The sequence below is a fragment of the Camelus ferus genome, chromosome 19, assembly GCF_009834535.1.
Source record: "Camelus ferus isolate YT-003-E chromosome 19, BCGSAC_Cfer_1.0, whole genome shotgun sequence".
NCBI lineage: Eukaryota > Metazoa > Chordata > Mammalia > Artiodactyla > Camelidae > Camelus > Camelus ferus.
Window position 1 is genome coordinate 35,307,228 of NC_045714.1, and position 52,963 is coordinate 35,360,190.

Genomic DNA, 52,963 nt, shown 5'->3' on the forward strand with positions numbered 1-52,963 from the left:
CACCACAACCATCTGCTTAATAGGTACCATTTAGCAGATAACAGATGAGCACATTGAGGCTAAGAGAACCCCAGAAATTTGTCCAAGGCCACACAGCAAGAAAGGGGAGTCAGTAGTCACACTCAGATCAGCTGTCAAGAGGCAGGTAGGAACTGTCATCTTCATCTCACAGTTGGGGAAACTGAGGCCCAGAAAAAAGAGATGAATCAGCCAAGGTTATGTAATCATAACAGCAAGCAGTTCCATCACTCTTACCATGTATCAGGTGCTGTGCTAAGTGCTTTTCATATCTTAAATCCTCAAAACCGGTCACCGGTCATATTATCACTATGCCAGTTTTCAGATGGAGAAACTATAGCACAGAGAGGTTCAATACCCTGCCAAGTTTGCACAGATAGCAAGTAGCAGCACCAAGATTTAAACCAAGGTAATCTAGGCCCATGGTGTGAAGGGCTCATCTATATCACACTGTCCACCGGTTCAGCAAGTCCAGCACAGGGTGGTGTCGGCCCAGTCCCCTACTGCCTGGGCTGGGGACAGGGCAGAGAACAAAAGCACATTGAGAGTATCCTCAGCCGCCAGATGGGTCTTTCCACCTTGAAGGGAAACTGTTATGGAAAAAGTGATAAAGCTCTGGAAAGATGAATGTCTCCCCAAGGGCCTCAAGTCTCCTTGGAGTCCCCGCCCCTGCCCTTTCGCTATGGGGGAGAGCCACAAACTGTGCCGGCCTAATCCGGATGAGATGAAGGCCACCTGGCTCCCAATACACCCCAGCCTGGTTGCTCAAATACTGAGGATCACTGGCCTTGATGGAAAGTTCCAGTTTCTCAGCCAGGGGCATGAAGCTTCCACTCCGGGACCCTCAAGGAATCAGGTTCAGGCTAGAAGTCCCTTGTCCTTGGATGGTGGGAAATTGACATCTCACAGGCACAGCTCAACCATTCAGCAAACTTTGACAAGGGTGTGTGCTCTGAAGGAAGGTAAGGAGGGTAGAGAGGGTCACAGCTGGCTGCTTTATTTAAAAAAAAAAAAAAAGGATTAAGAATCTCTTAGCTCTGCCATGACGGAGTGAACTTAGGCAAATCAAAATATACAGAGTGAAGGGGTTAATGTGGAATTCTTTATGCGACTGTCTCAAGAATATTTGAATATTCTAATTCAACAGCCTGAAGAAATCTGCAAGTTCAGTTTCAATTTCAGAAGTGTTTTCTTCTGTTCAGTTCAGGGCTTAGTTAAAAATAATACTAATGGTGGGATAGGAGCTCTGAGTTCAGCAGGGTGTGCCATTTTCCCCAGTTCCATCTGGTTCAAGTTCAAGGCTAAGATAGATCACTATTCCAGTTACTATGCTGCATCGCAAAACACCCCAAAGCTTAGTGGCATAAAAACAATCATTTTATTATACTCAGAGATTTTGTGAGTCAGGAACTTGGGCTGGGCAAAGTGGGCACAGCTCTTCTCTGGGACCTCAGCTTGGAAACGCACAAAGACTGGAGTGACTGGAATCACCTCACATGGCTGGAGTTGGAATCATTCACAGGTCTGGAGGTGGATACTGGCAGTAAAGTGGAGTCTCAGCTACTTCTCCAGGTGGCCTGTTGCTTCTGTTTCCTTTTGTTGCTGTAACAAATTACCACAAACTTTAATGGCTTAAAACAGTGCAAATGTCTTAGCTTACAGTTCTGCTGAATAGAAGTCCAACTTGCATCTCACTAGACTAAAACCAAGGTGTCAGCAGGGCTGCATTCCTTTCTGGAGGATCTAGAGAAGATCAGTTCCTTGCCTTTCTCAGCTGCTAGAGGCCAATCACTCTTCTTGGCTCGCAACCCCTTCTTCCATCTTCAAAGCCAACAACATCGGGCCAAGTCCAGCTCACGCTTTCATCTCTTTGATTCTCTCTCTTCTGCCTCCCTCTTCCACCTTTGTGATTACATTGAGCCCACCCAGACAATCCAGAATACCCTTCCTGTTTTAAAGTCAGCAGGTTAGCAACCTTAAATTCCATCTGCAACCTGAATTCCCCTTTGCCACATAACATAACATATTCACAGGTTCCAGAGACTAGGACATGGACATTTTGGGGGGCTATTAGTCTGCCTACTATCGCAGGATAAAGTAGAGGCTGTAGGAAGGCCGTGGCTGGGTCTCCACTCTCCTCCAACACACAAACTCAGTCTTATTGTAATGAATATATAGAGAAGACCCTAAAGTCAAAAGAGTTCCTTCCCAGTGGGATGCTGGGGGCACTGGAACACTGTCCCCAGAGTGTGACCTTTCCTGTCTCCCCCTAGCCCATGCTGGAGCACTTCTTCAAACCTAACACTGGGCAAATCTCCACCCACCTTTCAGAAAACCCTACTCCTTACTGACAGAGGTAGGTCTTGCCTCAGAATTATCCCTCACCCCCAACAGTAATCTTCAGAAACCTGAGTTACTGGGGCTGGATGAAGACTCCAGGCAAGGGTGTTCTTAGCTCTTCTAGTCTTACAGAATGGTCCAGAGTAAGTGTGACCACTCCAAACTCAGTCCTCTTTTAAGGTCTGCCCACCCATGTGAATGAGTCTCAATGGTTTTTCACAGGGCGAGTTGTCTAGGAAACCATTGTTGAAGCTTACAGACACACACACACACATGCACACGTTAATTCTAAAACCTAAACTGGGGACCACTAACTCAAATGCTCACAGAATCAGACAGGTGACATAAGTCAGTGAAGTAGCCAGGGCAATGGACATTAGGGAGCGTCAAGGTCTGTGGCAAACCGGAAGTCCTGCCCTGCCTAAAGGGATGACAGAACTAGGCTTCCTGTTACTCCCGTTAGGATACGAACCCAGTGCTGCTAGATATTTCCACTTTTCTAAGGAAACCAGCAAGCCAGATATTTATGTGAAGTATCCCAATTCTTCAATAATTATTGCTAACCCCAATTTTTTTAACCCCTGGATGGGAGAATCAAAACATGTCCCCCAGCCAAATTCTGACCAGAGGCCGACGGTCTGTAACCTCTGATCTAAACCCAAATAGTGATAGAGAAATGTATTCTCAGCCATCCCCCGTCTACAAGGTCATCCCTCATACCATGAAGTTAATACTTAATTACGAAGAACGGCTTGTTCCCTTTGTTCAGCTCCTCCCTAACCCCTTTCCAAAAGTGCCTCCTCAGGCCTATTGAGATACCCAAGGTACCCGATGCCAAGTGGTACATTTTTAAAACTGAACTTTGAATTACAGAAAGAATACATTTTAATTGCAAGAATAAATCAGAAGAGAAAATATACAGTAAAAGCAAAAATTTATTTATGTGGTAAGCTGCCTTTAGCTACTCATGATAGAAATCCTTATAAGGATATTTTCTAGCAAGATGTCCCAAAGTAGGCAATTCTAAGGTTGATTCATCAGCCTTAAAAGATCAGGGCCCTGTGTCTGCATCTCCATAATTCTCTAGGCATTTCCTTCCCGGTTGCAACATGTTTGCAACAGCTCCAAGCATCGTATCCCCACACCAGTATCCCAAGCAAGAATGGAAGAGGAATGGTTAGAAAGAGATTTTCTTCTTATCAAGGAGTAAATTAGATTCCTAGCAGTTTCCTTTCATATCTCATTGGCCAGACTGAGTCTTATGACCCCCTTCTAGCTGCAGGGGAGGCTGAGAAAGCAACTATCTGTCAAAGAGGAATGAGATCGCCACACCTGGCTCGGTTATAAAAATTCATCCCTTTGCTGCCCTTTTGTGAGCAGGAGAGATGAGTAAGTGTTGTTGGATAGCAGTTTTAGTATTTGCCACAGAACTCCTTTCATCCTCTCCCCAGGGGTGCCCACCATTAGCAGTTTGGGGTGTACTCCTCCTGATTTTTCAGCCTATTTACATACACACTGCAGCAGACATTTGGCTATCTTTCTTTTCTTCCACACTGTCACAGCCACAATTTTGCTCTTTTTCATGGGATCAAGAATAAACCCTGATTGCTTTAAGCAAAAGTTTAGTTTAAAGATGGACCTACAACACAGCTGTAACCAATGAGCTATGAAGGAAGGTTGGCTTGCTGGCTGGTTCTAGAAAAAGTTTCTTTGCTTTTAAAAAAGAGCTGAAAAACAAGCAAACAAGCCAAAAAATAAAAATAAAAGAGCTGTAGCAGAAAGGGACAGTCCCTTTTTCCTGATCATTGAAGTGTATGGATGTGTCACCTGGAATTATAGCCACCATCTTGCAATGATGACAGGATCTAGTCAGGAGGAGGCAAAGCCAAAAATGGGGAGTCCCTGGGTCCTGGATGATGAAGTCATGCCAACCCAGAATGTGCCCAACCTCCAGAATGACTGTTATGTAAGACAGAATGTCTTCAATGTTGAAGCAAATTATCTTGGGGATTTATGTACCAAAGTCAAAATCACCCATCTGGTGTACACACAAGATTTGCTTGCCTTCTTCCACATAAATGGGGTCATAGTTATTTGTGTTCCATTGCATGGGAATGAAAGTTACAAGGGACTGAAAAGTTGCAAGGGATGAAGTCCCATATAGCAATGATGGAAACAAGAGAGAGGTATTTGTCCCCCTCATGTAAAAGAAGCCCAGAAGCAGGCAGTCCAAGGCTGGCATGGCATCCCACAGTGCAGGGACCTGGCTCCTTCTATCTTCTGGTTCCACCATCTTTAATCCATTATGCTGCTCAAGCTGCAGTGGTCACAGTCACATTTCAGCCAGCAGGAAGTGTAGGGCCCTCCAAAAAATCACAGCCTCTCAGAAGATGCATTTATCACCTCTGTTTACATCTCATTGACTGGAACTTAGTCACATCACCACACTTCATTGCAAAGGAGTCCAGAATATTTTATTCTGAATAGCCATGTGCCAACTCAAAATCAGGGATTCTATGTTTTAAGGAAAGGTAGAAGGGGCAGTAAGGGACAGCAAGCAATCACTGCCATGATACTGTACGTATTAGGTATAATTTGCACTTTTCACTTAATTTCTCCTGGCTTCCTATCCATGCCAGTAAATATAAATTTATCTTGTTATTTTAAGATTTATTTTGTTCTTCTTTTTCTAGCTTCTTAATATAGAAACTTAGATTATTTATTTGAGATCTTTCTTCTTTTATAAGGTAAGCATGTAAATCTACATTAGAAAAAAAGCTATGTCATTTATATAAAACTATAAATTTTCCTCTAAGCACTGCTCTAGCTGCATTCCACAAATTTTGGTATGTTATATTTTTATTATCATTCAGTTTAAAATAGTTTCCAATGTCCCTTGACTCTTTTCTTCCCATAGGTTATTCAGAAATATATTGTCTAATTTCCAAATATTTGAGGGGTTTCTACATGTCTTTTCATTGTTGATTTCTAAGTTAATTCAATTGCAAAGATTTGTTATATGGTTCAACATAGGGTCTATCATGATCCATGTTCCACGTGCTCTTGAAAATAATCTAAGTTCTGCCATTGTTGAGTGTACTCTTCTGAAAATGTCAATTAGGTCAAGTTGATTGAAAATGCTGTTCAGTTCTTCCATATACTTAGTGATATTATGCCTACTTGTTTTATCAATTTGTGAGAAGGGAGTGTTGAAATCTCCAATCATAATTGTGACATGTCCATTTCTCCTTTCGATCTGTCCATTTTTCCTTTAACCTGTTCTTTTTTATTGCTGCAAAATATTCCACAGTATGGATGTACATATTTCACCACTGAAAGTGAGTGAATTTAGGTCATTGTAACTGTTTTGCCCTTACAGTATGGCAGTGAATATCCTTGCACATGGAAGAGAGATTATCAAATTCACATTTACTAGGTCAAAGGGCATGTACATTTTACATTTGACAAACTGTCAACTTGCCTCTAAAAGGGCTCTTTTTGTTTATATTCATATCAACAGTGCCCAATTCCCCACATCGTGACCCACATTAGATGGTACCAGTTGCAATGTCATTTATAAGAAGTATATATTTTGTCGTTCAGACAATCAGGGTGTATTCCTCACATATGTTTTGTGTGTCCACAGGTCCTGCCTCACAGCTCCCAAAACCCTTGGTATACCCTGAGTGATAAGAGATAATGGGAGTATCTTTTGTTATAATATTTGCTCTCTTGTCCTCATTTCCTGAAAACTAGCTGCAGAGCCATGAAGGTGGAATAGATGTCTTGTTATTCGTAACAAGCCCCTTTCCACCACATCTGGGTTTATGTTAATGAAGGTGACTTTTGGAAAGTACTTAAGGATGGGGGCTGGTTGCCAAGGGGACCAACCCTGAAAAGAGGAGTGGAACTTTCAGTCCCACCCTCTGATTTCCCAGGAGGTGAGAGGTATGGAGGTTGAATCAATCACCAATGGCCAATGAGTCAATAGGTCATGCCTAGCTAAAAACCCACAACAAGGGTGTTCAGAGAGCTTCCAGGCTGGGGAAACAGACTGCCTCCACGTGTCCTGGTGCTGAGCTCCAAGCTCCACCAGGACAGAGGGTCCTTTGTTCAGGACTTCACCATATGCATCTCTTCATCTGGCTGTTGATTTGTATGCTTTTCATATCCCTGGTAATAATTTGGTAATTTAGTGAGTGAAAGAATTTCCTGAGTTCTGTGGGCCATTCTTCCAAATTAATCAAACCCAAGGAGGGGGTCGTGGGAACCTCTGATGTATTGTCAGCCAGCCAGAAGTACAGGTAACGACCCAGAAGTCGAGGGCCGTCCTGTGGGACTGAGCGCTTTATCTGTGGAATCTGATGCTATCTCAAGGTAGATAGCAGGGTGGCCGAGAATTGCTTGCTGGTGTGGGGAGGCCTCTACACACACACACACTCACACACACACACACACACAGTGGAATTTTGGGTCTAGGAACCCAAAAGACCAGTCTTTTCTCATTAACTATTCTCTCAGGGACAGGATGAGGGAAAAAGGTGTCTCATGGTTTACTGTTTACATGGTTTATTTCTCTGATTATACCAAAGTTGAGCAATATTCCTCTCAATGAATATGCCAGTCACTGCCCAAAACCCTGGTGAAGCCTTTGAAACTACAGCTTCCAAGGGCTGGATTCGGTTCTTAGCCTAGGCTACTCCACTCTGGAGCTGAGAGGTACTTTTCTTTCCAGTTACCAGGGCTATTTCATTAATCTTCACAACAGTGAGAGACACCATCTCACAGACGAGGAAAACTGAGGCTCCAAGAGGCAAATTATCTTGTCCAAGTCACACAGTTAGTAACCTGCAGAGCTAAGGATTAAATCAGGAATGTCTAACTCACAAGTCTGCTTCCCAGGGTAGCTCATTCATCTCACACGTTAGGAAACTGAGGCCCAGGCAGATAAAATGGCATATACAATTAAGTGGTGAATGAGCAGCAACCAGTTGACCAAATACTTCCCCTCCTTCTGGGTCTGGGTGACCAGCTGCAGAAGAGACAAGACAGTACAGGCAGGGACAGCCACCCAGCAGAGGAGTCAAGAGCATGGAAAATGTCTCTTTCAGCCAATTTTCCCGAGGAACCCTGGCTGAGGCTCAGGGCTGGGAATGGAAAGTGTGCAGGGAGGAGGCGGCAGCCGTGTCCATCCTCATCCGGAGAGGCTGTTTGCAAAGTCCTGCTGGGAGAGGCAAGGAGGGGGAGCAGATCCGGGAGGCCAAGGGTCTGGCATCTGCCCAGAACTTGGTCTCCTGGGAGAGGCGGAGCGGGCGTCCCCCGAGCTCCCTGCCTCCTCCTTAGGCTCCCCAACCCTGCCAGCTCCTGCTGTGCCCGGCCGGCTTGTCTGGGCATCCGCCATCCTGGAATCGAGGCACTGGCAAATCCAGCTCTCTGGGGACTGTGCACAGCTGATTCAGGGAGGCGCGGTGGCCAGGAAGAGGGATTGATCTGACTCTCGGAGATCTTGACCAGGCTGAGCTTGAAAGCCATTGGCTTCATCAGTGGTCTGATCTCTGTGATGTTAGTGCGGCCCCTCTGCCTGGAAAATCTCTCTTTGCTTCTCATGAAGTGTGTGATCCCACCATTATAGAGACGCCCAAGTCTGGTATTCAGCCAGGGGGCAAAGTAGAGCCTTACCAGTTGTCAAAATATTTAGATACATTCCTCCTAGTTATTAAGAACCCCTGTCCCGAATGCTGTTACCCTCCAAGTAACGCCAGTCCAGACCGTCCCCTGGGACCACACAGACCTCCCCATTTACATCCACTGAAGGGGTAATACCTGCTGTAGCAGAGCCGTCCCCCACATGGACACGTTAGTGAGTGACAGCCATAAAAGTTAACACTTTTCATATCATCCTTGGAAACGACCTTTGGCTTACAGCTTTGTCTCTTGTTTAAGGTGAATTGATAGAAATTTAGAGGTAAAAGCGACTTGGGCAAACTCTTCTTTTTCCAGATGAGGAAGTTAAGGCCCAGAGAGAAGCAGAGACTTGCGCAAGATCACACGGCCTGTTAGCATAAGCAAGAGCCCTAGAACACCGGTCCCTGACTCCTGACAGCATCCTTGGGTGGCAACTTGTCCGGTTGCCACCCAAGGATGCTGAACCTGAACGTTAGCAGGTGATGTAAAGGGGTGGACAGGGAAGAACCTGGCTCAAGGCAGAACTGAGAGGCAATCATGTGGCTCTTGTACCTGGTAATTATCATCTTGGCAACAGTCTCCTTGGTCACTATCACCACTGAGATAGTTGCTATGGCAACCACCATCCGGGGCCCCAACTTCCTGACACCAAGAGAATTCAGATAAACCCAGAAGCAAGTTTGTTCCATAGCACTGACCCAGATCAGAGCTCTGAGTAGGAAAGAGACTTGCTCAACATCACACGGCAAGTTGGTGATGAAACCAAGTTCCCCGAGGCCCCGCGTTTTCCATGGCTAACACTCCCACCCCTGCCCCCGTTTTTCTGCCTGCCTCACTCGGTGCTTCCTACATTCCTCTCACCGTCAGTCAGGCTCTCCTTCCCACGGCATCTCACCCTTGGCTGCCTGTCAGCCAACTCATCCTCCTGGGAACAGGCTGACATAAGCTTAGTGTAGGACTCATCACAGAGGTTTTCATCATTAGCTGGGGCTCCCTGAAGACTGAAGAGCCTTTAACACCATATGCCCCCGTCAAAGGAAATGATCTCTAATGGTGGAATTTCAGGCACTATTAGTTTAGAACTGAGGAGTTCTTTGGGGGCAGACAGGCCCCGTGTGATGCCAAACAGAGCTGCCTCATTGTGGAAAGAGCTCTGGGATGGGAGGCCAGCGGCCTGGGTTTCTAGCCCTGCTCTGAGTCTCATCCCCTGTTTTGCTTTTATCAAATCCCTTCTCTTCTCTGGGACTCGGGGTCCCCACCAAAGAGATGGGGATGTGCTTACTGTTCTATAATTGCTTCCTTCACCCTTCAGAAGGCTGCTGGGGACCGGATGCAATCTGGAGTTTTAGTATTACCAGACATGGGATGGTGTGGTTTAAAGAACTGGCCATGGTGAGGAATATGAGACTATCTTGAGGGCAGTGGGGACCCATTGAAGGGTTTCAAACAAAGAGATAAGATGCTGAGGTATCTTCAGGAGATGAATTAAGAAGCTGTTGAAATAGTCTGGGAGACATGATGTGGCCTGGATTGGCCAAAAGTCTCGGACATGGACAGCCTCAGATTTCTGTGTCTGGATCAACCTCAAAGGCTGAGTTTAAGCTTCAGAGTAGGCTTGCTCTTTTTACATCAGCCAGGCAGTGGCCTTCCCAGAGCCAGTGCCCACCAGACAGGTCTTGGGTTCCCCATTTCACCTGGGCTGAGTCTGATAACTGGCCTAGACTGCCCTCTGCTGGCAGACGAGGGCACTAGGGCAAGGGGAGCCGCTGTCTCCCAAAGAAACACAATTCTCAATTGAACAAGAGAGAATAACTCGCCCCCAGAAATCTTCCCCATCTCTGTTAATAGAATCTCCGTCATCCCGTAGCTCAATTCAGAAACCCAGGACTCGGTTCCTCCTCTTCCCTCACACCCCATCAGGGAGTCCTGCTGATTCTATTTTCTAAATAAAATCCTAAATCAGAAATTCTCTAACTGTATCTAATCACGTCCACTTCTCTCCATCTCCACCAGCCACAGCCTAGCCAAAGCCACCACCATCTCCTCTGTGGTCTGTTTACCCAGCAGGAAGAGTGCTCGTGGTATACTCTGTCTCCCAAATCCTTTCTCCCCAGTGGAGAGCTCCTCGTACCACTCAGAGTTGAACCAAATAGGGAAATCCCTGATATACACACAGCCTCGCCCCGCCAGGGCACTCTGTGGGTGTGGAAAACTATATGAAGATTCGGGAGAACAGAGATGCTCACGCCAGAGCCACATAAACGCACTTGCCCGCCCACCAGTGGGAATCTTCCCCTCTCTCCACATAGTGTCCCAGCTTCACCATCTCCCTGGCTCCTCTGCTTCCTCCATCCTCCCCTTCATTTCTGTCTCATTCTCCCCCTCCCACAAATTCCCCATTAATTCTAATGCCAAGGAAATTTGCCATCTCTGCTTTTGGGCACCTGCCAGCCCGGGCTCTTAGGATGTCACATTCCCCTTAAGCAGATTGTCAAGGTTGTCTTCCCATACTATACCGATGTGCAGTTCCCATCCCCGCAAAAATACCAATGCCGAGGCAGTAAGATTTTCACCTGAGTACCTTGCAGTGCTCACATTCTGGAACTAAGATTCCATCATTCCAACATCCTATGGCCTGGCCCAAGATTACAGGAATCCTCCCTGACCCTAGACTCAGACCATGGGATGGAAGCCTCACTCCCTGCCCCCAGATGACTTGTGACAGTAGAGCTGGACACCCTGACCACGCAGAGCCAAGGAGGCACATGAACCTGGGGGCCTCTGGGTCCCTGAGGCCAATCATAGAGTGTTAACTCAGCTCATGGTGCTGCTGTTGTAGCCCTCAGCCTGACTGTGAAAGAGAATAAAGACACGCCAGAGAAAAGCAGAGAAAGATCCTGACGGTGGAGACACCCTGGTTTTGCAGGGTAACTGATGCCCAGCTCTGTCCCTGCCTCTGCTGTCTAGGAGTTGGTTATTAACCTCTTCCCTGTAGTTCAAGAGCCTGAACATTTCCACCTTTGCCTAAAGTTGTCCAGCTGGGCTTCTAGCCCTCGCAAACCACAGCACTGACCGTCAGAGCAGCATTTGCCTTTCCCTTGGCAAACCCAGGCTTCGTCCCCAACCCAACAAAGAAGAAAGGGAACTTTAAATGACAGCTTTTTCTTAAAGTCTTCGAAGATCTTGTATTTCCTTTTTGAATGTCAGGAGCAGAGGAATGAGTTCATCACACTTGTTCCTTCACGGTAGACTAACATCACCCCTGTCTTGCTTTACTTATGTACATATTTTTTTGTTTGTTTTAATTACCAGTTCCCACTCTCATTCCAACCCTCCTATAGGCAACCATTCTAATGGACTCCATTTGTATCCTTTCATATGTAAACATCTCTGTTATATTTGCAGTGTTGTTACGTGATAGGTACTTTCATTTTCTATAAATCATATCATGTGTGTTATTAATGCTCAGTTCAACATTTTAAAGATCTGTAGGTGTTGATGAGGGCAGGGGGATGATAAGGGATGCACTTGGGATCCCACCCAGATCCCCTTTACCAGACATAGTGGCCAGACCCCCAGCTGTTGTGAGTATTGGCTAAAAAATGCTCACAGCTGCCACCTTCTCTGGAGAATTGCTCCTGGTCAAACAGAAGCCAACTAGCCTGACCCCTAGACTGTGGCCAGTGACTGACAGATACAGGGGCACAAGAGGCCACAAGTCTCAGTCTGTGCCCCAGAGGTCCCCTTGGGGTTGTGCTGGAGCGAGTCTCTGGCTGAGACCCCATCCTCACTGGCCTTCTATCTCCTGCCTTCCCTCTATCTCTTCTTCCTAAGGACACTTCCCACCAAATAAGAATACTTATCTCAGGCTCTGCTAGAACCTGACCTATGATAGTGACCACACAATATCTTCCAAACTGGTCCACTATTTTTATAATTGAATTATAGTCCGTGTACAATGTTGTGTTAATTTCTGGTGTGCAGCATGGTGATTCAGTTATATATTCCTTTAAATACTATTTTTCATTATAGATTATTACAAGGTATTGAATATAGTTCCCTGTGCTATCCAGTAGGACCCTGCTGTTTATCTATTTTATATATCCTAGTTAGAGTATCTGCAAATCACGATCTCCCAATTTTTCCCTCCACCCCACCTTCCCTGCCTGGTAACCGTAAGTTTGTTTTCTATGTCTATGTGTCTGTTTCTGATTTGTAAGTAAGTTTATTTGTGTCAGTTTTTTTTTAGATTCCACACATGAGCAATATTATGTGGTATTTTTCTTTCTCTTTCTGGCTTACTTCACCTAATATGATCATCTCTAGGTCCATCCATGTTGCTGCAAATGGCATTATTTCATTCTTTCTTATGGCTGAGTAGTATTCCACTGTATAACTTCTTTATCCAGTCATCTGTTGACGTACATTTAGATTGCTCCCATATGTTGGCTGGTAAATAGCGCTGGTATGAACATTGGGGTGCATGTATCTTTTTGAATTAGAGCTTCCTCCGGATCTATGCCTACACGTAGGATTGCTGGATCATAAGGTAAGTCTATTTTTAGTTTTTTAAGGTATCTCCAGACTGTTTTCCATAACAGCTGCACCAAACTACAACCACACCAACAGTGTAGGAGGGTTCCCTTTTCTCCACATCCTCTCCAGCATTTATCGCAAACTGGTACAGTCTTGAGACAGTACGGGGTTCTGTTAATAATCAGGCTGGGGCAAAGGGCAGAAACCATGACTGTCCTGCCCAAACCAGGATGTGCACTAGCGAAGGAGGCACTCGGCTCGCTGCTTCTTGTAGCTGCCTGCTATCCTCTGGTACACACCCAGCACGTTTTGTCCATTTGTTCCCCAGGGACACACACTTCCTGCTATGGCCAGGGGAAAAAAAAAAAGGTATTGAGGAAAATCTTTGGACATATTCCCCAGTAGGCTTATGTGGGCATTCCTCTCTGACTGTAGAACTGAAAACACAAGCCACGTGAGCCGTTGTGGCCTCCAAGAAGATCTTCCTGAGTGAGGATTCTGGCCTGAATGTAAGGAGGGATAGAAGCAGAGAATGTTCCTCCTTGTTTCTTTTATCTTAGTGAAACCTTGTGGCATTGACTGCTGGCTACTAGAAACACTAGGAGTGCCCTGAGGTTCCCAGAGGACATAACACTTGACTTGAGCTTTGAGGGACGAGTAGGGGTTAACCAAGGTTGTGGAGTAAGATAAAGAAGGTTAGATGGAAGGAACAATATATTCATTCATTCCTATACAAATATTTATTGAGTGTGAGTACTTAAAGGCCCAACAGTCTCAGCAGCTAGTACAAACAGTGAATATTTACCCAGAGTTTTCCTGCTTTCCTGTGCATCTCTCACAACGATCAAGAACACCAGGTCTCCTGGGCTTCTGATGGGGGGACTATACCTCCTGCAAAGAAGGAGGGTCTCCTACACCAGCATTTCTCAGGCTAAAGGTGCATGTGGATCACCTGGCGATCCACTGGGTCTGGGTGGAGCCTGAGATTTTGCATTTCTTACAGGCTCCCAGCTGATCCTGCTAGTCTGGGGAATCACACGTTGGTCAGCAAGGTCCTGCAGAACCACAATTCCATTATCACACCCCAGCGATCCATATTTACATTTCCTCTGCTCGTCTGAAAATTTTCTTTGTAGCCTTTTGTCAAATGGTGTGATTCAGGAACCAATCAAGGATGATACATTATATTGCTTTTCTCTTCATTCTCCTTTCATCTACAGCATAGATTTTTCTTTTCTCTTTCATGGCATCGACACTTTTGAAGAGTTCAGGCTAGTTGTCCTGTAGAATACGCCACAGTCTGAATTCTGCTGATGTTTCCTCATGAGTAGATGCAAGTTAAACATGTTTGGCAAGAAAGCTACACGGATAATGTGCCCCTCTTCTTGCATCACATCTAGTCATTTTGTCCCATCCCATTTGGTGATGCTAAGTTTGGTGGCTTGGTTCAGGGAGTGTCCACCAGATCACTCCATTATAAAGGGAAGTTTTTCCTTTTACAATTAACAAGTAATCTGTGGGGCAAATTGTGTGAATATCCTGTTCCTCAAAATCCTTTTTCCCCATACGTAGTTTTAGCATCCACTGATGAGCCTCGCTTTATTATTTTTGGAATTATTTAAGCATGTAATAGTGTATGCAAGTGTGTGTAAATGTATGCAAATATATGAGAAAAAAATGGAAAATCTGAAATTCATTCACAGTGACTGAATAGATGAAAAGGAATGGGGGGTAGGGCTGCATTTTTCTTTAGAACAAGTATTTGGTAATTCAACTACCCCAGGGTCTAAACAGGCTCCATTCTTGACCTCAGCTCAGATCTCCTATGAGAAAGTAACACCATACAGGAGGATTCAGCAGATAAAGCCTTGGGGCACCCCCCCCCCCTCAGACTATCTTATCCCTGTCTCCGGAGAATATCAAGACAGGTTGGCTCCAAGCCAGAAATCCAATCCTCCAGAAGCCTTGACAGGAGCTTTCTGAACTTGAGTCGACCCCTCAGTTCCCTGGGTCATATTCAGTCTCCCATGAGTGTAAAGGGAGATAGCCAGATCTGCCCCAGGGCCAAACTAAATCAAGTGCTCAGCCTAGCACGAAGCAGAAGTGTCTCTGATTTCCAATTGTATGCTCTCAGATGAGGAGGCTCAGAGCCATGAGGCCCAGCTGCTGGGCAAATCCTGTAGCCTGAATTATTGATGGATGAATTCATCAGGCACACTGCCTTCACCCATCCACTCAGGTCATGTCCAGCTTGCTGAAAAACAGAGCCTTAAACTGTACACCATCTGCCCAGAACTACATTACTCTGGTCCAAACTCCTTAGCCTTCTGTATAGCTGGAATATTAGAAAGGGCAGAGACTTTGGAGTCCTACAGCCCTGAATTCAAGTCTCTCCTCTTCCTCTGCTGACTGTGTGACCTGGTTGGGTAGTTTACCACTGTGAGGCTCAGTTTCCTCATCTGCAAAATGGGACTAATCCAATCTTACCAGAGTTATTGAGATCAAAGAAAACACCCATAAAGTTATTAGCAGTGCCCGACATGAACTAGGCAAACAAGTTTACTAACCAAGCTTTTATAGTCTGACTCCTCACCTTTGTCTTTTCTCACAGTGAATTTTATACTCCAACCCCACCTCACCACCTGTCCAGCTTGGACCAGGCTATGTGGTTTTATATTATTTGTGTCACTTATCAACTTATTGCCTCTCTGTTCTAAATCCATCATTTTTGCCAGCTCTGTGATAATGGAGCTGGACTTTGTAAATATTTCTCCTTTGACAGCTGGTATATGTTAAGCCTTTTCAGTAGAGAGCACTGGAGGGACACTGGAGGAGAATGGATCTTCCCTTCTTGGTTCCAGGTTGGCTCACTTCCTGGGTTCCTGGAGAGCATGTTTTTTTCCCACTGCTTGGCCCCAAGTTTCTCCAGTGCTAGGTGCCGGCAGAGTGCAGCTTTCTCCAGTTTGTCTGTCACATACTTTCTCCAGCTCTTATCTAGGGCATTAGTAGCATAGCCAGGAGCCCCAGACAACTCAGGCCTGCACCCAAGTCCAAATCACTCCTACCCACACCCTCACCTCACTCCTGGACACACTTACACATGGAGCACCACAGAGCTGGCCATCTACAGAGCCAGCCACCTAATCTTTGTCCTCTGGAACTGGCTGCAACCACCCTGGACTGAGCCATATACAGAAGTGAACTGGGTTCCTAGAGAGGGAGGTCTCTCTAAGTTTTTTATCTCTATTAACATGCTATGCATATATAACCACACATTAACATCCTATAAACTCTTATTTATTTTATTCATTTTATTTATTGCCCTCTTAACACCTCCCCAATCACACTAAAAAACGCAAATTTAATGAGGATAGGGATGAACTTTTAACTATATTGTTCCCTTCTGCGTTCCTAGAGCCTAGGACAGTGCCTGGCATATAATGGGCTACTCAAATATTTAAGGAGTACGGGAACGGTTAAATATTTGGTGAATGTATGCATGAGTAAACAAATTCTTAGGATCTGTGGGGGTGAGGGAGCCTGGGATTAAGGGGGTTGACTGAGACTGGGGAATGGGATCCTCAGGATGGATGTCCACTGCCGTGGTCCAGCGTTTCTTTCTCTAACAAGTTGCTTAGCAACCGGCCGTCCTGCCCTCTGCCATCACTAGAGGGCGCGCGGGCGGGGAGACGTGAACGCGCACGCGTGCGCGGCGGGCCGGCGAGGAAAGCACGTCACTTCCTGTTTCTTTAGGGGAACGTGGCTTTCCCCACAGCGCCTGTCTTCCCTTCTGCGTCTCTGCTGCAGCGGCCGGAACAGGAGTCGGACCCCGAGCGCGGCCTCGCCATGGACTCGGCCCTCACTGACCCGCATAATGGCAGCGCCGAGGGAGCCGGCCCAACCAACGGCACGACGCGGCCGCCTTCCACGCCCGAGGGCATTGCGCTGGCCTACGGCAGCCTCCTGCTCATGGCGCTGCTGCCCATCTTCTTTGGCGCCCTGCGCTCGGTGCGCTGCGCCCGCGGCAAGGTAGGGTCAGCGGCAAAACCCGGCGCTGTCCACCTCCCACCCGGGACATGGCTGACACGGACCCTCCCCCCACCCGCCCTAGACAGGACAGACACCTCCTCTCCCCGGATACTGCCCTTTCCCAGTATTGCTTATCACCGCTTCCCCACCCCGGGCCCCCATCCCGGAGCTGGCCTTAGGTGCTCAGGGTCTGGGCAGCGATTCGCGAACCAAGTACTGACACCTTCCTCAAACAGTGGTTTATACCCTGCATTGGGACCTTGACACATCCTTCCCTTTGTGCACCGCACTGGAAGCACTGTCGGCCGACCCTCACACTGTGATTCTGACACTGTTCTGAGCCCGCTGGACCCAGCCAGACCAGCCGCATCCTCTGCCCTGGCTGCTCATCCCATCTGAAACAATCACTCCATCTGGCTTTGGGTCAGCCCCCATCTGTACCTGATGGGGCACTGGGCCTGACACCTCCTGAATGGTACAGATGGTACAGTCTCCTGTCATTCCTCACCCTATCCCAGGGCAAATTCTCACATCCAGGCGCATCCCTAGATTCTGACACCAGTCCAGCTGGAATCTGTGACCCATAGTGTGCTGTCCTTGAACCCCCAGATCAGCCCCTTGCCCCACCTCAAAAAAACTAATACAAGAATATAGCCCCCAGCTCAGGCCCCAGTTTTTTGCATCACTTTCTGGGATAATTTCTAGTCAGCCAGCCCCTCAGAACCTGGCACCTTGGTTCCTTTCTTTTTACCCAGGCATAGACCTCTTAGTTTGCTGGTTTCCTCTCTCTGACCACCACCCAGCCTCAGACCTGTCCTAACCTGAGCCCAGATCTTAATTCTGAATCCCTATCCCTGTCCCCACCCCAGACCCTGAGTCTTTCCCAAAGTAGCTCTTCTCCCTGTGCCCCTTCACACAGTCTCTCCACCAAATGAAGCTTACCTGCTGAGTAGCTAAGCTGCTGTTGGCCTCTCTTGTGAGACTGGGTGAGACCCCATCCCTGGCCTCCAACATCTGTCCCACTGAATACCTAAGAGAACCCCAGGCCTTCCACTTCCTGACTTCCTCTCTCCCACCCTTCTTCCATATATTAAGCCCTCTCTAGCCCATTGCACCAGTGGCTTCTCACTTCCTGACAGCCTCTCCCATCGTCCTCCACCACCTCCCTATCTGCAGTTCCCTGCTGCTCTTCCCCCACCCAAACCTGAAGTTGAACCTTAGCGGAAGCTGTCTTCCCCAAAGAGTACCCACAAAGCATCTGCTGCTTTTGAAACTGCTCAAGCCCACGTTCTCGAAACATTACCCAACTTGAGCAGTGGCGGAGGCCAGCCACCTTCTTTTCCCAGGATCAGAGAACTTGCTGCTGGTTCCTTCTATGGTCAGATGCAGAGGGGAGTGGTCAGGCAGGACTTAGGTGGCCCCGCTTGCCTAACTGTTCAGCCTCTTCTAAGCAGAGTTCAGGTGGCTTTCAGCCTCCCTGCCATGCCTCTCAGGGAGATGCTCGGTGCAGGGGTAGATTCTGAAACAGACCAGGACAGAGGTTGTGAAGGGCAGCATGGCGTGAGCTGGGTGCTTGTTGTGAGTGCCTCCCCAGGCTGTGAGTAATTCTCCTTGGCACCACCTGTGTGTGGATCACTAATCTCTTCAGAAAACATCTCTAGACAACAGAATTTCCTGAACCCCCACTGTTGTCCAGAGTGGAGGGGTGCTGCAAAGATGAGTGTGTCAGAGCCCTGTCACCAAGGAGTTTAGGTGTCTGGATGAGAGAGGAATCATTGGAGCTGTGCTTGTAGTACAAGCAGTGCTGCAGGGGTTAGGGAGAAAGACTGAGCACACTTGGGGCAGGGGAGGGTGACTTTGTGCTGGAGGGGGCTTGAGCCCTAAGACAGAGGTGGGATTTCAGCCAGAAGACGTTTCAGGCAGAGTAAACCAGGGAAGCAGCAGTATGAGGCGATTCAGGAGAGAGTGGAAGGTCTGGAGTGGCTGGGGCAGAGGGCAGGGATGAAGAGCGCTTTAGATCCACTGTAGCATCTGAATACCTCTCCCCAGCACCTCCTGCAGGACAGGAGGGTTGGAAGACTGTGCATGGAATTGCAGACAGCCTGACCCCTGGTAGCCTCCCACCACCAGTAACCAAGGTACTCTAAAGTTTACAAAGCCTTCACCCTCTGATTCTCCCAGCAACTGAGTGAGGCAGACAACCAGTTTTATTATCCCCACTGCACAGAGAAAGAAAATGAGTCAAAGAAATGACTTCTCTGCCAATTAGGGGCAGAACCAGGGGTCCCTAGTCCTGGTCCGGCTCTCTCCTTGATGCAGGTGCCTCTGAAGACCCATACAAGTAGCATTTTGACCTAGGGAGAGGACAGCTAGATGACTCCCTTTTTCTACCCTGAGTCATGTTTCCCTGACCATTTGGCAAGGAGAGAGAAAAGTTAGCTTGGGGACCCAGGAGTTTTGAATTCTCCCTAGTGTTCGACCCCACAGCTAGCTGAGAGGGGGCACAGAAAGACACAGTTCTCCCTGGGGCCCAGCTGTCCATGACAGGCAGGGCGAGTTGTGAAATCGTGGGAGGAGAAGGTGGGGCATCCAGGAGTGTGTTGGGAAGAAGTAGCCGTGGGAGGAGCCGTCTGAGAGCCGGGCCCATCCCTGTCAGAGATCTGTGGTCCCATAAGGGAGCAAATCCCAGCAACAGCTACATTAGATTGCTTCACAGGCCCTTGGCCTGTAACTCAGAGGAGCCCCCCAGCCAGCTGGACTGGGCTCCTGCTCTGTGCCGGCCCCTGGGCTGGGCACCAGGGCTGCTGGGACAAAGAAGGCCAAGCTCTCCCCTCACAGAGCTCAGTCACCAGGGAGAAACAGCTGTGCGACCAGCTGACTGAACCACATTCTGATGTACCTGCTAGAGGAGGCTGCAGTGACCTTTGCCGGGGTGGGTGAGAGGTCAGCAGGCAGAACAGGGAGAGAGGGAGGAGTGGGACCTCAGGAGGGTCCCCAGGACAGGGGCTCAGGTGCGGTAACACAAAGATGCTCTGGGAGACTGCAGCCCTTCTGAGGTACAGACAGAATCCTGAAGGCAACACAGCAGTTAATTTTCATAGTTACAACCCATTTGCACTGGTGAAAATTCAAGCAAAGCAGAAGTGTAAAGGAAAAGCGCCCCAGTGCCACTTCCTTGGAAGTAACCCAGTTAGCTGATTGGTGTGTAACCTTCCAGACCTTTCAAAGAAATAAGCATATGCTTTCCCCTCATTTTTGCTGTACAGCTCTTTTGTTATATATACACTCTTTTCTGCACCTAGTTTTTTTCCCCACGTGTATGTCGGAGATGTAACGTCTCAGTGCCTGGAGAGCAGTCGTGCTCTGCTTTCACAGCTGTGTGGTGGCCACCTGGGCCCCACAGCCCTGATGCTCAGAATGTAATCCCTGGACCGGCAGCACCCGCAGCACCGGGGGACTTGTTGGAAAGGCAAAGTCTGAATCTGAAGTTCAAGGTGGGCTGAGCAGTCTGTTCACAAGCCCTTCTGGTGATGCTGACTTGCGCTCACGTGCAGAGGCCCCTGATTTAGAGTCCTCCGCTGGTCAGTCAGGTTGTGTCAGTCTTCTGTTGTCACAAACCATGCTGAAGTTAATCTCCTTATAAACTTGTTACTAAACGCTTTTCTGTATATGTAGGATTAATTCCTTGAAATCGATTTGCTGGGTCAAAGGCTCCGTGCATGTTTGATTTACATGGGTTTTACCAAATTATCCACCATAGACGTTGTACCAGTTTCTATTCCCAGCAGCAGTGACCTCAATTCTTGTTTAATGACTGCCTGGTAGTCCATCCTCCAGAGGCTTCTGAGCTGGTGTGTGATACGATCAGGTCTGGGCTTCAGAAGGAGCTCCTGGCAGAGGAGGTGGCAGGCAGGAAGGAAGCCAGTAAGGTGGTAGCAGTGAAGACTGCAATGGAGGCGGAGGACTGGTGTGGGGACCTTGTTCAGGAAATGCATAGGTGAGTGAGTGCACGTGGTGGTGAGAGAAGACGCTGGGGTCTCCACTGGAGCAACTGTGATGGAATGGCCCACGAATTCCACATCCTTTCTAGGACATGGCCTGGAAGCAGAACTCCCAGAGTGCCAACTGAGCCAATGACTTGAAGCCAGCATCCGTCTTCCCTTGCTGCGTTCGCTTCCGCCCTGATAACAGCATCAGAATGTCACTGGAAGCTAAATTTACTGCTGCTCTTTGTGTCAGCTCCCACCCTCCCCCTCCCTCCCCGCTGCCCTCACCCCATTACGTTTTGTGTTTCAGGAGCCATTGTATTTGCATCAGAGCATCTAGTTTAAAAATCCAAACTGAATCACTGGAGAATCCTGACAACGTTTAGTATTTTTGTAAATACAAAGATTCTGTTGCCTTCAGGTTTCCATTCCTCAGAGAGGTCACAGGCCCCCTGAGCATCTTGTCACAACTTTCCAGCAGAAATTTCCAGATAGGAAAGGTAGAGAACATCTAGGGGTAATAACCAAGAGTTTGGGCTTGGAACCAGTGTGAATCCTGGCTCTGCCACTCGCAAGCTGTGTGACCTTAAAGCAAGTTATATCACCTCTCTGAGCCTCAGTTTCCTCATCTATAAAATGGAGTTATTAAAAGTACCTGCTTCCTGGGCTTGTGTGAGGATGAACTCATGTAAACTGTCTGGAACAGTGCTTGGCACCCAGAAAGCTGTCAGTGAACGTTATCCTTGTTACTGTCACTGTCGGTCAGATTTCAAGTCCCCCGTTCTGACTGAGCATGGCACAATGGGATACTTATAACAGTCATCACAGAGGAGACCAGATTCCTCTGCCTGATGGAGCATCTGTCCAGCCTTGGTTTGCCATCCAGGCCTCTTCCCGCCCAGGATCCTGGGTTGAATTGAAGGGAATGTGTGGAAACGAGCTGTAACACTGGTTTACAGGTGAAGCCAGAGTCCTTGAATGCCTTCACACTGTGTGCTCTGCATCTGTAGGCCCCTCTGCCTGGTAAGCTCTTCCCTTCCTCATTCACAAAGCGAACTCCTTGGCTCAGTCAGCATCCATATGGCTCCTCCTATGTACCAGACCTTGTGCTTGGCCTTCAGGGCCTTCAGTAAGCGGCCTCTGCTCTAACCACCCCTGATAACTCCCCAACTTCCCTACAGAAGGACACTTCCTGTCTGCTCTCTCACAGTTCCCTTGTACTTAATGATAATACAGTTAGTTTGTACCGCTTGAGTGAAGCTCAAGGCACAGCAGTAAGCATTTCCAATGCCAAAATCTTCGAATCCTGACAACCCATTTTACAGTTGAGGAAATTGAGGCTTGGGAGAGAAAATAACTTCCCCAAGATCCCAGACAGGATGGGGAGGGCATCTGGGCCTGCTGACCTCAGAACCTGCCGCCTACCACTGGGCACTCGTGCCATGTATCACGGAGATCTGCGCGTCCTTGATCTGTCATGTGTCACACTGTTGTGATAGTCTGTTTACATATCAAGCTCTTGGCGTACCTGCCTGTGAACTCCTCAAAGTCGAGAGCTAATTTATTTTTGTGCCCACCCTGCTGCTACACAGGAAATAGGTTGAGTTTGTGGAGGTGCACAGCGGGGGCAAGGAGTTTGCCAAGGCCGAACAGCACAATGCTGCCAAAAGCAGAAACCAAAGACTGGGGAGAGAAGCGGGGAGGAGGATGACCCTGCCTCTCCGTGTCAGTATTGCTCACCCCCTCCACCCCCAACCCCACCCCGCTGCCTGCAAAGCTGCCAGAGAGTGACTCACAGCTGCCTGGTCCCTCCAGAGGGCAGGGTCTACCTTCCCGCCCTGGGCCCAGGCCACTCAGCCACACATGATTGGGTTCAGTTAAGAGCCTCCCCAGTCACCTCCCCCTGATAATCACCACTTCTCAGCTGTCCACAGTACTTTACAGTTTGCCAGGCTCTTTGACATCCCATACCTCATTTGGTTTAAGCCTCTTGGACCTTTGAGAGATAGATAAAGCTAGAGATTGTCATCCTGATTGACAGATGAGTAAACTGAGGCTCAGAGAGCAAATGATTTGCCTCAGTCAACGTGATAGCCATTAACAGAGCAGGGAGTCCCAGGGATGTGCTTTAGAGGCATCTTTACGCAGTGAGACTTACCGGGTCCTGGCAGACTGTGAGGAGTTTGCCTAGTGCAGAGAGGTTGTGGAGAGCATCCTGGTCCCGAAAGCTTTTGACTTGGTGTTTTTTAATAAAATTTAAACCAAAATTATACTACTGTTGATGGATTTTCATTTGAAAGTCATTTGGCATGAATTCCGTGGAGCTGATTTAATTTCCTGTGCTGCACTGTTACTCCATTTCCAATTTTTTTCCATTTTGATAACACTGAAATGATTTTGATTGCATTCAATTTTTTTTCATAGAAATATTTATCCTCTGTCAGCTCTTTACCCAGACCACATTCTTGCCAGCTATAGCATCTGCCATTGTAAATGTAATTGTGGCTTTTACTCTGACCACATACAGTTTTCCCAGTCAGGTTTCTTGAGTTTTGAGTTTTATCAAGTTTTGCTTCTGGCAACGCTGTCGTCCTCTGTGCAGTTTCAGCCGTTGTTAGTTTTTTGTTGTCACTGGTTTATTTTTACTCATGATATTCACTATCCACTGGATAAAAAATTGACCATGCTTACCTCTTAGTAATCCATAAGAAAACTGGAAATAGTCCTCATTAGACCTAGGACTACTGTACCGTCACTGGTTTCCAGGGTTTTTTTTTTTTTTTTTTTTTTCAGTTATTACGTACCCACTGCCTCTGCCATAGCCCTTCTCCCTGCATGTGCTGCACGTACACTGGGTCCCCCCTGGGCTGTCCCTGTCCAGATCTCAACAGCAAAACAGTGCCAGGCCAGGTGGGCAGCAGCCCTGGCAGAAGGAACAGCACTAACAAAGCCTTGAGTCAGGAAACCATGGGAACCCCTGAGGCACCTCCATGAACCTGGCAGACAGGGAAGGAGATGAACCAGCTGCTGGGGCACGAAGTTCCCACCAGCATCCAGCCCTCAAAGGCCAGAACCACCCCCCGCCACTTAGCAGGCACCTGTTTTCTCTCGCCTAGAACGCCTCGGACATGCCTGAGACCATCACCAGCCGGGACGCCGCCCGCTTCCCCATCATCGCCAGCTGCACACTCTTGGGGCTCTACCTCTTTTTCAAAGTAAGTCCTTTTGTCACTGTGGTGTCGTTTGGTTTAAATAACTTTATTTTATTTTGTTTTATTTTTCCCATTGCAGGAGACATGCATGCTCATTTATAGAAAATAAAGAGCAGGAAAAAGACATTAATTCTCCCCTAGACCCACTGCCCGGAGCCCCCCGCCATGGTGTTGGGGACTCTCCTCACCCATCTTTATTTCTTTTCTCCATGGAGCTTTTTGTTTTGTTTTCGTGATTCTAGTTTGGTTTGATTTGTACTCTTCATGTCGGGATGGGGTATAGCTTGTGTCTTGGACGTACTTCTACCATACTAATTGCTTTTTTTTTTTTTTTTAATTTATCGAGGTTTATTTTCCCAATAAAAGTTACACAGGCTCAGTGTTGAAAACCTGGAAAACACAGAAAAGTAAAAAGGGAAAAACAGCAGCCATCCAAAACCCCACTACCAGAGACAATCACAGAGTCCCTTTTGAGGTGTGTCCTTCCCTTGCGTCCCCCGTGCATGGTTCCTCCGTAGCTGTGACCACGTGCTGCTTTCAGTCCTGTAGCTGCTTTTTCCACTTCACATTAATAACATCATGAACATCGTCTCATGTGACTGCAGACTCTCGGACTTTTTTTTTTAATGTAACACATACTGTTTTCTGATTATAAACGTACTATATGCAGAAAACTTGGAGGGAGAAATATTGAGAGAGAAGACTTCACCAAGGTAATCACCATTCACATTTTGGCCTGTCTCCTTTCAGACTTTTCATAAGTGGATTTTGTGCCTAATTATAATCATTTTTTAACTAATTTTTTTTAATAGTACATCACATCACAAGCACTTTTTTCCTGGTCATTGAAAATTCCTCAAGGATAACTTTTCATTTATATTTTAAAAGTACAACATACATGGTAAAAAAAAAAAATTTTTTTTTTCACTCTAGGGGAAAGTGCAAATGAGCCATAATCCTCTCCTCAGTGTAGTTTCTTGGAGTCTTTCCACTATGCATAGATCTACATTTATGTAAAAATTTTAAAACAGTATATATATGTATATGTATATGTATATCTCAAACATATGGTTTTTAGCAGGGAGATATTTTTGTATCAGCACATTCAAATCTGTCTCATTCTTTTTTCTTCCCCCCTTAATGGAGGCACTGGAGATTGAACCCAGGACCCTGTGCACGCCAAGCACACGCTCTACCACTGAGCTAGACCCCCCACCCCCATTTCATTTATTTTCATAGCTGCTTGTTCTGTTTCACGGATGTGCCCCTGAGGGGCATTCAGTGCTGGGATATCACAGCACTGCTGCCATGAACATCTTCATGTACTTATCTTTGCATAATCACGTCTCTTCAAGTATATCTGCAGTAGGATTGCCAGATCAAATAGCATCTCCATTTGTAATCAGAACAAATAGTGCCAAATTCCTCCAGAGAGACTATGCCAGTTTACACTCCCTCTGACAGTTACCAGTGGGCTGACTCCCCTCTACTCCCACCCACACTGAGTAACATCAGAATTCTTTATATTTACCAGTCTGTGAGTGAGTCAAACACATAATTTTAACGCCTCTTTCCTGTTGCATCACTCCCTCATTATTGGATCAGAACTGTTCTTAATGTTTTCAGAATGTCCCCACAAGTAGACCACAGTTGGCTGACAGCATCCCTCTCACCGTAAACAGAAACGTCATCCTAATTTTTACTCTAATAAGTAAGAGTGCATCAAATAGCGTCTGGTATTCACTGGATTTTTTTTTTCTCTTTTTCCTGGACCTCGGATGAAGAGTTAAATTTATTAGAGGCTTTGGTTCATAGCACGCCACCTTGTTTTTTTCACCTTCTTCACCCTTGATGCCAGCCTCCATTTCCCACCTTCATTTCTCTCTCTGCCAGAGGCACCCACCCTGATGCGTTTGATTTGTGTCCTTGGATGTTTGTGTCTCCTCATAAAATACATGGTGTTAGTGTATCTGTGTGTATTTAGTGGAAGACTAGTTCCCATCAATGGAGCTGTGTTCCTTTTCCTTGCCCTGTACTTTTGCGATCTCTCTGTGGCTCTGTGTACATCTAGCCCACTGCCTCCGACTTGGTTTATGGCAACTATTTCTGAAGTCTCTGCTGTGCTAAGTGTGCGGAATACACACCCAGGCCCTTCTGACATTTTTAGTATTTAGGATTCTTTCCTTAGGCTAGATTCCCCAGAAAGGAATTTCTGGCAGCAGAGGGGTGTGAACATTTTTATTTAAGGCCCCAGATCTCAGCCTGTCCTCCTATCCAGGCAGGTAAGCCCCAGCCGGCCACTGTGTGTCAGAGGACATGGCACACCTCTGCCCCATGTCACTAGAGTGTCCCATGTTGAGATTTCTGGAAGGCAGCTGCCTGGATAACACAGCCAGCAGATTCCTTCCAACTGATGGCCGGTGGGGCAGTGTGCCTAATAGTGGCTCTCCCTCAGCCCCTTTCCTCCACTGCTGGTGGGGGCACCAGAGTTTGTAACATTGCTCAAAACCATAAAATTTACCTTTTCCCACCTCATTTAAACCTGGTTTCTTTGAGTCAGCTTATGAAAATGAAATCCAACAGCATAAGAAAAATAAAGGAAGAAACTGGGGTCAAGAAGAAAAAAATAAAATAGGAAAAAACAATGACGCTTTGGGTGAAGACCATCCCCAGACCCCATACCCTCAGCTCTAAAGACATACTCTTGGCGGAAGTGCCTTGGACACAGGTGTGGCTCTGACTTTCCAGCAGCCAAAGCACAAAGAAGATGAGACTCGGTGCACAAGTCGTAGTCCACACAGTCAAGCTGACCAGACACTCAAAGGCGTGGGCAGAGAGAAAGTGTTCACCGGGGCCCACATTTACAGAACGCTAAGAGAACACCACATTTTCACAGTAGAACGGAGTCCACGCGCCTGTGTCGATGGGAGCATTCCCATTGGAGCCACTGATTGGCTCATCCACGCAGTCAATCTACAAACGTGTCCTGAGTGCCTGTTGTGCACCAGGTCCTGTGCTGGGTGCTGGGGACACCGCAGTGAGAAAGACAGCTGGCCCACCCTGGCCCTCGCGGAGCTTCATAAGTGGTGGAGACAGACCCCCGATCAAGCGATCGCATATACAAGGATGCAGTTACAGTCCTAGGAAGTGCTGTGAAAGCGGGGCCCATAGCGCCAGGAGAGTGCAGAGGAATCTGCTCTGCCCAAGCCCCCGTCTCAGACAGCAGCACCTCGTCCACACTGCTCAGCCAGAAACCCGGGGCCGTCTTCCCTCCTCAGCACTCGTGGCCAGCAGCCCTGGGCACATCCTGCACCTCTGGTCCCAGGGCAGATCTGGACCATGATCCCCTCTCATCACTTCCCTCTACCCCCAGCCCAAAGCACCAGCCTCCTGGCTGCAGCGCCCTCCACACTGGGCTGTCTGCTTTGACTTTGGCCTGTGGGGTCTGCCTTCCACACAGCAGCAAAGGGGTCCTCTCAGGTCATTGGATCAGTTCCCAGCCTTGCCCTCAGCCCTGAAATCCTGGCCTTTCTTTCCCAGACAAATCTAAAGCCTTTTTCACAGCACTGTAGGTCCATCTCCCTCCTACCTTCTCAGCCTCATCTCCTAACACTCCTTCCTCCCTCAGCTCCAGTCCCACTGGCCCTCACTATTCCCCACACATAGAAGCACATACCCACCTCAGGGCCTTTGCACTCACCCTTCCCTCTTCCTCACAGGCTCTTCCCCTATATGTCCTCACAGCAGCTCTTTTACTTCGTTAAAGGCTCTTTTCCTAAACAAAGTGAGTGTCCCCAAATCAGGAGGCTCTTCCAGGCCACCTGTCTGACACAGAATCCCTCCCTGCTCCCTGCCTTTGCGTTTCTTCTCAGCTCCCATCTCCACCTGACAACGTGTTGCACAGTCATCTCTTTTGAGATTGTCCCTCACTGGCACATGATCTCCATGAGAGCAGGGATTTTTCTGCCTTTCCCTCAGTTCCAGGGCTGAGCATGACGGTCTCGTAGTAGACTGTCAGTGAACGTGAGCTGAACTAACGGGGTGAGGTGGCTGGAGGCCATATCGAGAAAAGCTGCTGGGAAGCCTGGGGGAGGAGAGGAGAGGGTCCCCGGCAGCAGAGGGCGTGTGCATGGGCCACCCACAGTGGGAATGCGGCACCACGAGGCCCTGGGAAAAGGCCAGTGTGCCTGCAGCTCATAGGACAAAGAGGGGCGTGGCATGGGCTGAGGAGTCTGTGGTGGTCACAGTCTGTGAGAGGCTGGGGGAGGAGGTGGGCAGACAAGCGTTTGAGCAGATTCGGAAACAGCCCTGCTTGAGAGTGGCCAGTGTCCTTGTGCCCCACACAACATGTGTTCCCTCCCAGTAAAAAACTAGAAGACTATGCGGCAACCATGGAGCGATGTAGCACTGCCGCCTTCACAAAGTCCATAGTTAACGTGACCACTGGCTTTGGGGGTGCCGTGACAGAGAACATGCATTTCTCAGGTTCACCTAACAATAGCAGGACAGAGGAGTAGCTGTTGGGCCTTGCTGTCAGAACTTCCAGTGTCCCTGTGGGAGGGGTCGTCGAAAGAGCACGGAGAATGGAGCAGGGCGCAGATGACTTGTGACTGGCATGCTCAGGGCCGTGGTGGCCACTGTAGGGGCTCCCTAGAGTTTTGAGCAGAGAGAAGGAAGCTTGGAAGAGAGCATTCTGAGGTTCAGACTCCCCTCCCCCATGATTCCCACTCAGGACCCTGGATACACACACAATGTCGCCTGAGTCTCCAAATAGTCGAGCACCGAGCGCAAAACTGCAGACTCCTTTGGGAGGTGCCTCTGAGGGCTTGAGGTTCTGTCCCTTTTTCCTGTTGCCACAGAAACTAGAAGTCCATAGTGTCTGGGACTCCTGACACCATTCCCCATCTCCAGAAGGGTGAGACCAGTCTCCAGAAGGGAAGCGGGGATTCTGGTTTCCTTGTAGCCACTGGCAACCCTGACATCCTGTTTCTCTTTGTATCTCTGCCTCAGATATTCTCCCAGGAGTACATCAACCTCTTGCTGTCCATGTATTTCTTCGTGCTGGGAATCCTGGCCCTGTCCCACACCATCAGGTCAGAAGGCATCTCCGCGACATTTGAAGCAGCTTTCTCAGGAGCCAGTGCAGGGTCTCGGATGAGAACATGACCTTTGGCGTCATTCAGAGCCAGGTTTGAATCCTGGCTGTAAAACCCGAGGGCATCTTTCCCGTGTGTCAGACCATGGGTGACCTAGAATGAGAACCTAACCTCTCTGGGCCGCAGTTTCTTTACAAGGAATGACGAGACTGTCCGGTGGGTGTTTCCCACCAGCGTTGTGGGGAAAGTTACTTGTGAACAGTAGTGTCATGGCAGTTGTCACAGTACTCAGGTGAGTAATGCCAGTGCCACCTGCCAGGTGTTGTGGCTGCCGCACTGGGCACTGAGCTGGGCTTCTCAGATGCGATCTTATTTCATAAGAGGGAGGCAGGGCAGTGAGAAGTGAGGAGTGCAGGCTCTAGAATTTGACGATCTGACTTGGAATCCAGACTCTGCCACTTAATAGCCCTGTGACTTTGGGCAAGTTACTTAATCTCTCTGGCCTCAATTTCCTCACCTGAATGTGGAGGAAAATGATCATACCTTCCTTATGGGTCTTGTGGAAAGCTTTCAGGGCAGTATCTGGCACTCAGTATGTTCAGTAACTGTTAGCTGTGGTTATTATTATCGTCTGTGATCACCTTATACAGTTAGCTTTTGCTTTTAATCTGTGTTATGTTCAGAAACTGAAGCTCAGAGAGGTTAAGAAATTTGCTAGGATCACACAGCTGACAAGCAGCAGAGCCACGATTCAAACTTGGTCTGTGTGGCCCCAGAGCCCATCCTCTGTCCACTGCCACCCTGCTCAGATTGCCACCAGTTTGTGGCAGTTCAGAGGGGACAAAAGGGCTAGGCCAGTCATCCTCGGGGGGGCTGCTTACCAAATGGGAGTTGTGCCCCCAGCCCATTCCCTAGCTGTGACAGCAGAAGTGTCCCAACCTGTTTCCATCTGGCACTTTGAGGAGGTACAGCCTCAGGCTGAGAACCAGGGATAGACCGTGAGGTGGCCAGCTGACCTGGAAAGGTTCCCAGAAGGCAGGCATGCAGCTTGAACTCAGCTTTGAAAGGTGGGAAACCTGGAAGAGGGCAAAGGAGGGAGCTGGGAGGTCTGTGCGCATGGAAGGCACAGTCAGGATCCTTCCAGAGCAGTCAGGGAGAAAGAGCAGGATCTGCTCGTGGAAGGCGTCGGGTGTCAGGGTGAGTTTGGCCTCGTTCCTCTAGGCAGGAGCTGGGGAGTCAAGAGCGTGGGCTGAGAGGCCGTCAGCCCTGGAACACTAGGCCTGGCTCTGCCAGCTCAGTAACTTGTGTAAGTTACTCGGGCTCTCTGAGCATCAATTTCTTTTCCTGTAAAATGGAGACCCTGTGCGTCCCTCCTTGTGGGGCGTGGGAGGGGCCAAGCGTAAAGTGCCCAGAGCACAGTGCCAAGCACGCCCAGGATGAGCAGCGGCCCAAGTTCATACGCTGGGACTCAGCTCTGGTCTTTTGACTGAGTTCAGTGTCGTCTTCCACTACACCTACTCTTCAACCACAGGGTCTTGTTCTAGTCACCTTGGGAGGATTCTAGGCCAGCCCTTCAATCCTAAAATGTGAAAGCCCGGAGAAGCCGAGTGACTTGGACCCAGCAAGTTAGTGGCAAACCCAGACACCCTTCCTCAGAGGATAGGCCTCTCTTTTCCTGGTGGACCGGAGTCGGGGTAGTCACTCCCCATGCTGGTTAGGGTTCCCCCAGTTCTAGCCCCTCACCACCGCCCACCATCCACAAGAGCCTTGAGACACCGCCCCCTCCCCCCAGTCCTCCCCACAGCCCAGCTACTACCTCAGTGTGAGAGAAGTCAATAGATTCTGTCAGGCCATGTGCTGAGGATTCACTATTTCACTTTACCTCAACAATCCTACTAGAGAGATAGCCATCCACGGCCCAAGCAGTTTATTTTGAACCGGTATCATTTTGACACCAAAAACCTTTTTTTTTTTTCTTTTGGAACAATGATTGAGGAACATTGTCCCAAATTTCTCACGGATTAACCAAGAAACAATTTGTCTATCTTAGCCAATTCATAATTTTTTACCAATAGAAATTATCAACAGAAAATAGAACCAAAGCAACTAAAAATGCATATGGTACAATTTGCTAGTGACTGAAAATTAGCAGAAGACTCATTTTCTTAATAAAATATGGAGTAAGCAATGTGACCCAGGAAAATTAGATCTTATAAAAAGAATGGATGGCTGTGGGCATAAGGGGTACTCACCATACGGGGTCTGAGCTGTTCTCTAAAATACTTGATAGGACTAAAAACTGATGGAAGAAATCATTACTGTAAAGTTTACATGGAAAAGAACTGAATCGGATGAAAATAATTTTAGCAGAAAGGAGGGAAGGCATAATTTAATCCTGCCATTTAGATAGTTGATCCAAGAATTAAATTTGCTTTTCTTCAATCAAATTGAGTTTTCCTAAGTATTTCCTGAAAGAATTTTGATGAGATGTTTATATCCACAAACTTAGAGTCAGACCTTCCTCCGGATTCAAACAACTAGATCTAAAGGTTTAAGACAGGAAAATGGAGGCTCAGCGGGATTGAATGACCACCAGAAATCACAGCTAGTAGGAGCAGAGTGAGGTTTTGAGCCCCGGTCTGTCTAATAACTCCACAGCCAGACCAGTTTTGGTGAAAGTGATGGAGAAGAGAGAACTTAAGGAGGGGTTGGGCACCCTCTCCAGTCGGCCTGTGGTCTCCTGAGGATCAGTGAAGGAGAGGCCTGCTGGGAGGCTGTGCGAGCGAGCCCCAGGCAGAGGTGCTCATGGGATTCCCTCCCTTCCCTGCCCGCCTCCAGCCTCCCTGGGAAGAAACCACAGCTTGGGGCGTTGGAGGAAGGTGAAGGCCCGCAGGCCGCCCTTACCCTGTACAGTCGCCAAGGCTCCCATGCCAGTTTCCTTCCTGCCAAGGGAACCTGAGCTTATTTTTATCACCTATGAGCTCATATCCCACCCAGCTGACCTTTAGAGGGAAAGGCCTATACAGCCAAAACCTGCCACCCCGGGAGGGCAAGTCCACGTCACTAGTTCCACTGACCCTTGCCTTCCACCCCCAGAGGAGCAGAGCACCAGGATGTGGTTTCCCAGCAGGAAACAGTGACCTTTAGGTTTGACATGCGCCATCGAGGGCCAGAAGGAGGCTCTTCCTGCTAAAAAGCCCACATGCAGGGGTGTTCAGCAAGGACTTACCAGCTGTCTCCCGGGCCCAGGTCTGGCACAGGTGAAGTGAGGGTGAGGAGACAGGACCCCTGCCCTCAAGGCAGGCTCACAGCAGCCAGGTTGCTTGACTCTTGCCCCAGGTTACTAGCAGCCCCTCTTAGGATAACAAAGACATCGGTTTAGAGACTTCCTGTTTGGAGTTGAAGCTGCAGTTAAGCTTACAGGGTGCCAAGCATTCGTTTAATCCTCTTAATAACCCTATGAGAAAGATACTGTTGTAGTGTTCCAAAAGAGGAAACAGTTGCACAAAACAGCTCAGTGGCAGGGCCAGGATTTGAACCCAGGCAGCCTGGCTTGTGTCCATGCTGCTAACCACTGCTCTTAAGGCAGAGGCCAGGCTGGAGTGAAAGGTTTAGCACCTCAGGCCTTCTCTCTGCCTCTGCTCACACCCTCTAGCTTCAGACTCCCTCAAAGTGATTCAGCAGACTGAGCTGAAAGTAGCTTCCAGCCTACCTATCCCAGCTGCTGCCTCCCATCTGCTCAGACCCATCTGTGGAGACCCTTTCCCAACTCCATCCTAGTGCCTGCCATGTCAATATGTATTCCCAGAGCCCTTGCAACATTCATGCCGCAGCCTGCAGACTGGGAGGGATTGGCTGTTTGACAGGTGGGGAAACTGAGACCCAGAGGTGGTTGCTGAATCCACATTTTGTTCCTCCAAGCCCCAGAGTCTTAGAAAGCTCCCTTTCCCCTGCCTTTGCTGCTATGCCCTGGGTACCCCTTGGCCTATGTCCATTTTCCTACAGTTGGGAGCACCATTCTGGATTTGCCCACCTCATTAGTCTTTGTCAGTCTGAGCTAATGTTGCCGAATGAAATAAGTGAAAGTGTGTAGTGAAGATGGAAGCTCATACTTCCTATGACCCCTGTTGAGGGTCTGGTGCTGGGCTGAGCTTCTCCCCGCCTTCTCTTCTATCTTCACAGCCACCCTTTGAGATAGGTGGTATTACCCCACATACACTGAAGTGGCTCACCCAGGGCCACCCATGGTAGAGCAGGCTTCAGGGCAGGGTCTCCCAAGCTCATGGTCACTCCACAATACTGCCGCCCCGAGAACCAGGCTGAGCCGAGAGCCCCTGGTTTTCTGTCCCTTCTCTGAAGGTGATCCAGAAAAGAACATCTCTGCTCCTGTCTGGCCAGGAAGTAGATCATGCTGAGGAATCAGAGGGGATGCTTCCAGAATCCTGAGCAGCAAACAGGCCCCGTGGAAGGAGTGGATGTGAGGTTGTTCCCACCCTAGGGACTATGATTCCTCTGGCTGATTAAGTCCAGCGAGTTTGTAAAAATCTCAGGCCTGACAAGTCAGGGAATGGGGCGATCTTCAGGTCCTTGGACTTTATAGGTCTGGAAGGGAGTCCAGGAACATGCATTCTTTTCTTTCTCACGTTTAATTCCTTTTATTTGGCCATATAAAGCTGACAGCATGCTGATTACTCAGATGAGAGGTGAAGGTAACAGTAGTTCAGATTATACTGTTCATGCTTTGTCTGTGTTGGCACAGTTTATATAATATTTAAGGAAACAGAATCACCTGGAAAGAATTGCCTCATGTCAACATAACTAAGTGTTCTGGGAAACTGATAATTAAAGGAAATGGTTAAAACAAATCCCCTCAAACAGAATACCATATACTTTATAGTCAGCTCAGGCTTGCTTTGGGTCTGCTGACTGCTACAAAGAGGAGTGTGCTGGATTTGTATGGTGTTTACAAAATGTATTAAGATGGTTTAACAGGCTACCTGCAAAAGGTCAATTGGATGGACATTTTAATGGAAAATCTCTAATGGCCTCAAAATGCAGAAGAATGCTGCAGCTTTGATTTTGCCACATTGCACACATCTGGATGGCGTTTGGAATAGAGACGTCTGAGAAATTGGGACAAGGGATTTACCTTTTTGTTCCGAGAGTCCAAAGCAAAATTCATGCCTCCTCCCCCATTCACCTCTCTACCTCCAGCCCGGGAGAAAGGGCTGCGGATCTCATGTCCCTTTGTGGGCCTGGCCACAGCTGGTGCATCCCCTGCTCTACTCTGGACCAGACCAAGTCAGCTGCCACTGGCTGGGGAGGAGCCAGCCAGGAGGAAGTGGTCTGTCTAGGACCACCTGAGGTTGAGGAGCCCCCCCCCCGGCTGCTGGCCTTCCAGCCTTCTAAGCAGTGTGGGGCCCCATCGTGCTCACTCTGAGGAGTCAGAGCTCACCCCAGGATACTGGTTGGCACCTCATTCCAGCTCTGCCGCCTCCCTGGACACAGTGGATCTCCTTGAAGAGTGAGGACTTGCCCTGTGCTGGCTCGAACCCGAATATGCATTATTGACTTTCATACAAATGGTGCAGAAACCAGACTGTGGAATCCATTGCTCTCCTATCACCTGTGTTTTATGTGAAAGTCTGCCTCTGCTTTGTGTTTCTTAGGTGATAACTAAGAGGCAGTATGGAAGTACTAGGAGTCTAACTAGGTTCGAGTGTCAGCTCAGATACTGACTCCCTGGGCAGGCACTTTGCCCTCTGAGGGCCTCTGTTTTCATGTCTGTACAATGGGCACAGTAACACCTACCTGTGGGGCATCTTTGAGGGTGTTGGGAGATAACAGCTTGTAAACCAATGCAGGGGGCGGGAGGAGGGGTCTGTGATTGCACCCGGGTAACAGTTTGCCATCCTGCTTTGTCTGTCCTTCCAGCCCTTTCATGAATAGGTTTTTTCCAGCCAACTTCCCAAATCGACAGTACCAGCTGCTCTTCACGCAGGGCTCTGGGGAGAACAAGGAAGGTCAGTGCTGCCCGCTTTCCCCTGCCTTGGGTGTCCCTTGGGTGTCTTCACCTCCCTCCCCTTTGTCTCTCCAACACTGGGACTCCCCGGTACAGTGAGCGATGGGAAAGGTGGGCTCTGGGTCACATCCCAGCTCTGCCCCTGGGGGTATATCTTGACCTCTCTGAATGTTAGGTTTTTTTTTTTTTTAATCTGTAAAATGAACATTATAATCTAGTATCTCCCTTATAGGCATGTCGTTAGGACTGTGAGTAAGTGGTGAGGGGAGAGCGTTCAGCATACCACCAGGCTCGGGAGGGACGCTCAGGAAACAGTTGGCTGGCATAGCTATTTTTATCCTGTCTAATTTTAGTGTGACTACTTCCCAACCTAAGATTTGAAAAGGGGTTCCATGGCTTTCAAAAAATGAAAACCACAAGGAATTGCGGAAAGCCTGGGCCATGGGGGTGAGTTCTGGTGTGGGTTCAGATGCCGTAACCATTTTATCAGTGGCTTGGCCAGGTGGGAGGTACTTCTCCTGTGTACAAGTCTGAGCTGTGAATGTCACACTCGTAAACGTACCCAGCAGTCTGCCTTGTCCCTCGAGAGCAGCAATTTCGTATGAGTCCTTTGTGCATCTCTAGGCATCTGTGCCCAGTCAGTGGTTGTTGAGTTTTTTCATCTGTCTCGTGCTCTGCGCACTCGGGCACTCGGGTCCAGGTTAGCACACCACCGCTCCACAGGCCCTCCTGAGAGAGGGAAAGGCAACTGTATCCTGGGCCCGTTTAGCTGCAGGGGAAGCGAGAAAATGTGACCGTGAGCTCACTGGCCTTGTGTCCAGTTAAAAATCATCAGAGTGCTTTTACCACAGAGGAGAGGATAAAAATTGGGGCCAACAAGCAGTCTGCTACACTCAGGAATCTGAGAGAGGAGGCTGTGCTCTGTGGCCCTGGGCAGGCTCCACCCCCTCTCTGGGCTTCCTCATTAGGAGAGTTGGAGGTGATGGAGAAGGGGTCTACCAGCAGGATGTCTGCCGCAGGGCTCCCCGCCAGCGCAGCCTCCCTCCTCCCTCCTGCTGCTTCTCCAGGCCTCCTCCTTACCTTCTTCCTCCTCCTCCTGGTGACAGAGCGCTGCCATCAACCTTCTCGATTCCTTTGGTGGCAGAGTAGGAAGATTCCCGAATGAACTGGGACCTTGCTAAAGACCTGGGCTCTGTGCAGCTGGCATTGATAGAGCCCCCAGTGTGTGCAGGCGCCATGCTGAGCACTTTGTCAGGGCATCTCAGCTGCTCACCACAGCAGTCCTGTCAGGGGTGATGTGATCGCCTTTTTACAGATGAGGAAGCTGCAGCTCAGAGAGGGAACTGCCTCCCACTGACCCTGCGCCAGGCCTGGATTCTCCCTGGGCCTCCATTCCCTCCACTAGGAAACTGGAGGGGCTGGGGGTGGCTCCAGTGAGCACCCCCGGCCTGTGGGCCTCTGACGATGCCCACAGCCATGCCCTCCTCCGTCCAGGGGCTGACAGGTGGGAGGGGCAGCCCCGCCCCGGGGAGTGGACTTACCCGGCCTCTCTGCCCAGAGATCATCAATTATGAGTTTGACACCAAGGACCTGGTGTGCCTGGGCCTGAGCAGCATCGTTGGCGTCTGGTACCTGCTGAGGAAGGTAAGAAGCCAGGGCTGGGGCAGCGTGGGGGAGGCGCTGGGGGGCAGGAGCGGGGCTCACTCCCGCCTCTCCTCAGCACTGGATTGCCAACAACCTCTTTGGCCTGGCCTTCTCCCTCAACGGAGTGGAGCTCCTGCATCTGAACAACGTCAGCACTGGCTGCATCCTGCTGGGCGGGCTCTTCATCTACGATGTCTTCTGGGTGAGTGGGCCCAGTGGGCGCAGTGCTGGGGACAGAGGCTGCCACGGAGCGCACGCCAGCCCTGGGCTGCGGGACCTGCGTGCTCACCCTGAGCCGTCACTGAGGGATTGAGGGCGGCCTGACTCCGGCACCCTTTCCCTGGCCTCCAGCAGCCTCTTCTCCCCTGAGCAGGCAGTGCTGGAGGACTTCATCTCTTGGGAAGGGCAGAGCCCTGAACTAACATAGGATGCCTGGCTGGAGCCATTAGAGACCCTTTCCCAACTCTATTGAATTGCCCCTTTTGCTGCCCAGAACCAGGAACCCCATGAAGTGTCCATATGGGTGTCCAGTGTCGGTGGTCACCAGATCTCAGCTTCCCCTCTGCTCCGGAGCCCTTCCTGCTCCTGGCCCTGCCCCCCACCCCATCTCTGGCAGTGGCACAGTGAGAAGCCCAGGGACAGCCATTCCTTCCCACCCAGTCCTCACCTCCCTCTAGACTCCTCTCTCCTCCTTCTAGGTATTTGGCACCAATGTGATGGTGACAGTGGCCAAGTCCTTTGAGGCACCAATAAAATGTAAGTGGCCTCCCCACCATGGGGAGCCCGTCTGCCCCCACCCCCATGGCCCTCCCTGTCGTGGTCCCTGCTTTGGTCAACACCCTCCCTTAGCTCTTCCCCACATGTCACCTCCTCCTCTGAGCTCTCCTGTGTCTCCAGCCTGCTTTCCTTCTCCTGTTCAATTAGTCAGCTGTGACACACAGCCACCCTCTGCCCAGGTCCTGGCCTCCAGCCACCTGGTCACAGTGCAGGCGCCGTGGGACGAGCTGAAATGAGAGTGAGCACAGAGGGGTAGGCATGTCTTAACAGAGCAGAAGACCCCCACACCGAGACCTGGAGCCCCTTTCTGGATCCCCGTAGTGCAGAGCTAGCTGTCCGCCTGCCCCGCACCGCTCACACTGCCCTGTTTTTGTTCTTCATTGTATCCGTTGTTTATATATATTAGAAAATCCAGCTACAAGCATCTGTAAATGATGCGGAAGTGTTATTTCACACTGCAGCAGGGCCAGTTGTAGAGCGTCTGGAGTTGGGTTGATGACCCTCAGTGGAGTCGCCAAGAGCCAAGGTCCCCTCAGCCCTCCTCCCCACCGTTCTCAGCATGTCCAGGGGCAGAAGTAGGGAACTTCATGTCTCTCTTTCATCAGAGAAGGATGTTTTTCCCCAGATCCTCCCGGCAGCCTCTCTCACATTTCACTGGCCAGAATTGGGTCACGGGCCCAAGTCTGACCCATTCCCCAGCATGGGATGGGGAGGGCACGATGAACTTGTAGCTTAAGCCTTAGACTAGTCCAGAATCACCTCCTGGGATCGTGAGACCCAAAGAGGAGAACAGAATCAGAATCATGACGGAAGGAGAAAGGCATTGTGGTGAGCGAGCCCCACCAGGAGCGGGGGCTCAGGGCGGCAGGTGGGCAGACGGGGTGAAGTCAGTCAGCCTGAGAGTCAAGAGTCAGCTGTCCTCGCACAGTCTCCCTCCCTGCTCCTGCACGCAGCTCTCCTCCGAAAGAGGCTTGTGGCCACTCAGTGCTCCTAGATGCTACAGCCCCAGCTCAGTGACCCCAGAGGAAAACAAGTTTCTCCCAGCTTTGACTTGGATACACCCCTGGGGCCTGGCCTGACCCAAGAGCTGGGCACTCCCGCTGGGAATGGTGCATAGGCCTGGGTCACCGCCCTCTCCAGTGCCTGGGGCAGAGTATGTGAAGTGGCAGCCCCCCAAAACCGAGGGTGTAAGAGAACAGATGCTGGGCGAGCCAGAACAGCAGCTGTGTCCCACGTGCTGTCCGGGATAAACCCAGCCAACGTGTCAGGAAAGCTTTCCTGGGTCACAGGAGATGAATACGTGTTTACCAACCAGGCTAGGGCAGTGTGGGCATTTGGAAGAATACAGCTTCAGCCAAGGGCTGCAAGCAGGAAAACGTGTGGAGGGAACGGAGAGTTGGGGAAGGGATGTGGCTGAATTGAGGCGAGTGGCAACAAAGAGGCCAGGTTTGGGGAAGTCAAGGATGGCGTGCCAAGAAGCCCAGACACTGCCTGGTAGGCAGTGGTGAGCCACTGGAAGGCTCTAAACAGGGAAATGACAGTCATATTTGGTTTCTGGTGCTTGGAATTTGGTTTTCTGGCTTGAGGAGAAAGCTTATTGCCCTGTACTGCTCAGAGGCAGTAGCAGAGTGTTAAGTGCACATATGCTAAGTCAAGAGGCCTGGGTTTAAGTCCCAGATCTGACACTTGCTGGTTGTGTGGCCTGAGGGAGGAGACTTCATCCCTGTGAGCCTTGGTTTCCACATCTGCCACTCAGAATTGAATGGTACGAGGATTCGGGGAATGAGTGAGGAAAGCTATAAATCATTGTGATGCATTCAAGGCAGGAAGAAGTGGCTAGGGAAGAGCCTCTGTGTTTATTAGGGAAGCACAAGCTTGCCCAGAACACCCAGCTTCCTCTGCTTTCATACCACGGGCCAGAGCAGGGTCACGTGACCACCCCTCACTGCAGGGGAAGTCCGGAATTCAGCGACCAGGTCCAGGTTGTCCTGATTGTCTTGGCCTTATGCCACACTTGATTCAGCACCTGGGAAGGCTGCCCTTTACAAAATCAGGACTGGGTTAGTAAAGAAGGCACAAAGCAGTGGTTAACAATGTGTGCAGATCACCCAGCCCTCACCACAACCCTGTGCGGTCAGTTCAGTTATACCCAGTTGTTACACCTGTTTCACAGGTGAGAAAACTAAGGCACAGGGCAGTTAAGTAGCCTGTGCAAGGTCACACAGCATAGCCAGGATTCAGACCCACAAAATCTGACCCTGAAGCCCCCACATGACTTCTCTCAGGCTCCAAGGCCCTGTGGATGAAATCTGGTTACAGCCACCTCTTGCCCTAACTGGACGCAGAGGGAGGCATGTCTCTCAGTCTGTATTTATCCAGACAAGCCGGTCAGCAGCAGGATTTCTTAGTAAGGGGCTTTAAACAAGGAATTTGTAGGTCTGTGGCCTTTTCTCCCTCAGCAGATGCAGAAAGAGCCAATAGCCTGAGCTCCCCCTGCCTCAGGACAAGGGCCCTTCTGGCCATGCCCCTGCTGCAGTGAGATGGAAAGCCTACTAGATTTGACACAACATTGTAAAATGATTATAAATCAATAAAAAATGTTAAAAAGAAAAAAAAAGAAAGCCTACTAGATGTCAGCTCTTTCATCTCTTATATACTGTGCTTCAGGGTCAATCCCATTTAACCAAAGGGCTCTGTAGCTCTAAAAGGGCATTGAAATTGAATGGTATGTGAGTTACAGCTCAATAAAGGCATCAAACCTTGGGCCTCAACTATCCTAGGTCCTTCCCTGCTCCAGCCAGCTGTGATTCCAGATGGAGGTGTAACCCTTCAGCCCATCAGCATCCTGTCACCTCCCCCCTCCCATCCCCCACCCAGAAATGCAAAGTGTGTAAGTTCTGTACAACAGAGGGGGAGGGCTGAGTCAGAGTGCCCTGGGCTCCCGCCAACTGCTCGCATCCCTGCCTCCCCCTGCAGTGGTGTTTCCCCAGGATCTGCTGGAGAAGGGCCTGGAAGCAGACAACTTCGCCATGCTGGGACTCGGGGATATCGTCATCCCAGGTAACGGGGCCAGAGTGGGGGCCGCAGTGCAAGGGGTGGCAGGGGAGTCCCTGGAAGAAGACTGGAACACAGCCTTGCCTCCGGGAAAGGGAAAGAGAAAAGGTTTGGCTGGGGGCGTCCCAGCCCCCACCCCTGGTCAGCCTGGGGTTTGGTGAAGGGGTCCACCTCAGCACACATTGTAGAGTGCCAGCCCTGTGCCCCACCCTGAGCAGGCACTGGAGGGACGGCGGTGAGCAAGACTGCCCTCACGGAGCTTCTGGCTGGGTGATCAGATGTCATTCACGGACTGCAGAAGTAAATGTATATGACAGACTGAAATACACTCGAAAAAGCACATTCCGTGACAGTCTTGAAGGAAGCTGACCCTCTCACACACCTACACGTGCACACACCCCTTCCACATGTTTGCAGGGAACACAGATGTGCTAGGACTGCCACAGTCCCTTTGGTCCTCCCCACCCCAGTGCCGGCAGGGCTCCAGGGAGAACGTGCGCTGTGTTTGTGGACACGGGCGCTGTGGCTGTGGGCTGCTGTGTCTGCAGCCTTGGCAGAGGGACAGGTGGCATGCATCTACTCGTCTGCATGAGCTGGCCTTTGAGCCCATTATCTGCATTTGGGTGATAGCGTACCCGTGAATATGGGCACAGGTGCCCCTGTGTGCAGTCCTGAGCATTGGCATATGTCCATGGGGGCCTTGCCACACCTTCGGGGCACCAGCAGCCCAAACTACCAGTGAGGAGACTATGAGCAAAGCTGAGCCTCCTCTCAGGGCGGCTGAAGTGGCTCAGGCTTGAATGCTGTGTCCGCAAGATCTGGGCCTGGTGACAGGGGCAGTGAACATCCGAAGGGCATGACTTACTCCCCTGGCTGCAGAGGCTCACAGTCGGGCAACCCTGGTACTTACTTTAAGGAAGAAAGTTGGTTACAAATTAAAAGCCAGCTTATTTTCCAGTGTAGGAAGTAACAGTTCTTCTAGCAACGTGGGGTCTACAGGCACTTCTGTTGTGGTACTCTCCTTTTGTGTAAAGGATGGTGGAGAAGCAGAGCCTCTCTCCTTTACTGGTGAGGAAACTGGGCTCAGAAGTGAGGGGGCTCGCATGAATTCACACACTAGGAAGCACCAGGGCCAGGACGCAGCCCAGGTCTGTCTGACTGCAGTAAAGTTCAGACTGTCAGAACTGCTCTGCGACAATAGTAACAATAACGTGATCATCACAGAGCTCTCATTTCTCAAGCACCTGTTGTTTGCCCCGTGCTCAGTGTTTTTTATACATTGTCTTTGCTCCTCCTGGCAGCTGCCAAGGTAGAGGGCATTTCCTTTTTACTGATGGGAAAACTGAAGTTCAAAGAGACTTGCCTCAGGCCTTGGGGCCGTGGGGGTGTGGTCTGGAGCCCTAGTGTTCCCACCGTTCACGGGGAGACCTGCTTCCCCAGGAGGCAGCCCCATCACACTGAAGAAACAGAGTCCCAGAAGCACTCGGCTCTCCCTGCGGGGCGGGATCTGTCACAGGTCCCCGCAGACTCCCCAGTGTTGGCCGTAGTTCTGGGCTTGAGGCCTGCTCGGGACGTCCCTGTATGTGTGCACATTCCTGCCTGTGTCTGAGTCTCTCGGCAGTCACAATCGGGGAGTTACTGCACCCTCTCAAGGAAGAATGGGTTGTGTCATTTTGAGGCCCAGGTGGATTATGACAAGTGAAAGCTCTTGGGAGCTCTGACCCTGAATTAGGTGAGGAGCAGTTGTAGAATTCAGCCACCAGGGGGCACTGAGTTCCCAGCCCTGTTTCCAGAAATGCCGCTTTCATCTGCTCTCCACCCACCAGCTCCCTCACAGTCTTCAGTGAGGGCTAACTCATTTTTGTGATTGAAATTAATCATGTTACCAGTCAGTGCTTCTGATCGGCACGGAATGTTTTGGTTCCTGGGAGCCTGTTTTCAACGACATTCAGCCCTTGCTCTGAGCCAAAGTCAGGGAGACAGACGCACAGATGGATGTGATGTTTGTGGAGCATACAGAGGCTGGACTGGCTGGCTATGTCATGAGGACTCAGGCTTCTAGGGTGTCCAGGCTGGGTTTCAGAGTGCAAAGAAGAGCACAGCGGGTGGACAGAGTTAACCATCCCCTCCCGAGCTGCTACAAGGCCTCCTAATGATGGGCTTGCCCCTCCTCTTTCTCCCTCCAACCAAGCAGCCACCACGGGGGTCTTTTTCAGAATCTGTTTAGGTTATTCACCCACTTAGACCTCTTCCAGTGTGTCCCTTTACTCCCAGGATGAAGACCCAACTCCTCTCGTACCCATGGCGCCCTATATGACTGGTCCATTCCCAGCATCTCCTCCTCTGGGCTGCAAGCTACTGGCTTCTTGACCCCTGCCATACCTCCTGAGCCCTCTTTCCTCAGGACCTTTGCACGTGCTGTTCCATATCCCTGGCAAGTGTCACTTTGTCACAGAAGCCCTCCTTCCTCCCTACCTCCCCCCAACCTGAGTCTCATCCCCTGATAGACCTTCCCGTGACACAGGAAGTACCCTTTCACAGTTACAGTCTTAATGTTGATTTTTGTTAATATTCGATCAGCATGCCTACCCCTCACCCCTGGGGCTGGGCTCTGAGAGCAGTGGGTTTGCTTCCCCCTGTATTGCCTGGAGTGCCTAGTACTTAGGCACTCGATAAATGTTTGAGTGGATGGATCCAGTGGGACATGCCGTGGTGCTGGGAGGTGCCAGGTCAGTGTGGTCCCAGGGACCTTCTCATTTTTCCAGGTGGCCTGATGGTAGAGAAACAGGATTTCTGCTGGCAGTTGGTATCATTAGCCACACCCTTGGTCCCGATGATTGCTCCGTGACTGAGAACTGGGGACTCAGGACTGAGGCTGGGGATGCAGTTGCGTGTTGGTTCACGACCCTACTTCCACCACCGTCTAACCCTGGCTTTCTCCCCGCAGGAATCTTCATCGCCTTGCTGCTGCGTTTTGACATCAGGTGAGCTACGTAGGAGCCCTAACCCTCAGCTTCCAGGAGCGAGGGGCCTTCCCTGAGCAAGGAGGTTCTCTGGGGTTCTTGAGTTTGCAGGAGCCCAAAGGAGGTAACCTGGGGGACCAGACCCTCCATCCCCACAGTGGCCAGGACAGTTCAGATTTTATTTGTGTTTTTCATTTTGAGGTTCTAAGTGTTCAAAGAGCCTGTGGCTTTAAAAATACATACATTTATATATGAGTCACAGGCCAAGAGATTTAAACCCAGAAGGTCCTGGTGGTACCATGGTGCTTTTTCTCACTGTGTGACCTTGGCAAGTGAAGTGACCTTTCTGAGCTTGATTTCTCATCCTGGAATTAGTGGTAAACAGAAGCTGCTACCTCAGGCTGACCGAGGGAGTGCTGAGCACAGGCTGACCTCAGCAGCTCTCAGGGAAATCCAGCTGCAGGCGCAGGCGTCATCATTATCGTTTTTTATCAGCTTGGGTCAGGTCACCATGTCCCAGCTGCTCCAGCTGTTCCCCACCCTCTGCTTACTCAGACTTTTTTCAGTTCATTGTAGAAAGTGAGCACAAGGGAGAGGGAGGGGGGCCAACTTGAGCCACCACTTAAAACAGAAAAGGTAGTATCATGTTAACAGAGCTGAGCAACTGGGCTTGCCGCCAGCAGGTGGCGCCCAGGCCTCCCAGTGGAGGGCTTGCTCTGTGTGCTTAATTTCAGGGTGGTTTCTGAACATTTCATAATCTCCTTGTGCCCAGTAGTTGCAAAAACAGGAATGATGTCGACAGTGGTAGTGAGAAACTCGGTGCCTGAAATCCAGTTTGCACGTGAAACTTTTCCCTACTCACATAGATCTGGGTTATTAGGGTACCAGCCCTCCAGACCTTGTGAGCACATGGGCTTACTGACAACCTTCGGAAGGGACTTGGCCTATTTGTATGCAAAAGCACATCTGTGCCAGCTGCTCTGCTCTTGGCTATTCAGAGGTGACACAGAGTGAATCCCTCGAGAGTGTCCAGGCCGTTTGCTGGAGACATAGATTCAGCTGCCAGCACCCTCAGAAGAAGAATCTCATTGCTGGCCTGGACTCGCAGGATAAGCATGCCCTTCAGAGCTGGTCCCAGAATCTGTGCACCATTCCCGAAGGGAGTCTGTTGTTCTCCCAGCTCTCCAGCAGGACAACTGTCAGTGTAGTTGCAGCTCCAGGCTCAGAAGCAGCCAGAGCCAGGAGGGAAGGGGGTCAGGAGTACAAACGTTGCGGGCACGCGCAGAGGTCCTGAGCTGGCGTTGAAAAGCAAAGTCAGGTGATGACAGTGCCAGATTGCCTGTGGGTCAGCTCTTCTGAAGCTGAACTTGGATGAATCTTCATGCCCAGAAAGCCACTGGCATTTTATCCACGTTGTCAGCATCCATTTAGTATTTACAGGGAGCTACTGAACTTTTAGATCTACTGCACTTAGAAGAAATAATTTAGCTTTACAGTTTCTATATCAGTGATCCTCAAAGCATGACCCACCTATATCAGATTCAAAATGCAGATCCCCAGACCTGTTACATCAGCCTCCCTGGGGACTGGACCTAGAACTCTGTATTTTTTTTTAACATGCTTTCCAGGTGATATTTATGCTGGCCTAAGCCTCACAGCCAGTGATCTAGGTTATAGCATTTGATATTCAGCAGCTACCAGGGGGATGGCTCGTGGTTTTCCCATTTTGCAGTTGAGTAAACAGAGGCTGGGAGAAGGCAAGTCACACTTAGCTGGGGCAGTACCAGAGTGCACGCCCACCTCCAAGCCTCCAGCCCAGAGCTCCCAGCCTCCCCGGACAGCCCCCAGGGCTTCCCTGGCTCCTCTCCTCAGCAGGGATTTTGCCGTACCTGTGCCTCTGTCTAACCCTCCTCCTCTTCCTCCCCAACGCCGTCCCTGAAGCTTGAAGAAGAACACCCACACCTACTTCTACACCAGCTTTGCAGCCTACATCTTCGGCCTGGGCCTGACCATCTTTATCATGCACATCTTCAAGCACGCCCAGGTGAGCAGGACTGTACTCAGCATGTCGGGAAGCTTGCACTGCAGGTGACGGGGACTGACTTGTCACACATATGAGCAATAGAGTGGTGGCAAAGCAGGCAGGTCTGCGATGCTCTTGGCCTTTCCCCCCCAGTTGTTGCGAGATGACTGCCACCGCCTCAGGCAGCACGTGCACATTACTGACGAGAAGGAGGAAGAGGGATCCCAGCCATGCCTGCCGCCTTCACCAGGAAGGCAGACCCTTGCTCAGGATCCTCTCAGCAGATTCTTGCCCACATCTCATGGGTGGCCTCAGCTGTGATGTGGCTAGAAAGAGTCTGTGACTTCTCCGCTTCGGTGGTGGGAGTGGACAGAAGAACGGGATCGGGGTGGGTGGGGGATATCTCAGCCTGTTGTCCAGCCACCAGATGAGTGATGGGGTGTCGGGGACCCCCTCACTCCCTCCCTGGGTGGGCCAGGCTCTGCCTCCTTCTGCCAAGATGGGAACTGAGATGCCACGGAGTGAGCCAGGGAGGGGAGAGAGAGTGGGTACGATTGCTCTCTGCTGGAAATAAGAGCATGTCCCGTGCGCCAGGCTCTGCTTGGTACTTCATGAGAGTCCTGTGAACAGATGAGGGAGCTGGAGGTCAGGGGCTACAGGGCAAGTATGCTGAGGAGCCAGGATTCAAGCCTGTGCCACGTGGAGACCAAGCCCAGGCTCTGAACCCCCAGCCACGAAAAGGCGGTATGGGTGGAGGCTCAGGGAGCCCTGCTGTAAATCCAGACTCCATTATCAATTCCTGAAAACAGAGAATGAGCATAAATAATAGTAGCCACCCTGGAGTTGTCTGAGGATGAAATTAGTTAATACAAGTAAAGTGCTCTGAGCCAGGCCAGGCCCAGTTAGCACTGCTGATCCTTCTCCACCCTCCCCTCCTCCCCTTCTCTTTCCCCCTCCCCAGACCGCTGGCCACAGAGGAGCCACCTTTGAATTAATCATAAGAGCTGTTGACCAGTTACTCTGTGCCAGACACTGTGCTAAACCCTTTTGCTCATTAACACATTTAGTCCTTTGATATTTTCACATCTACAGTCTGTATCTTTGAAGTTTATACTAGTATCTTATAGAAGGTCCAGGGTCCCCTGGCCCATAGTTAGAGAAGCCAAGAACCAGTAGGGAAGTACCTCTCATTCACCTCTGCTCTAAGTGGCATCAGGAGCTGTGCAAGCTGAGAGGGGCATGCACTGGGCAAGGAGGGCACAGAGAGTGATTGGGGGGCCTCTTGGAGGTCTCCAGCTGTCAGCCCCATCCGGGTCCAAGCCCAGAGCTGTTCCCCTTGTGGCCACCAGGTGGCAGGCTTGCCTTCTCCCTGAGCTAGACTCAGAGAAGGTAGCTTTCACACAGGCTCTGGGTAGAGGTGGGAGAGGTGGCCCTCTCTGTGGGGAAGCTGTAACCCAGAGAGAAAAGGCGCCTTCCCCAGGTTACACAGCAGGTCAAGTTGGGCCCTGGCTGGAGCCCTGGACTTCCGGCCCCAGGCCTGTGCTACTCGCCAGTAGCAGCCCAGCCGTTCTCCCCAGTCATCCACATGCTCATCTCCCTGAAAATCTTTCTTGAGAAGGGAATTGGGACACCAGGGGAGCCTGTTCTTTGAGGTCGCTCTTCCTCTCCAAGACATAGGCAGCTCCAGCACCAGCAATTCCCTAGGTAGGGGTCAGGTCTACCTGTGTGGTCTTCAACCCATTTGGCCTCTATCAAAAACCCACTGCGAACCAGGGAACTAGCAGCCTCCTAGAAGGGCCCTTAATGGTGATCAGGTGTCCTCATCGTACAGCAGGAGTGGGAAGCCCAGAGAGGAAAGTGGCTTATCTGTGGTCACACAGCAAAGCCAAGGCAGGATGGAGAGCCAGGAGTCCTGACCCCTAGCTCACTGCCCCGAACTGTCCATCCCAGCCTCTCCTTAGCACTTTCTTTGGAGAGATCCATGGTGCCTTGAGAGGAAATCAGAGAACAGGCTCGTATCCCTCTGATACTGGCAAACTCACTTCCCAGAGGAGCCCCTCAGTTGGCGCCAGCTCTTAAGTGAGGATTTAAGCCCTTGGTGGGGCCAAACATCCGCCTACCCTCCTCCCAGGAAGCCCTCTATTTTGGCCAGTCTGGTCTTGGTGAAGAAAATACACTAGACTTAGAGACAGAGGAACCTGGGTCCACATCCTGACCCACTGTGTGATTTAGGGCAGATCCTTTTTCCTTTTTTGATCCTCAGTTTCTTCCTCTGTAAAAATGGGTATAAGGAGATCTACTTTTCAGAAATGAAGTTTTAATAAGTTTGTTTACTTCATTTTTACTTCATTAATTTTTGCTTTTGCCTGCATTATTTTTTTTACCTACTTTTGGGGTGTTTATTCTTTTTCTGGCTTCCTGATTTGAAAGTTTATATTGTTTGTTTCAGGTCTTTCTAATAAGTGCACCTTCAGTTATAAATCTTCCTCTGAGTGCTGCTTCGGCTGCCTCTCACAAGTCTTGTATAGACCTTTGTCATTGTGATTTCTGTCGCTCTTGACCCAAAGCCTATTTTATAGTGAAGAACTGATGCAGCGGGAGAAGCTTGGCTGCCCGGGTTCAAACCCAACTCAGCCATTTACACACCCTGTGTGACCTCAGGCAAGTCATTTCCACCTGTCTGAGTCTCAGTAGCATCATTGGTAAAACTCAGATCCAAATGCTTAGCGTGTCACTGGGTACAAGGAGAATATATATGAAGTGGTGTGGTTCACAGCCCACCATGGCTCGGCTCAGGCTCAGGGCACTGGGGAGCCCTGTTCTCAGCCAGGTGCTGGCTTTGCCTTAGGAATGAGAGCCTCTCACCCTCGCCCTAGTCCTCTCTGGCACAGGGCTTAATTTTGTGAGCACCTGTGAGGAGGCCTGTAAATACCAGGCCCTCTTCTGAGCACCGGGAATCCAGCAGTGAACCAGACAGCTGTGGAGCTTGCTCTCACGGAGCTGACAGCCTAGCAGAAGAGAAACTCCAGGCTGTAATGGCACATAGATGTTCCCTTCCAAACTGCCGAAGAATGCTGGGAAGGACTGCAGGGGGCCCCGAGAGCGTGCAGCAGGGGGCCTGGTCCATGCAAGTGAAGGCGTCCGCACAGAAGTAACAGCAGAGCCGAGGTCTGGAGGAGGAGGAAACTAGGCACAGGGAGGAGGAACATCCCAAAAACAGCATGTGCAGAGGTCCTGTGGCTGGAGGTGACAAGACCAAAATTGGACCAGTGTGGCCAGAATAGGGCAGGGCAGGTGAGGTTGTCATAGGAAGCAGGGATCACAATACCAGGAGCATTGGGGGCCATAGAAGGTTGAACAGCAGAGTGACGTCCAGCTTTCAGATGCTGCAAGAAAAAGGATGGCTGTAGAGTCTGGAAGGCCCAAGTTCAGTCCCCAGTTTGCCACCTAGGCCTCCGAGGCCTGAGCTCAGTGCACACAGTACATGAACAGAGCCTCTTACTGTAGTTGTCCCGTTCTCCAAACCCAGCTTCACCAGGAGTCTCCTCATAGGCTCTGGGCCCAGACCAGCTGGGCATGAATCCTGGTGGAGCCAGTGACCAGCTGGGTGACCTCAGTCCAGGCCACAGCAAGTGCCCTGTACCTAGCAGCTATGCTGTCATCATCATTGTCATTATAACAGGGTCTCCTGGAGCATTTGTTAAACATGCAAACTTCCAGCCGCAGACCTAGGGAGCAGGGTCTCTGGGGATAGGACCAACCCAGGAGGCTGCATGTTTAAATCTGATGTTGGGGACGATTAGGATGCTGTCAGCCGGACACCGGAGCACCCTTAAAGCCCTGCACACTTGAGTCGCTTTGGGTTTCTTGCATCCCCTCCCAGGGAGGAACAGCCCTAGTTTGGAGTCGGGAGCCCCGGGTTTGGGCCCAGCCACTGACTTGCATCTTGAACTCAGGCACACCTGGGAGCGGGGTGGGGTGGTGGGCAGGGACCTGAGTGGGTGTCCTGCCCAGCACTGCCTTACCAGCCTTGTCCTCTCATAGCCTGCCCTCCTGTACTTGGTTCCTGCCTGCATCGGCTTTCCTATCCTGGTGGCACTGGCCAAGGGAGAAGTGACGGAGATGTTCAGGTAAGAGGGGACGGGGGCAGACCTTTGCACGGCACAGGTGCACCTGCGACAATGAGTGGAGCCTGCCGGGGCTGCCTGTACATGTCTTCCCACCGCCAGCCCCGCCCCCCGCCCTTTCCACCAGCACGTGGGTGCCAGGCCTGCGGCACCAGCAGAACCTTTCTGTGGGCTGGGAGCCAGGGCAGCGCAAGGCCTTGGGGCTCTTGAGGCAGCCGTCACACCCAGATGCCAGCTGAGTCTTGAGATGGGACTGGCTGGTGTAGATCCCCCCTCCCCTCAGCTGCCCCACTGTGAGGAGCCCTGGGTCCCCATCCTGACTCAGCTGCCATGGGACTTCAAGCATGTCCTTTCCCTCCCCTGGCCTCAGCGTTCACACGTGGGTAATAGAGGGGACCCTCGTGTGATGGAAATGCCCCAGATAAGAAGTCAAGAGTCAGTCCCTGTACCACCACTTCTGTGGCTGGAACCCCCAGCAAGCTGGTTTCTCTCCATGTCATTCCCACACATACCCTTCCCCATGGCCATGTGCACACCTGCCACACCCGTGCACAGCCGCACCCAGACCCCAAGGCGTGCGTGATTCGGACAGGTGTCTGCTCCCCGGCAGCACCAGCCCCACCTGCCAGGGACCCAGAAATAGCTGCCAGCTGCAACTGATGCTGCCCACTTGGGGGCCTTCTGCCCGCTCCACCTGCCTGGCCTCCACGTTGTCCCTCGAGCTCCTGCCAGAGCCTTTTGTGCACCTGGCTGCCTTCAGGGGAACCTGTGACTCACCCCTCCCCCGTACCTGCCTCTGCCCTCCCTGCCCTGCCTAGAAGCCCCAGGCTCCCGGCTTGCCCGCCCATATCTCCTGGCCTGGCAGCGCCCTGTGGTCTCTGAGGCAAGGCTGGGGGTGAACTTGGGGGCAGATCTTGGAGAGCTTTGGGGGCAGGGGTGGGACCCAATCTGATCCCAGAGCTCAGTACCGACCCTCCCCCTCTGCTCGCATCCAGTCTCAGCCCCCAGCCAGGACAAAGAGTGCCTCCTTCACCCGTTTGGTGCTTGGTTTCTCTAAATGTTCACCCACACAGGCACTCTGCCCCACCTTTCTGCCCCCCACCCACCAGGAGGTCCTTAGGTTGAGGCAAAAAAGTGAATGCTCTGACCTCTTTCTGTCCCTCTTTCTCCCTAATTCTCCACCTTATTCGTGATTTTATTTTTGGCTTTATTGGCGCTCCCCTTTTTTTAATCATCTACTTCTTTAAAAATAGGTAACACATTCACATGGTTCAAAATTCCACAGGGACAACCCCCTCATGCTCCAGCCACCCAGGGACAGTGTCTCTGTCACTCGACACTCAAGAGGTATCTCTACACCTAAAAGCACATGCGTACACACATCTTGCACAGTTGGTGGCATTCTCGGAGCACTCTGCATCTTGATTTTTCACATGACGGTGCATCTCAGAGCTGCCTCCACAGCAGCACGTGCACACGAAGGGCAGGCTTGTATCTCTGCGCAGCTGCAGAGCGCCCCCAAGGCTAGGTGCATCTTTTCTTTTTTATTCTGCAAGTAACACTGACTTCTTTCCACAGAGTTTGCAAGTGCAGAAATAGATAAAAGTAAGACCCAGTCCTGCTCCCTGCTCCTGGGAAGACAAGTCTCTGTCCTCCCTTAGTCTTTTCTTCTCCATCTCTCTTTTCTGTCTCTCTGTCTCTCACACAGCTACGAGTCCTCGGCGGAAATCCTGCCTCATACCCCGAGGCTCACCCACTTCCCCACAGTCTCGGGCTCCCCAGCCAGCCTGGCGGACTCCATGCAGCAGAAGCTAGCTGGCCCTCGCCGCCGGCGCCCGCAGAATCCCAGCGCCATGTAATGCCCAGCGGGTGCCCACCTGCCCACTTCCCCCACTGCCCCGGGGCCCAAGGTAGGGCAGACACCCCAGCTCCAGCGTACGGGGCAGGGAGCATTGCGGGGGCAGGCGGCACGAGGCGCTCCTCCACCAGCACCAGGCAGGCCCCCAGCCGTGGGGTGGGGGCGCAGGGCTCCAGAACCTCGGTGTCCTCACCAGCCCTCAGGGGCTCACAGGAGAGAGTGGGCGTCAGCAGCCCTGGTCGTGCGGTGGTAGGTGCTGTTCCCACTCTCTGTACACCTGGACGAGTCACTGTCGTCTTTCGGAGCCTCTCTTTGTTCATCTGTAGGTGGGCACATACCTGTCTCACAGAGTTGATCTGGTGAGGAGATGTGGGTATTGTCCTTAGCATGAACTCACTTGCTCAATAAGCCCATAGTAAGAGCCAAGTCAGAGTGTCTGCCTTTGAGAGTGGCACCTCGCCACTTGCCACTAGAGCAACACCCCTCAGGGCGTGTGCCCTGGGTGGCAGCCCATCTCCCATAGCCTCGTCCGGCTGCCTCTTTTTCCCCCACTCTCCAGGGGAAGGTTCCAGAAGCTTAAAGTTGGTCCGCCCAAACCCAATCTCTCCTCCATTTGCCACTGTCCTTGCCACCCCTTGGCACTACCAGGCACTGAGAGGGCAGAGGGAGCAGCTTGTCTGAGGAGGGCGCACAACGGGGCCGGCCCAAGTGCTGGAAGGCGCTGGGCTGAGGATGTGTGTGCGCAGGGGTTTTCCTGTGATGGTGGGGAGGGGGACACAAAGATTCTGCTCTTCCTTCCTCTAAGTGTGGTTGTGTTGTTTTGTTTTGTTTTCTGATCAGTTATGAGGAGTCAAACCCTAAGGATCCAGCAGCAGTGACAGAATCCAAAGAGGGAACAGAGGCCTCAGCATCAAAGGGGCTGGAGAAGAAGGAGAAATGACACGGCTGCTGCCTGACCCTCTGAGGGTGGACCGCGCAGGCAGGGATGGGGGCGCCCAGCACAGGCCGCAGGCAGAGGGTCCTGCCACGGAGGCTGGCAGCTCCAGGAGAGGGGCAGGGGCAGCAGGGTCCCCCCCAGCGGGGGCCTCTGGGGCCTGGTTCCCTCTCCCCTTACTCTGGCCTCTCTGCTCCTCCCCATCCCTTCTAGCAAAGGAAGCCCCCCATTGTCCCCACCCACCCAGGTGCCAGTGGGAAAAGTGGGTCTGATTTTTAGACTTTTGTATTGTGGACTGACTTTGCCTCACATTAAAAACTCATCCCATTGCCTGGGCAGGCTGCTGCACTTCTGGAAGTTTCTCACCCAGTATCTTGCAGTAGGTTTACTAGCTCTCACCCTCCCACCTAAAGGCTTTCCTGTAAGCCCTTCCCTGGGAACTGGGGACTGTCACAGCCCGAGCTGAGACCCTGACCTGTGGGCCCCTCTGTCCCGGATGTCCACCCGGTCCCTTGCCAGTATGCCAGCTCAGCACCCCAAGGATGCCCTCTGGCCAGCAGAGGGGGCCCATGGCCCTCTCCCCAGCCATCCAATTTCCCTCACCATGTTCCCCCCCCAATACTTGGGGGCAGTGAGGGTGTTAGACAGGTGCTGGATGC

General features: G+C 50.6%; 1 protein-coding gene and 1 non-coding gene across 5 annotated transcripts; one reads left to right on the top strand and one right to left on the bottom strand.

The window, feature by feature from the left end:
* The first annotated feature begins 16,306 nt into the window (after positions 1 to 16,306).
* Positions 16,307 to 52,652, top strand: HM13 (histocompatibility minor 13). 4 transcript variants are annotated; one of them, XR_004313198.1, is made up of 13 exons: positions 16,307 to 16,608; positions 23,711 to 23,809; positions 28,817 to 28,899; positions 34,837 to 34,925; positions 36,483 to 36,568; positions 36,645 to 36,770; positions 37,267 to 37,324; positions 40,322 to 40,405; positions 43,347 to 43,383; positions 45,304 to 45,406; positions 49,430 to 49,515; positions 51,221 to 51,422; positions 52,211 to 52,652. XR_004313198.1 is itself a non-coding variant. In XM_032462059.1 (13 exons), the coding sequence occupies exons 1-12, from the start codon at positions 16,426 to 16,428 to the stop codon at positions 51,369 to 51,371; spliced, it is 1,185 nt and encodes a 394-aa protein (XP_032317950.1). In that variant the 5' UTR covers positions 16,307 to 16,425; the 3' UTR covers positions 51,372 to 51,381; positions 52,211 to 52,652. The 4 variants fall into 4 exon arrangements, 3 of the variants coding, with proteins under 3 accessions (XP_032317950.1, XP_032317949.1, XP_032317951.1); XM_032462059.1 differs by having other exon boundaries at positions 51,221 to 51,381; XM_032462058.1 differs by having other exon boundaries at positions 51,221 to 51,367.
* TRNAA-GGC lies at positions 24,948 to 25,019 on the bottom strand. Its single transcript has one exon. It is a non-coding gene; the product is annotated as a tRNA-Ala (tRNA).
* Positions 52,653 to 52,963: the final 311 nt, after the last annotated feature.

Excerpts from the sequence above, each read along its gene's own strand:
- HM13 (XM_032462058.1), top strand. The coding sequence starts at position 16,426 with ATGGACTCGGCCCTCACTGACCCGCATAATGGCAGCGCCGAGGGAGCC. Across the intron at positions 28,900-34,836 it reads GCCCTGTCCCACACCATCAG|CCCTTTCATGAATAGGTTTT; the intron begins GTCAGAAGGCAT and ends CTGTCCTTCCAG. Across the intron at positions 40,406-43,346 it reads CGGGGATATCGTCATCCCAG|GAATCTTCATCGCCTTGCTG; the intron begins GTAACGGGGCCA and ends TTCTCCCCGCAG.